The sequence below is a fragment of the Aythya fuligula genome, chromosome 2, assembly GCF_009819795.1.
Source record: "Aythya fuligula isolate bAytFul2 chromosome 2, bAytFul2.pri, whole genome shotgun sequence".
Classification (NCBI taxonomy): Eukaryota; Metazoa; Chordata; class Aves; order Anseriformes; family Anatidae; genus Aythya; species Aythya fuligula.
Genome location: NC_045560.1, coordinates 136,133,586 through 136,204,356, shown reverse-complemented (window position 1 = coordinate 136,204,356; position 70,771 = coordinate 136,133,586). Strand labels below are relative to the sequence as shown.

General features: G+C 42.8%; 3 protein-coding genes across 5 annotated transcripts; 2 read left to right on the top strand and 1 right to left on the bottom strand.

Annotated features, from left to right (window-relative positions):
- Positions 1-18,836: 18,836 nt before the first annotated feature.
- On the bottom strand, positions 18,837-46,854 carry PTDSS1 (phosphatidylserine synthase 1). 3 transcript variants are annotated; one of them, XM_032181373.1, is made up of 14 exons: positions 46,602-46,854; positions 41,383-41,474; positions 39,870-39,914; positions 37,597-37,721; positions 36,062-36,220; positions 32,545-32,696; positions 30,604-30,745; positions 29,624-29,736; positions 28,062-28,127; positions 25,027-25,126; positions 24,095-24,163; positions 23,513-23,582; positions 22,099-22,215; positions 18,837-21,981 (listed from the first exon to the last, which is right to left on the bottom strand). In XM_032181373.1, the coding sequence occupies exons 1-13, from the start codon at positions 46,778-46,780 to the stop codon at positions 22,103-22,105; spliced, it is 1,425 nt and encodes a 474-aa protein (XP_032037264.1). In that variant the 5' UTR covers positions 46,781-46,854; the 3' UTR covers positions 18,837-21,981; positions 22,099-22,102. The 3 variants fall into 3 exon arrangements, with proteins under 3 accessions (XP_032037264.1, XP_032037263.1, XP_032037265.1); XM_032181372.1 differs by lacking the exon at positions 18,837-21,981 and having other exon boundaries at positions 22,008-22,215; XM_032181374.1 differs by lacking the exon at positions 18,837-21,981 and having other exon boundaries at positions 22,008-22,212.
- Positions 46,855-47,059: 205 nt separating this feature from the next.
- MTERF3 (mitochondrial transcription termination factor 3) lies at positions 47,060-62,440 on the top strand. The gene is made up of 8 exons (XM_032183168.1): positions 47,060-47,112; positions 47,417-47,759; positions 49,903-50,055; positions 51,040-51,229; positions 56,635-56,782; positions 58,053-58,124; positions 60,746-60,907; positions 62,185-62,440. Exons 2-8 carry the CDS (start codon positions 47,438-47,440, stop codon positions 62,377-62,379), a joined length of 1,242 nt encoding a protein of 413 aa, XP_032039059.1. The 5' UTR covers positions 47,060-47,112; positions 47,417-47,437; the 3' UTR covers positions 62,380-62,440.
- Positions 62,441-64,612: 2,172 nt separating this feature from the next.
- Positions 64,613-69,534, top strand: LOC116485898 (cytochrome b-c1 complex subunit 7). The gene is made up of 4 exons (XM_032181676.1): positions 64,613-64,672; positions 65,782-65,853; positions 67,642-67,808; positions 68,898-69,534. Exons 1-4 carry the CDS (start codon positions 64,654-64,656, stop codon positions 68,973-68,975), a joined length of 336 nt encoding a protein of 111 aa, XP_032037567.1. The 5' UTR covers positions 64,613-64,653; the 3' UTR covers positions 68,976-69,534.
- The last annotated feature ends 1,237 nt before the right edge of the window (positions 69,535-70,771 follow it).

Sequence of the window (70,771 nt, the reverse complement as noted above, 5' to 3'; positions counted from 1 at the left end):
CTGCCAGAGCAAGGTCTGGGCAACCACCAGCAGCAAGTCCCTTCTCTCCTCTGGGGCAGCTGCCCCAGGACATTGGGTTCAAAAGGAGCTGAAGAGTCTTGAGCTGGAGCTTGGTCCATTTAGCAAAGACCTCAGTGAGTTGTTGGACTCCGTCTCAGCCACCCGCATGCCCCAGGATCCTCGGAATCTGTTGGCTCCGTGTTATCCCATCGGTACAGACCCAGCTGTGTTCTCAGAGGACCTCTGGCAGCGCTGAACAGCCAGTTCCTGGAGTGTTGTGTAGAGCTGCAGAAATGGTCTACGGTTCTCAGTTATTCACCTTCTGCAATGGCATTTAGTCAACCCTTGCTTGCACCACGGCAGCAAAAGATTTCTTCTTATTCCTGAGCTTGAGTACTGCCGCCTTCTGTTCTATTCCTAGTGTATTTTTCTCAACTTCTTTTACATTGCCGAGGAAGAAGCCAATGAATCAAACAGCTTTAAAACAACGTTTTTTCAGCATGAGATTTTTCTAATATGTCTTGTGGGCAGCAGTTGCTATTACCAGCCTCTTGTGCCTGTCTCTGTGGGATTCGTTTTCCCCTCGTGGCAGTATTAAGTGAATACAATCCTGCCACTACCTACGGTGTTTCCAAGGTGAGTCAAGCAATTTCAGTGGGTTCTCGGAAGCTGGCATGCTTGGCTGCAGCAATTTCTGTCACGTTGAAAGTGCCACATCCCAATGCATGGGGAGTAATTAGCCCCACTGTGTGGAGCCAACCCCGGTTACAAGGTAAAGGGATTGAGAAAATGTTGAGAAAGTGGGAGAGTTGCGATTCGAAACGTGGAGAACCACCTAAGATCCCATGCTGTGAAAGTTGTGGGAGATATCTGCTAGCGGTATGGCGTGAGTCAACGCTTCTGTCCCTCTGCAGCATCCTCCCCCATGTCCTTCCTCACGCAGTTGTGCTGGTCAGGGATGATCCATATGGTTCCAGCTACTTGGATTTTCAGGATTTCTGCACGAGTTTCAAAGAGCTACTAGAACGTAATGGGAAATGTGATCACAAGGAGGCTTGTCTTGGTAGATTTCCTATTTAGTTAATAGGTCTGTTTATTTAGACTTAGCGATTTCCTGTGGTCTACAGCGTGTTTCCAGAGAGGAAGCTCAAGTGCTGCTGTATAACTGCTGTCCATAAGCAACACTGGAGAAAGAAAATATACAAGCCACTTCCATTATTTCACGGTTCGGAAGTGGTCGTGCTTCTTGGTAGTCATGCGTCTCTTACTCAGAGCTCTCCATGTACTTGCCCTTTCACAAGGTCACTTTCTCTTGCTAAAATTAATGCTGCCTAGATACTGATCTCATGCCAGAAGAGCTGGTGGTGCCACAAACTCCACCACCCCACACACATTGCTCTCCCCAGAAAACACCTTACTGAAAGAGCCCAGCCTGGCCCAGCCCCAGCTACAAGCTGGCCCAAAACGGGGTCCATTCCCCAGCACCCTGCAGCTCCAGATGACCTGCCCTGGTAGCACTGTGCTCGCACTGCCTTATTCCACAGAGATACCCAAAAGGACTGGGTCACAGCCTGTTCAGCCGAAACGGGTTTAGGACTGATGGCTTCTTGCCTTCCAACCCCCCACACCACGAGTTAAATTCCCATCTAGTGCTGCAGTGACATTTATTAAAAGCAATAGCAAAACCACTCTCAGAACTGTGCAGCATCCTGTTTCTGTCCAAAAACAATCCACTTACAAGGAGGAGCATCATCACTCAACACTACAGGAATTAATAGAAAAGGAAAATGAAGTGGGGCATGTTATGACTGGTTGCCAACACCAGGCAGCTCACGTTGTTCCACGGGAGCCTCTCAGAGTTCATCCCCATAACACCGATTAAATCAGTTGTCAGTAATCTGGCTAAAGATGGCCTATGGGGCTGAGGTCAAACAGAGGAAGGAAAATCACAGCAATAAAGGAAAGTGAATCCAGGATAACATATACAAGAGCAAGAAATAAGAAACCCGTCTCTCCTCATCCAGCAACATGAATGGTTATTAAATTTCTATGAAATCACTACAGGTATGTATGCAGGATGTATCATGTAGATATAATCCACGTTATTGCAAGTTTCAGCTGTTAATGCAGGGACTAATGAGAGCAACCAAAATCTCCGTGCTGTCCTCCTGCCCGGCTGGCTCCGTGCGAGCCTATGCCCTCCAAAGTACCGGGTGGTTTGCAGTGGGTAAGCCTGGGAAGAGATCTGGGAAACTTGCTCACAGAGATGTTATATTTAAGGAACAGAAATTCTGACCAGCAAATTTGTGGTCAGGTTTTATCATAACATGTGTATTTATTGTTTACCCAGAAAATCGACAAATTAACAGTTCTTCTTATAGCCGCAGCAACTGAAGGGATTGGTGCTGCCCGGGGTGTATACCATGGCTCTGAAGCCAAGTTACAGCGTGCAGTTATAGCTGAGACTCTGCCAATGTAGATTTTGGAGTGAAACAATCTCTCCTCCTTCCTTTGGAAAGGCTGCCTCCTGGACCCTTGAAGTCCCATGCCCATTTTTGCTCCTGCTCATTCCCCATCTCCGTGCATGCCACCACCTGAACGGGCTGCCACCTTGCAGCAGAGCAAGCATCCTTCCTACAGCCAAGCTACAGCGATGGGCTGTACATGGAAGCCCACCTGTGTGTCAAAATTTTAACCCCACTGGGGTGAAAAAATGTTAGATGTGGGGAAAATGTTGGATGGGACAAGCCTGCCCAGGTCTGCTGGATGTGAGGTCTCCAGTTTAGGTCAAGTCCAAGTGCCTGAGGCCAGCTCCAGTCACGCACATGCTGTTATGAGCAAAGATGATGCCTCATTCAGGTACATTTTGAGTGGGAAAAGAGTGATTTAGCCATCTAGAAACTTCACCAGGCTGGTGGGGACAGCGGCCAGCCTGGTGAGTGTCACCCCCCTCCTATACCCGCAGCACCAGGCAGCGTGTGCTGATCCACAGCAGCTGGCGTGCCTCGGGGCTTGGGACAAACAAGCACACAGGTGCCCCAGAAATCCTGAGGGCACAACTGGAGAAATATTGACAAACAGATGGACTTTAATTCGTGCGGGCAAACTCTTATGCCATTGCATTGAGGGTGACTGTGTACTGTTCCTGCTTTTCCAGTTAGTCAGAGGTCATTTCACTGGAAAGGGTGTGTTTTCTCACGTGTTTTTTTTTACTTCTTCTTCTCTTTTTTTCTTTGAAGCATGAGTTTGGGGTGACTTTTAACCTACTTTCAGGATGGAAGTGTGTAGGGTATCCCAAAGTGAGCTTCATGGGCAGAGAGGCCAAAAGCCGCTGCGTGGCACTTTGTGGATGCGTGGCATTAGCAGCACTGTCTTGCGTCCCAAGGAAACTTGCCTTGTGCCATCTTTGACATTTCCTTCTCCTCCCAGGCTGAAGATTTGTCTTTAAGATAATTAACTATTTCTTTGATTTAATAGGATTGGCAGGGGAGGGAAAAATCTATTGAAAATTGTTTCCCCATCCCTTTTTAAAACAAACAAAAAAATCTCTACAGGAAATCGTTTTACCAACAAAAAATAATTTTCAATGAAACTTTGTCAGGAAGGGAACAACCCATCTAGTCCCAGTTTCAGACCGATTTCTGGAGCTGTCACTCTCACTTGTGAAAGGATGGGTCTAAAATGCTGCTGACAATTTGGTTTTGGGACACCTGATCCAATGTACGTCATGAAAGGTAACTTTATATTAGGTATGTTAAAAAAAAGACATATAGATATCAGGTTTTCAGGCCATTATTAATACCCCAAGCATTAAAAGGTAGTTCACGGTGCCTATTTTATACAGCACAAAAACTGGCTACTGATTGCTACCAGCTTCCTCACGCTTCGGTCTGAAATTATTTCTGCCCTGAAGATTTCTGTTTGCTAATGTCTTGGGAGCCATTACACGAGAAGAGAAGGCGTGAGACAAAACCCTGTTTGCAAGACATTAGCACGTATTGGCTGCAGAAGAGGAACTACAATGACAATTAGATTTTGCTGTTGACAACAGAGCGGCTAATCACTGAAGCTAAAATCAGATTACACGAAATGAAAGTCTGTTGCCTGGCTGCGGCCGAGTTTCAGATGTTCTTAGAATAAGTGTACCAAAAGGAATTGCAATCCCATTATCCAAACAAGAACCAAAAGCCCAAATCGAATGCCAGAAAGGTTAAACAGCTCCTTCTCAACTCCCTCCCTTGATTCGTCCTGCAGCTTGAGCCCCATCTCCAGCCACATCCCATGCTCTGTGTGCTCCTGCCACCTCCGTGCCGGGTGCTGCCTTCAGATCCCCACCAGCAGCACCAAAGCCAACCCACAGCACCCAACCATCAGCTTCAGCTTGAGAGACAACGTAGACATAAATTAAAAAGTCTCATTATTTTCTCTTGCTGGTCTCTCAAGCTTTCCCCCTCTTTTTGCTCACGCACTGGTCGCACATAAATTTGACAACAAATCTTATCACCTGCTGGACGCCCACGCCGTGGTCAGAGGCATTGCAATATAACGTTGGCAAATATTTTGGCTACTTGGTATTTTTGCAAGTTTGCTAGTCTTCAGCCAAAGTTTGCAGAAGGGTTTAACCGAAAGGTCAATGAAAGAATATCTGCATATTGTAAATCTAATGATCAGGATAGATATAATTTGTTTAAATTTAAGAAAAAGCCAAAGTAAACTCTTTAAAGAGATTGCTCATATGTTTGAGGCTTACAGTGGGGTAATAAAAATAGAAATTATGTACATAGGACACACTGTGGTATAGAAACTTAACCTCAACATATTGATCGAGGCAGTTCTTGTCCCTGAATTAATATACGCCTACGAGTGAGTATTTGTTTTAGGGAAGATAAATAGAAAGGCCATGAATAAATATAAAAGATGAGATGAAATAGCCATCTGGACCATGTTAAACCAAAATGTGTAATTGAAGCAGAGAGCGCGTGCATCCTTTGATCCAGTCACGCACAATTGAAATGAAAGTAAATGGGCAATTCCTGTTATCGGATCATCAGAGAAGGGTCTGCAGCATGTGCACGTGAGAAGGATTGATGGAGGACTGCAGCACGAGGACACCGAGCATCTCGGATGGCCTCACCCTGGGTGCAGTTTTGGGGCTAGGACCCAAGCTGGGCTTGTGCTGAACCTGCTGAAACCATGCAGGGCCCCGGCTCCTCGCCTGTTTCCACAGGATTAGCAGCTGAGCCAGATGGCAGAGCAAGCTTGAACTCAGTTCCACATGGCCACCTGCATCCCTTCCTGTGCCACAGCCCGTGGGCAGCCGAGCCAGGTAAAAGCAAGCCAGTAAAACATCGCTCCTTTTAAATCCAGAGCAGCTCTGCAAGCAACAGTACATTAGAGTGGGGACATGCTGTCTTGAAATGTCCTCCACCTGAGTAGAGGTGAAGACGTGGGGGTAGGACTGCCAGAAACTGCTAAAGGGAGGGAAGAGCATGAGTTCTGCCTCTGCCTTTGAAGCCAGGGCTGCCTTGCTGGTGCCAGTGCTCACTGGTGTGTAACCACACCATGGTACTGGGGTGGGTAGAACAGGGGGGTCTTCTGGAAAGCGATGGCTTTAAACTAAAAGAAGGGAGGTTTAGATTAGATATTAGGAAGAAAATCTTCACTCAGAGGGTAGCGAGGCCCTGGCACAGGCTGCCCAGAGAAGCTGTGGATGCCCCATCCCTGGAGGTGCTCAAGGCCAGGCTGGATGGGGCTTTGGGCAACCTGGGCTGGTGGGAGGTGTCCCTGCCCATGGCAGGGGGTGGGACTGGGTGGGCTTTAACCTTCCAACCCAAACCATTCTGTGATTCTATGAAGCTCTGTTTTCCTGAGCACTGCTGCCTCCTCTCCTAAGCAATTTGCTGCCCATCAGCAAATCCAAGCCTGGAGCAGTGCCTCTGTCTCCTGTCCCCTTGATCTCTTGGTCAAAGATGTCAGCCAGCCACAGATGTGGGTCAGGTCTGCAAACAGCCCCAGTCCTACATCCCAGTGCTGTACTGGCAGAAATCCAGTGGGCAAACTAAGAAACATCAGCAACTTTTCCCTGGTGTAGCTGATTTGGCTCACGTTCGCACTATGAGGCTGGTATACCAGCAAGGTTTTCCAATGGAGCCGTACCAATACCAGGAGAGATTCTCTGGCTCAATAAAGTTACCCCCAGAGAGACAGTCCCAGATTAGACTTCTCCTCTGGCTTTCCAGCTCAGCCCTTCACTTCTATTGTGCTTTTGAAAATAGCCGACCTGCTAAAGCCTTGAAGTGCTGATGCAGAACCCCCAAACACCCTCAACCCTCTTATCTCAGTAGGACTCATCCAACCACTAATGCAATTGTACCAGTGCCACTAGAAGACCCCCATGCTTAGGGACAATGACATTTGAAGGCATGGGCATGCTGCTACATGATCAGCCAGGGCCAGGAGACAGGGACACCTGCTCACAGCCCAAGCAGGAATGAGCTACTTGTTGGTTTGATGGCAGGCAGCAAATTGCCTAGGTGAGGAGGCAGCGATGCTTAGGAAAGCAGAGCTCGCTGAAGGCAGCTTTTAATGAATTTTTAGCTCATTCAGGAGCTGGCTGGGATTTCAACAGCTGTTTCAACCACAGCGGACCAAACTGTCTCCTAGCAGAGCCCTGTCTGGAGCAGAGGAAGAAGAAGTGCTGCTAAATCCAAGCAAATCATTTTTCAAGATCCTGTTGCTGACTGCCAGCTTCAGCAATAGCTTTTCCATTTCTCCCGTGCTCCTCAGTTCTGCGCCTGCGGTTTAGCCCTGTGTTTAGCAGGATGAGTTTTGGAACAGGCAGAGTGTGCAGTCAGCTTTTTTGTGCTGAGGGCAACAGGCTGGATAATAACCTTGAAACAGCTCTGTGGCCAACAGCATAATATTATCTAATAATTTTGCTTCATTATTTTCTCAGCTCACAGAGCGAGGGAAATGATTTGCAAATGCTCACTTATATATACACATATGTATGTATATATGCATATATGCATTTTCTGACATTGCAGCATAAAATATTCATGGGGAGAGTTTCTCCATTACATCCAAAGCTCAAGCAGAAATTTCTTATAAGAGTTTGTCTGGGTGAAATTATTCAGGTCATTTCATAATTGCCACAGAATAGAGATGGTAATTCCAGAAAAAGAGGGAATTCAGAAAAAATAAATATATATAAAATGGGGGGAGAGGGTAAAGAGCTCTTATAAATTAAAATTTTAAATCCTTGAAAAATTCTGCTCAGAGTGACTTTCAGAGCCAGGCAGAGCCATTTCAGCTAGCTCTGTTAGGCAGAGGCAAAGCTGGCTGAGTAACTGAGCAGAGATGTGTCTGATATATCCCCCTTACAGGCTACCCAAAATTGTAGGATTGGACCTGGGATGTGCTGGTCACGATGGCAACCATCAGCTGAGTGACTTTGTGTGCATCCCTTCAGGTAATTAGGGAAGGTGGCATGCCAGGCCCTCACATCCAGAGCAAAGATGAGGCAGCACAGAGAGGGCAGCTGAAAAAATATGCTACACCTTTGAAAAACAGCCCTGAGCCCTGACAGCTCCCTCGTTTGAATCCAGTCTCCAGGCTGAAAAAAGAGTTGAAACAAGTTTTCTGTCACTGGCTGTGTGCACCGCTGTCCTGCTCCTCCTCTCAGTGAAAGATGTCTTCCTTTTGCTCTCAGCAGCTTGGAAGACTTTTTCCATTTGCTTTTCATTCAGCTATTGGAAGTCGCACAAGGGTTCGGAGGAGAAGAGGAAACCCCACATGCTGGGCACCGACTCTTCCCACCCAGGCTGCCCACCCTCCTGCGCTGTCCCCCTGCCAAGCAAAACCCCACGGCTGCGTGATGAACGGCGAGGGGAAAGAGTTTGCATGAGAAACGGTGAATTTTCAGAGCAAACACACCATGCTCGCATCTGGCAGGAACAAAAGGTGTGATCTGTGGCCACGTGCAGCCGAATATAAATCAGTTTGCACAGCTGAGCTAAACTTTATCCCTGCCTGTGAGGAGGAGATTTAGCCTCTGGTTGGATTTCTCCAGCTGTAGCACCCGTGGACCCCCATAGTGGCTTGTGCTGGTAACGGGGGGGTTGTAAAGAAAAGATCCTACTCCAGGATTTGGGGAAAGGAATAGCTCAAGACCTTTTTCAGTACATTGCTCTTGAGACCTGGATGCGAGACCACCTGTACCTTGCAAATCTATCAGGAATGCCCTCAGTGCTCTTCCTTGTCTTCACTGTGGTTCTGTGAAATCCAAAACTGCAGTCTGAAATCTAGGTCAGGGTGACCCGACCGCTACAGGAAGGGTGAAGTCAGTGGGTGAGGCAGATCTCTGAAGTGATAAACACACACAATTGCTACCTTTTGTCCCATTTCCTAGCCCGTCTCCCAAGGCCTGGAGTTTCTCATCTGGAGATGTGGCTTCAAGTCCCCGTCGTGCACCAACTTTTCACGTAGGCATTTCTCCTGGAGCTGGTCTCATCTCTGGCTGCTCTGAGCTGTGCTCATCCTGCACCCAGCCTAACATGGCCCATCCCTGGAAGGAGCCAGCTCTCTGCTTGGCAGACACGAGATCCTGTTTCCTTCCTGCAGCCCCTAAGAGGATTGGGGTACAACTTGACCCTGTCCTGGGGGCTCCCAGGTCTAGGACAGTGCCCTGCAGGGGTGGGCACTGTCTGGTAAAGACCAAGCTCCTCAGCTCCCTTCAGCATCTGGTGAGGGCCAGCTGAAGGCTGGAGGTTCTCCAGACACCCTGTGAGAGCTGGTTAACTGACGTGGGCTCACCAGTGGTCCAGCAGAGGAATGGTTAGGGGATGGAGAAGCAGGGGAACACCACATGCCTGGGATTTGTCCTCTTTCCACCCAGAAAACATCGGCCAAGCCAAGTTTGAAGGCTCCTTGTGTTCGTCTGGCCTACAGCTGAGAGGGCAGCAGAGCAGGAGGAGCAGGCCCCATCCGTTGGGTGAATCCATCTCTGGTCAATGTCCACCAGCTTTGGTGGCCTTATCCTCAACCAGCAGCTATCCATGCTTGGTTCCAGCTCTGTGGCAGCTGGAAAGGCTGAAGTGGGCTGTGACAGGAGCTCCTCAGGACCTTCAGCCTGTCCATGGCTGCTGAAACATCGAGGATGCTGCTGCGGGTTTGGCAGAGGAGCTGCCGTGGTGGGTTTTGCTCCCGAAGCAAGACAGTAAAAACAGGAAACTACAGAGAAATTTTCAACAGGACAGAAAAAAAAAAAAGTCACCTTGCACACATGATTTTTCAATTGAGATGCACTTGTCAGGAGCCATGAAACCAACACTTCACTAAGAAAGCAAAAGCCATGAAGGGTTCATTTGCTGACAGGTTCAGTCTCCTGTGGCTGTTGAACTCGAGACCTACAGGGAAGTACAATCATTTATACTCTGTGAAAAATACTGGGTTTTATCCCTGCCTGCCACTGGAACACAGATGCCTACAGATGTGGGAGTGTAGCTCCCATCAGCAAGCGAGACCGGAGAGGTGGGAAAGCTTCCCAGGGGGAACCGACAGCAAAACAACCCCCAAACCTTCAAAGACAGCTTAGCAAGAGAGGCAGATCCCACAAGCTGATTTCTGTAGGCTCTGCTTATCATTTCAAGTGCTGGAGGTTTCGCACTTTGAAGGCTCACTTCCTCTGCAGTGCTCACAAAGCGTCAGCATAATAATACGGAATATTTTTCCCTCCTCCCCGGTGTCAGTCATTATCTTCCAGCCTCCCATGTGTCTTATCTGGATCATAAATGCTAACCGCCTGCGGGCTCTTCAGCAGAGTCCCGCACAGCACCAGGACAATAAATGCACACGAGTGATTCCTCAAGGCTTGCTTTTGCAGTGCTGTCCGATATTTTAAGATACCCGAAGAAAACCAAGCAAAGAGGAGGGGCCCTACCCACCCGCTGTGCTGCCTGCAGTGCTGCTGCCTCTCCCATCCACACAGGGCTCTGTCCGTCTGTCCTGACATCTTGCCAGCCCACATCCTCTGGCTTTCAGGTGGTCCGTAAACCGTCAGCAGGAGAAAATGTGCAAAAATCCTGCTCCTTATGTCTCCAGACAGCATGTGCACAAACAAAACAGGACCAATACAAGAGGACCCTCATCACTGAAGGCTGGCTTTTATCTGGTGTACATGGAGGTGCCCTGCCCCAAATGACACCTTCCTGCTTCTCAAAATACCCATGGGGTCTGGAAGCACCCGGTTCCACTTCTCTGCAAGCCAACCCCACTAAAGAAAGTTGAAAAAACTCTTCTTTGCAGGCAGAGCAGACCCCATGTTATAAAAACAAAACAAGAAAAATAGTAGCACCATTTGGGGTGATTTCACCCAGCCCATTAAGAACTGTAGTTCTGACAAGAGATAAATGCAGATGGCATAACAAGGAGGACCTGAATTGCCCTATATTAGCATGTATGTTGGCTCAGTAGATGACCATTTTTCTATTTTTTTTAACTGTGGTCCCCACCTATTCTGCTGCATCACCTTACACAGCCACAAACCATTTTCTAAATAAAGTTCCAAGCCCAAAGACCCCACATGAGATAAATTAACTGCAGTAAACAAGCAAGCAGCTAACCGGAGCTAATTATACATCTGCCAGCAGCCATGCTTTTAAGCACCTTAAAGGTGAACATTTTAATTACTTAATGTGCTCTATTGTTCTCAAATTAGATATGAGAAAAATAACATTGATCCAATCCCTTTTTTATTTTTATGCACCGGAGTTGGAAGGCAAGTAGCTTTGTAAGGGGATTACGTGTGTGTTAATCCTGCTTAGCTATGATAAAGTTCTCTGGTTCCTAGCGAGATGGTTTAACCCTCTTCTAACAGCCGTAGCCAGCTCCTAAGGGAGCAAGCTGGGGAATATGAATTACATCTTGGGATAGTTCAGAGAAAGAAAGGTTTGTCTCGTGTCTTTTCCTATGATGAATATTAAACCATCTGTTTAATCAACCTCTGGAGATGCAACCACCTTGGTCTTTGAAGGTGCCTGCTGAACGTTACCCATTACTGACTGCCAAGGAGGCCTGTGGTGACCCCATGCTTCTGTCACTTGTCTCAAAAGTGACAAGTTCCCCCCCAAATCCCCTTCAACAAGGGGGTGAATCTAGGCCTCCAGTTGCTGAGGAAGATGAGCAAAAAACAACTGTGGGTGGAGAAGGAGAACAGGGCCTGGACCAGACTCTCACGGGGCCACCGCTGTCCCCTGCCGCTCACCGAAAGGGGAAGCCTTGTGGGATCACGTGAGATGGAAGGACAGAGACGAGCCTGGAACGCTGCTCAGAAACAAAAGCAGCATTTTTGGTTCATATTTACTTTAAAATAGTTGGCATCCTGTCAAGTACAAAAAGTAATTAGTCTTTGATGAGAGATCTTTGACGTATCAAGGCGGAAGAGTGTGGCTGATGGAAGCAAACACCCAGGCCTGGAACATGTTTAAGAACAGCATTTAAAGGGCAGAAACCAAAACTTTCATAGAATCATAGAATCATAGAATATCCTGAGTTGGAAGGGACCCTTAAGGATCATCAAGTCCAACTCTTGACACCGCACAGGTCTACCCAAAAGTTCAGACCATGTGACTAAGTGCACAGTCCAATCTCTTCTTAAATTCAGACAGGCTCGGTGCAGTGACCACTTCCCTGGGGAGCCTGTTCCAGTGTGCAACCACCCTCTCTGTGAAGAACCCCCTCCTGACGTCCAGCCTAAATTTCCCCTGCCTCAGCTTAACCCCGTTCCCGCGGGTCCTGTCACTAGTGTTAATGGAGAAAAGGTCTCCTGCCTCTCGACACCCCCTTACGAGGAAGTTGTAGACTGTGATGAGGTCTCCCCTCAGCCTCCTCTTCTCCAGGCTGAACAGGCCCAGTGACCTCAGCCGTTCCTCGTACGTCTTCCCCTCAAGGCCTTTCACCATCTTCGTAGCCCTCCTCTGGACACTTTCCAACAGTTTCATGTCCTTTTTATACTGTGGTGCCCAGAACTGCACACAGTACTCGAGGTGAGGCCGCACCAGCGCAGAGTAGAGCGGGACAATCACCTCCCTTGACCTACTAGCGATGCCGTGCTTGATGCACCCCAGGACACGATTGGCCCTCCTGGCTGCCAGGGCACACTGCTGGCTCATATTCAATTTGCTGTCTACCACGACCCCCAGATCCCTCTCTTCTAGGCTGCTCTCCAGCGTCTCATCGCCCAGTCTGTACATGCAGCCAGGGTTTCCCCGTCCCAGGTGCAGGACCCGGCACTTGCTCTTATTGAACTTCATGCGGTTGGTGATCGCCCAGCTCTCCAACCTGTCCAGATCCCTCTGTAAGGCCTTTACGCCCTCATTTGAGTCCACAACTCCTCCAAGTTTGGTGTCATCAGCAAACTTGCTCAAAATACCCTCTATTCCTACATCCAGATCATTTATAAAAATATTGAAAAGTACCGGCCCTAAAATGGAGCCTTGAGGGACCCCACTGGTGACCGCCCGCCAGCCTGACACAGCCCCATTTACCATAACCCTTTGGGCCCTGCCCGTTAGCCAATTGCTCACCCATCGTATGATGTTTTTATTTAGCTGTATGGTGGACATTTTGTCCAGTAGGATCCTATGGGAAACCGTGTCAAAAGCCTTGCTGAAGTCCAAAAAAATCACATCAGCTGGTTTCCCTTGGTCCACCATACGGGTGATCTTATCATAAAAGGAAATCAGGTTAGTGATTTACTTTTTTTTTGGTTACTTTCACCTGGTACAAGCTCACTTTGGTCTTTATCTCATATATTCTTGCTTTAACCAAACAAGGAAAACAGCATGATGCAAAGGCGATCAGCCCACCCAGTAATTCTGATAAATGCAAACCCCCAAACTTGAGCACCTTAAAGTTCTAAAATTAGGGTCAGGATTGTGTTAAATCATCCACTTCTACAAACTACAAAGTTTCCTCATGTAGGTGCAAGAATATAATGCCTACCTGGGTGCTCCAAACCATGGAAAATAAGTTTCTCATTAAAAAATAGATGGAAAAGTTTAAGTTTATGCAGTGGCCAGACTCCTACCTTATCTTGGCTTTGGGTTTTGTAGGCATCGAGGTCTTCAGAGAAGCTTTTCCTCAGAAAAGCCCTCTGGAAACTTGCTAGAAGGCCGATGGTTGGATACGCAAGAAGCAAGCCATGATCATAACAGAGGCCCACAACGGGGACAGATTTGCAGTCAGTGAGCTGAGAGACAAAAGTGATCGTGATCTCGTGACAAATCACCACCTGAGAGAAGCAAAAGGCCTGAAATAATCTCACACCTCAGGGCAGATGGGGCAGGGGCTGGCTCTGCAGCCAGAGCAGGTCCAGCACCTGTGTGTGCCCCAACAAGCAGCAAGAAGCCATGAGACCAAACCCCTGTTTGCATGTTATTTATTTTGCAACAGCTCCAGCTGCATTTTTTTTTAATTTTATTTATTTATATTTTTATGTGTACGGGGGCTAACAATGGGCATTAGCCTTCCAAAGGGCTACAATTTCCCTTTGAAACTGGCTGCAATTCCAAACCAGCATGAGAAGCTCATTCCCAGCCCCTGGCTGATGTCCCTTCAGCAGCCCTGATTCACCCAACACCGCTTGGATGGGTGAGCTGTGAAGAACGCAAACTGCCCGCCTCTTTCATTGCTTGGAAGGCCAGATGTGTTAGGCATTTTCAAGGTAGGTGTTTTCAAGGAGAAAAACACGGAGCTGCTAGGTCTGGTAGGAACCACGGCGCTCCAACACGCCTTTGCACAGCAGAAGCACAAATCACAGAGCAGCAAGAAGGAGAAATGCGTGTGCTCCTTCTCAAATCTGCACTCAAATCTCTGGAGATCTACTTTGCCCTACGCGCTTACCCACCTTAGTAAACACAAGCTTTAAATCAACAGCTGAGGTATTGGTCGTGAAAGCTCATTGGAAAAGGTAGGTACATGGAAGTAACCCAGATAAATAAAAACAAAGACCAGAATAGAAATGGGGGTGGTGTCACCTCACTTCTGTTTCTTTTTTTTTTTTTTTTTTGTAGTACAGTGTGTTTTCATTTGTAGGGATTAAGAAATGTGGATAACATTTTTGGATTTACTACAGAAACACTTTTTTTTTTTTTTTTTTTTTTTTTAGCGAGTCCCATGATAATTTTGTGGTTACAGCCTGGGAACTGAAAATCTGGGATCTTACTTTAATCTATGTCTTCAGCTTCCTGAGGAAACATGGACAAGTCACTTACCCTTTGTCCCCATTTCTGATCTTCGACATGAACTTACTGCCCACCCCCGCCAGTGTTGCAATGTCCTATGCATTGTTTCAGAGAAATTCCTTTGACATTGGAATGGTGCAAGGGAAAAAAAAAAATAATAAAAAAAGATACAGCCTGAAAGGTCGTTAGTGGTAATGACGTTACTGCTGTGGAAAGCAATGGGCCCCAGTGAACGACACCAGCTCCTGGGCCTGGAGGCAACAAGGGGAACGCTTCAGCCTGAGATGTTTTGGGTTGTTTAGAGAACATCGCCAGGAAATTGCATTTCAGGTCTAATGCAGCTGGTTTCTCCGCCCCAATCCCTGTGCCACTCTTCCAAAGGCCCGTGAAACATGGGCAGATGGAACATGCAGACCGGGATTTGTGATCCAAATACAGGGAAGTCAGCTGATGGGCAGGGCCACGCATGTTCAATGAGCTCCAAGCACCATTTTGCAATACCTCCTGCTCATACAGCACAGAGTGGGGGGGAAAGAACAGCACCAACCCTAAATGTCTCTGCTAATTCCATAAAAGGTCCTAGTTTTCTTCCAGATCATTTATTTAATGAATGGAAATGTTCCCTTTAGTGGCATTTTTCTGTGTTCTTTTTCCTGTCCATTGAGAGCTTTGTGAAAGCAAGTACTGCAGTCAGGCTACAACAAATCCACCACAGGTTTCTACAGGTGGTGACCCTGTAGAGCAGAGACTCAGAAAAGCAAGGACATCGTGTGTCATCCCGCAAGGAACGAGGGCTGTAATTTCTTCCCCCAGCTCCCACGGGCAAGTTAAACGATCTAGACTTCTTTTTCCCTAGGGCAATAGGAACATCTCAAAGCTGACAGATGAAAGTCATGGTAAATGGTACAAGTCAGGTGCCCCATTGAGGTTTGGGACTGAAAGGATTTTCCAAACCTTTAAAATAAATGTTCGGTGACAGCTGGCTCCTATTGGAAAAATGGAAACTCTTTGGGGATGGCATGAAGTCCTGAACGCCCACTGAACTCTTCCAATTCTGAGCTGCATAAAGACACGAGGCAATATTGATCCGCACAGCACCTCCCCTTCCCCAAACCAGGCTGCAGGGAGGAGGGACGGGCTCACCCGAGCAAGCAGACAAGCTCAGAGCTTCACTGCGACGGGCTGAAACGGAGGCGAGCCCGGTGCAGAAACCAACCCACCCCTCCCAACAGCGGTCACCCTGTCCCACCCCGATGCCCTGCACAAAAGGCAGCGGTCAGAGGAGGAGAGCCACAAGAACCCTGCCCAGGGCTTCAGCCCAAAGATCTGCAGAGAGCAGAGCTCCCTGCAAGCAGGGAAGGTGCTTGGGCAACAAATTGGTAGGCTGTGCGCTTGGTAGCAACCAAAATAGAAGTCTTTCTCTCGCTTATTCTCCAAGGACCAGAGCTATCATTTCAGGTTTTAATTAAAAGCCTCCCCAAAGCTACTCATTTGATTTTATTTTGCTTTGGTTGTTCTGCAGCAAGTCTGACAACACGGGCACTTTGCAGGCCTGCTTGTATGGCACATGTAATTAAAGCCAACGGGGGTTACGAAGCCTTTAAAACTGAGCCAGGGTGGCTAAAGCTGGCAGCCCAAAATTAGAAGCGAGGTTTGAAAATCCAGGTCCCTGCGTTTGTGTTACAGCAACACCTAGAGGCTGCAGCTCGGATTCATGTCCACCCTCCTGGACACTGCATACAGGCAGGCTCGGATCCCTTTGAGCATCCCCACACACGGCAGTCACTGTCACAGAGGCTACACTCAGTCAGGCCCTGAGCATTTTGCTGAGATGGCTCACCTGGTAGATACATATACACACACACACACGAGCATTTTATGCATTTTTTTAAGCAAAACCCACTGAATTACTGAATTGGAGGGCACAACAATTGCAGAACATACTCTGGATGACGTCCATAGGAACGCTACTGCTGTAAATTCCCCTACTCCAAAACGCATTAAATGAGCTATCCAGTTATTTCGCGATCATCTGCAAGCCGAGATCCATGAAAAAATGAAAATTAAATCCATGTGTATGCTTAGTATAGTCTGGCACTTACGTTGTTGCTGATTATAGGAATTCAATGTTTACAATTTACATTCTTTCCCAGACTTTTTTTTTTTTTTTTCCCCCTCAAATTGAAGTAAAAACTCCCTTGGCCTTATCATAATACAATTTAGGCTGTTGAGGACGGCAGGAGTGCTCCTTTGCGAGAGAAGCAAAGTCCAAGCCTGAGACACCGATCCTGGGCTGAGAACTGAAGGAAACATAAGATAGGATCCAAAATAAAGACGTAGAAAGGAGATGAGAAAAAAATAATTGCTACCGAACATTTCCAAGGCCGGTTGAGATAACCAAGACTTGGACTCTTCTTTCAAGTATGAAGAAGGTTGATACATTTTTCTGCAGCTGTCTGGAGCAAGCAGCTGGGTGAATGACACGCTCCGGAAGAGTTGTAGAGCATCTTCTCAAGGTGTCCTGTCGAGAACAGCCAGCTGGACTTTGTCAAAGGCAAGAGATCTGAAATCCTTCAGAATAAGGGAAGCACTGGTGTTCCTTCCAGACCCAAACTGGGTCTCTAAGAGGCACACGGACTCTCACATCCAGGCAGGTTATTGGATTGGTACCATATAAAACACGAGGAGCTGCTTCAAGCCTGGCAGCTGCCTATCTTCACACCTTCACAGTAAGTCTTTCTGGACCCAGGTAGGTTGAGAAGTGTGAGGGCACAGCAGCAACTCCAAAAGGAGCTGGAAGCAGGCAGAGCTGGTGCAAAGTAACACCTGACCTCGTTAGTCCCAGCCTGACTCTACCTAGAGAGCACCTGGATGGGCTTACTGCCCCTACAAAAAGTGTACTCGACCTACTGCCACGGTGCCAGGGCACTTCTCCCTTGCTTACCTCTCAAACCTTGCTCTGTGCATCAGCTGGCTTCAGAGGGGGGCAGGTGCACGAATCTCCTCGGGCAAACACCAGCAGTCATGCTGTCCTTGGGCTTGGAGCCTACTGGATGAAGTCCTCTTGGATTTCTAGTCCTGTTTTCTTAAGAATGTGTGTCCTCAAATCCTGACCTGCCTCCCCACCCCCGACCACATTAAATTGAGTGACTTGGGGTGTGTTTGTGTCTGTCCAAAATTCATTTTATCCAGTTGTGAAACTGCACCTTAATTTGTTGAGACAGGACCAGGCTCTGCCTGGGCTCCAGAAAATAAAACCACAGGGTGACAACGGATAGATAAAACAAGGCAGAGCAAACCCAGAGGGGGAGGGAAGCAGAATATTTCAAGTTATTTTGAACATAAAAGGCCTAAAATCAGCTGAGAAACCTCTGGTTAAACCACACCCCATGACCATGTAGTCTTTACAGTCCCTCCAACAGTCAGAATGAGAAATACCAGTGGGAGAAGAGTGCCCTGGGAGGGCAGTGCCTGGGCCTATGGGCACATAACCAGGATGTAGCTGAATGTGAACACTAATACCTAAGAAAACCAGTTAAAAAAATAAAAATAAAGTTACTGTGCTCCTCTCTAGTTCTGAGAGAGCAATTCTGAGAAAGCAGAAGCAGCAACTCCTCTAACACATTATAACTGAGAGAACTGCAGCTACCAAAGCAGGCACGGGCACCAGTACCTTTACGAAGGTTTACGAAGGAACGCAGTTTTTGATGTGTTACTGTTAAAGGACACTTCATTTTTTAATGCCTCATTTTTTTTCCAGTCTTTTACAACACTAATTGATCAGAAACAGGCTATGAAAACATCTCCTCCAGTGCAGTAAGCTGTGTCTTGAGAGAGGTAGTTGTTATAATTTGTTTCATCAGGTCTTTTCCCCCTCTTCAGATCTACAAACTCAACAGTTGCCTCTTCGCTGTCCTCAGAGGTTGAAAAAACTTCCACCTTTCACTACAACCTCGGAATGTATTGGCTCTCTATATAAATTAGTATTCAAGAGGATAAGTTACGTTGAAGTCTTTCCCAAGAAGCATTCACTGCCTGTGGAGAGAAGGAACTGAGGAAAGAAGGGAAAGCCTGTGCACACCAGACATCAGGCTGATACTAACAGCAGAGGAGCAATCAGCAGCTCACAATCAAGTTGTTTTATATACAAAAACAACGAGAAACTGCTGTTATGGAAACTAGGGCAGCAGCGTAAGCCAAAGCAGAGTATTTCTGACACTCGCTGACACCACTGTGCTGGCAAAAGTTTACTTGCTAGCAGCCTGTCTCACTGCTCTTCCACAGGAAGTCTCGTTTCTCCTTTGAAGATCTGTTTTGAGGCCATCTCCCAACTCAGTTTTCTGGTCCTGTAGTAAAACAACTCCAAAAAGAATAAGGGGATTGTTTAAGACAAGGCTTAAGCTGTATACTGTAGGAGCTTCAGAAGGCATACAACTGTTTGTATTATCGGAGCTGTTGCGCTGAAATAATAAATTGCTGCTCAGGAACATTTGCTGCTGCAATTACAAACAACAAAATAACTTCTGAAGGTATGTAATGACTTCAAGGATGTAATCTTTTCCTACGCCTTGCAAGTACAGACAGACACACAGACACGGGTGACATGGGTTGATTTACTGAGTTATTGCAAAATACAAGACTTTGCAGTCGATACAGAGCAACTCTATTCAAAACTATTAAATACATGGTAACATCTGTGTCCTCTTGTGATAACATGGTAAAAAAACAGTACAAGTTTTAACAGATGGAACAATAAATGGTCATCTTCACAGAAGAGTAACAAAAGCACTGGTTGAAATTACACTCCCACTATTGAATTGGATGCTGTATATAACCCATACAGCAACTTCGGTACTGGAATCCAGTACTCCAGGCTAGCACTGGTTCACTCCATGCCTGCACCTTAAAACTCTTTGTTTTCATTTAGCCCACTACACAGAGTTCTGGCCACAACCCCCTGCTTATGCCCCGCTGCCCCAAATTAGCCTCCCTTCAATGACTGACAGCGCTGACGGCCAGCCTCTGGAGGGCCAACTCAGCTCCCTCACTGGCAGCAGGGGAGATCACCAGAGGACAGAGAAACAACATCAGAAGCAGGAGAGTACGGAGGAGATGTTGAGGCAGAATAAGTAGTTAAAAACAGGACAGTGCAGCTGTGACTATTACAAAATACTGTTCAAGCAGCAGAATTCATACATGGACACTTGTTGCTAAAGAGCTCGGTGATTTGTCATGGTAGGTGTCGCGCGCACACCAAATTCAGCAGTAGCGTAGTAAAATGGTAAAACTGGGATCACTTGAAGTTTACAGCAGTGATCAAAAGCACCTTTCCAATGCCTGCTAGTGCAAAGCTCACATCCAGAGACGATGGAGCTGAAAATACAGTTGTCAGTCAGCAGAGGACTTGTGAGAACACGTGTGAATTCCAGGCAGAACTGTTGACAGAGGACAGGAAATACCATTTTCCAAGCAGCACTTGAAAAGTTTACTTGTTTCCCCTCACCCCAGCCCTCCCTCTGAAAGAGTAGCAAAAAACAAACAAACAGACAAACAAAAAAATCACGGGAAATATTTAAAAAGATGTTGTCAAACAACATTTCTTCAAGGCCAGCGCTGTTGTAACAGCGTAGAGAAGTCAGCTTCCAACAAGACAACACTTTGCATTTGCCTTTTCAGTTTTTAGGGTGCAGTGCAGCAGCAGAAGCACCAGGTCTGCAGTTACAAGAGGTGTGCTTGTCCCCACAGGCAACCAGACGGTGTACTTCAGTGTCTGCTTGCACACGTAAGCGTTGTAGACACAGCTGGTGTGCATACACCGTGCAAGTAGGAAACGGGCTCTCGCCTTGCACAGCCACAGGACTTACTGGATCGAAACCACTCGGCTTCCAACCTCTCGCTTTGGTATTGGATCAACAGAAAATGTACAATGCCGTTCTTCAGCCTTACACAGGCTGACTTATTAACCAAGGAAATAAAGTAACGAGCTGAACATCCAAAGAAATCTACAAATACATTCATCAATATGCAGCACACCACAAAGAAAGAGACAATAATACATGGATCTGCTGATATGAATGAAAACCAAGTAGTTGCAGGAAAGCCTGAAAGTCTTCCTATCGTTTTTTCCCCCGTAATGTTTAATGTCACCGTAGCAATGCTGATCTAGCAGCTTCCACTGTGTGGCCTCTGAAGTTGGACACTTACTTGATTGAAAAGGGGGGTGGGGAGCAAAGGGCCTTTGAGGAGTTCAGCAGCAACAGTTAAGTGCATTGACAATGTCGATCATCTGTGGCACACAGGAATTCGTGGATTACACAGGATACTTGTTTTTTCCTCCTATTTACAGTATCATACACTTGTATAAAGTCTCTGCTGCATCTTCTTTTGTCGTTACTCTGTGGCAAATCAAAGTAACTTATTCACAGAAAAAGAAAATCCCAGGTTCTTCTGAAAACTAGTGGCTGAGGGTATTAATTACCCTTACGTAAGCTACCTACCTCTATCAACCCCCAAATTTAATTGGCACAAAAACATTTCGATAACTTAATACAGGAACAGATTGCTTTTGATTGTTTACCTCTTGATTTAATCATTACAGTCACACCTGGAGTATTACCCACGTTACTAGATGTTGGATTTAATATTTCAAACCCCTTGGCCTCCCCCCCGAGAAAAAGAAAATAAAAAACCTGCATGAAAGTCATTTTGCTGTTGGGTGTCCAGCTGCATGATAGGAAGTACAAACCAAGACGGTGTATCACAGAAATATCATGCTAGCTCTCAGACACCAAAGACCTCAGCAAGTCTTTACAAATAATTATGTTTACGGAAGCAGTAAGCAACTGGGCTCCAGCAAAAAAAACAAGCCTGCCTTATCATCAGGCTTGGTAGGGCACCAGAGCCTTCAAAGCAGTTTCTGCTTTCAGTCTGAAGAAGCTGGGATTTCTTGGTTCCAGCTGAGGCAGAGGCAAATCAAAGGGGAGAAGGAAGGAACACTGAACGCAACGTGACACGGCTGAGAGAATGGCAGACTTGCACTTGAAGATGCAAAATGCTGCAGTAAAGAAGAAAAACCAGCTAAATGAGATATCCGTCTCTGAGGGCAGGAGGCACGGCCCTCTCTGTTTTGCAACAGGTTTTTATACAAGGATTTTAAAACGTTCAAAGAAATAGAATCTGTAACAGTCAAGCAGAAGGACAATGCAGAACAAAAGGACCGTATTTGAAGGTCAATTTCACATCATTTACAAGAAACCTGGACCCATTTCTCAGCTGGTAGAACACTGTCACCAGGTCTGTAGAGCCTTTAAATAAAAGCAAGCAGCTGTCGACGTGTATGGACATTTTAAATATTTACCAACTGTCATATAGAAAAGTTTAGTGGTGAGAAAGACGGGCAGTGGCTTTTAGTCAAAGGATTGCATACTCTTCTAGAAAACAACAAGAACACAGTGAAACAGAACAATCCAATCAACCATGCAAACTGATTATCAGTTTACTAACCTTCATGTTTATGGCCTCAGCTACGATATTAAAATGCACTTGTAACACCTGAACACAAAACAGGGTGTACCTGCTATGATAAAATTACTTTTCTTTCCAGCATACTCTTCATTAGCTTTTGTTGCCACATGCTGAAGAAACTAGGTTTAAATCAGTGAATGGCAAGTATCAGCAGGCGATGAGTTGCACAACACCGGTGGCTCCCTCTTGACCATCCTTTTCTTCAACGCCTTTCGTTTTTTAAATTTAAAATTAAAAAAAAAAAAAAAATCAATCTTCCATTTGGAAGCTCAGAACCAGGTCTGATTTTCTTTGTCATCTCTAATCACATTATAGAGTATCTTCAGGCACCTTTCTTATTTCTTGCCAATTCCATTTGTTACTTTTGACTTGGAGTGCCGATTCCTCCTCCGAGATGAGTGGCTTTCACTATTGACCGTATGTTTTGGTGGGCTATTGTCAGCACCTGCTGAGAAATAAAACACTTTTTGACTATCTGACATTGACAAGTTCTTGTCTGAAAGACTGTGAAGGCTTTCTGGAGCTACAGCATTTACAGTATGGAGTAGTTCAAGCTAATACAAACTGGTACTCCTACTCCATCTAGTGGCCTAATTACAAAAAAGAATGAAAACAAATTTAAGAACTGTAAAATTCCTCCTCTTACAAGAGATTTCAGAAGTTTCTCGTAGCAGAATATAGTGGTGAAGCATCTTCTATTTTGAAATGACATCAATAATTCAGATCTCTACACTTTTATTACTGACAGAAGTTTTATTACTATCAGAATTTAAGAACTATGAGACTGAAGTCACAGATTCAGTCTTTCTTGACAGGCAGTGTTTGACTCCGAGAAAACAAAGGGAGGCAATGGGGACTGAAAGAAGGATCCAAGAGCAAAACACAAAGAGGTTAAGTTCACAATTAATGAAGAAACAGATAAAGTCAGAGAACAAATATTTGCTTGGCTAGATTTCTCCAGCATGTATAAAGAGAGACTTTTCAAGTGCAAGCAATTTTTCTTCAAATAAAAGTCCACAAATGCACTAAACTAAGAATAAGTTATTATCTGCATCTAGAGAAATCACATTTGGCATATAAAAACTCAATTGTAGACGTTTTTCAAGTATATGATAAATAAGAAATATTTTAACGATACTAACATCTGGAGCGTGAGCTCTGACAGGTCACATCCAGATGTGAAGCTTGATTTTTTTTCAGTAAGCCCACACTAAATAGTAAGAGGAAGAGTAAATTAACTGACCTCTAGTGTAGGGAAAAGAAGTTAAAGAGGTGGGCTGCCTGTAAGTACAGAAGAAGCTGTTTATGACTATCAGCGCTGCACTAACTAGGCAAGTGTCAGCAAGAACATAAGCTCCAGGGCACATACTTTACTTTCTTAAAAAGGAGGAATAAAAGTATAATTTGCACTCATATATTTAAAACCAAACATGCAATGTTTAGGTAGAAAACCCATTCAGAACACTTATGAAATATGTAACGTCTTAAACCTCCAAGAATGATCTGGAATAGCAGGAGAAAAGAGAAACTGCTCCATAAAAAAAATAATACATTTCTTAGAATTGGAAGAAAAAAAGAAAAAAAAGACAGTAAAACCAAATAGCTTTGTAGATGATTTATCTGTAGAGCTCCTGCAGGGATGCTTAAGGAAGTCCAGCTGTCTCCCAGGTAAGTTTCTCAAGCCTCATTTCCTAATGCTAAGCATTAAAGCATTAATAAGAACACACATGTAAAAGTGTCAATACCTCTGCTGAATTTAGAATGAAGCCAGGAAGCATCTGGACTGTACGGGCTGTCTTCGCTTTCTGATAAGGTCTGCAAAACACAAGAGGGACACACGTCATTGGGATGCTGATTCCTGAGACCAGCACAGACTTGTAGATTGAAACTGTGGCAGAAGTCCTGATAAAACACACAACTAGCACTTCGGATGTTTCCCTTCATAGTTAAGAGGTACACCATAGATGGTGCAGTAAGAATTCACCACTTGCCAGGTGATCTGTTGTGTAACCCAGTATTCTTAATATTCCCCTAGCATTCCACCTGTACAATGGAAACAGCAGCTGACCATTCGTCCCTGAATGCTTTGCCAAAATTACAGCCTCGTTTTGGGTATCCAAGAGGACAACATTCTTTAGAAACCACCGTGTAAGCTGGGATCTGTCCAAGGCTCACTGAATTCAGAGTTCTTTCTATTGACTTCAGTTAAGGCTCCAAACCATCCCCCTCTCCCCCACGTATGTTAGTTCTGGTAAAGGATCCTAACATCTAGTAGCTCTGTTGTTTCATTCTGGTATAAAACGAGACCAGGCATCCTAGTAAAGTACCTTTTCTCGGTGGCCGTAGTATTCTGCGTACCAAACCATTCCATATAAACACAGGAAAGTTGTAAAGGCCTAAACAAGGAAGGAGAGGAAAAAAAAAATGTAACTACTTATTTATTCATTTTTCCCAAATTCCTTGCTGGTTCAAAATCTTTGAATTCCTGGAGATTCCATGTTTGGAGACTTTCATGCTCTGTTTCTCTCTGCATCTTTTTTCACATCAATTAAAACTTGGGCTCCAACTTTAGGATACACTAAATAGCAGAATAATAAATACCGACTTCCTATCACCTGTTCGAACTGTGTTCCCAGTCAGAAGGGAGAAGCATTTAACTGTCACAGCCCAGAAGAAATGCCTTAGTTTTCATTAAAATGTGTTTGGCATCAGAATTACAAGTTGGGCAAGACTAACTAATGTGTTTGCTGTTGTAAAACGGGCATTTCATGCTGCATTTGCAGTAATTACACTGAAGTGCAGAAAGTTGCAGGCTGAGTGAAAACAATTTGCCTGATAAAGCAGGGTTTCTGCAGTTGTAAGACTTCAGTCTGAAGCAACATGCATTACTTATTAATGCTGTTCATTAATTCCTGTTCTCTTCCAGAGGGCACTGTCAGAAGCAGCTCCCAGATTATCCTCAACTGAACTGTCATTTTCTCTCATAAAGAGAAGATCTATAACCACAGTATGTTTCTTTGGTAAGTACTGGTTAAGTGACTACATTCTACTAGGTCAAGAACTAAGGAAAAAGTTATTCTTGTCTCTTCAGAGTAGTTCTAAACAATCTCATATTTGCTCTTCCTAGGACATGCACGACGTTCTTTACCAGCATTCCCTCACAATGATCCCCTGCTGCCAATGTTCCAGAGAGGAAGCTATTTAGATGTTTTCAATGCCTTTGCTGTGCCTTATGTTTCACATGAGAAATCTCACTTACCACACAGAGAAGCCAAAACACAACATACAGGATTTGTGTTTTGGAGAAAAGATCCTGTCCAAACTTTATGCACACAATAGCTTCAAGGAAAGCAATAACCCTGTGAGTGAATACAAGAAAAAGAGAAGAAAAAAAAAGTGGTTACAAACACAAAAGACTCAACTCTCATGTCCACAGCCCAGGCTCGGGATGGTCAGCTCTAAACAAGCACTACTCTCTAGCGAGCACACATCTCCCCAACAACAGCATTAACTCAAAGTCTTTGGAAAATTTATTGTTCATTCTTTATTTTTCTTCAGCATAAACAGCCCACAGAAAATGCTAAGCTAGTAGGCCACAATTCCACAAGCCTCTGCTTGTCCAAGGAACAGGCAGGAATGTGTGCCAATAGCTGAGAATTTCTGTTCATACCTACCACTGTGCTTCAGCCCTCACCAGGTAGAAATGTCTTTTGCATGCTGAACAACCAATAGACTCCCTGTTGGGTGAGCTAGAACTACGCTTTGGATATTTCTCTGCAGGAAACAAATTTACTACAATTCTAAATAGGTTACTTTGCTCACTTCAGAAGTATTTTAATGAGAAAAACAACATGAAACAGTATTCCAAATTCTCTGAGAGCCCACACGTTTGCTCTGGTTTACGTGTAAACCCAGGTCCACGCTGTAATACTAGAGGATTTGTGGAGAAATGTGAGAGGAAAAAATTGCTGCATTTACTTTCCTAGCCAACATTGTAAGAATAAAACCAAGCTCCATCTCTCCCTCATCACCAGGTATTTACATCTTGTCAGGCTCAAAGCTATGGAGTCCTCTCTGCCACTTGGGGTGGAACGAAGGGGCTATAAATCCAAAGCTTCCACCAACTCTTGGTGTTACTCTTTTTTCCAGCAGATTACAGCAACAAGCAGCATGAAGAATACTTGCACTGTGCACACTTTCCACAATTAGATCAGGCTGAAAATATGCAATCACAAAAAAACTTATTTGAATATCTATTTTCAGACTTATTAGACAAACGTGTTCAGTGAGAGCTTTGAACCAAGGATGATAGTTGCTGTAATCCATCCTCAACGATTTGAGTCAGAAAGCAAACATTCAGAACTATGTCTCCCTTCATCTTGTGAAAGAATATGTAGACATTATTTCTCTTGGATGAAATAGGGAACGCATCTTTCTTCCTTCATAGCACAGACTTTGAAAATTCCCCCCTCCAAATTATAAAACAGTTTAATATGCATCTTTTATATGACTCTGAGATTGCCATCTGTAGCTAAAAAGAATGTTTTTTCTTCCATACAAACATCTCAATTCCTAAAACATTTAAATACACATTTCAGTAAAATGTCTGTATTTAAATGTGAACCTCTGAAATGGTAATTCAGTTGCTCTGTCACTACTCAGATGTTTCTGCACAAACAGAGCAAGTTTATTTGATTCTAATTGTAAATTAAGCACTCATTAACTATTTGATTGATTAGTTATTTTGGTACTAAATTAACATCCAAATCCAAAAGACAGGTTACTCTGTAATGATCATTAAAAAAAAGCCAATGCCTTTTTAAGGACTATGTATGTCGCAGTCTCCCTTTAGTGATCATAATGCATGTTTTGAGGAGGGGGAATCGGGGAATCCTCCCCAGGTAAGGGGATTTAGGCTTACAGAATACATTACTTACTCCTACTCAGCTCTAATAAACCTAAACAAGAACAGAAAGTTACTACCTTTTGAATATCCATTGGATGTTATGACCATGAGTTGAAGACAGTAATAGATCCATCCAGGAAGGTGGAATCTCAGTGAAAGAGGTGAATATTTAAGTCCTTCCAAACCCAAGGAGACATGTGTCATGTTCTCCAGGGTACATTTAAAGCAAGACTAGAAGTCCCTTCAATTACATTGCAGCGTGTTCCACTCTCATCTCAACTAACTGCTGAAAAATGGGTATTGCTTATGGTGATACAGTGTCCCTGGACACAAGCCTGCCAGCTCAGCAATTCCTTAAATGCTGGGACATCCCCAAGACCAACAATAAAGGTGAGGGGCAGTTTGGCAGAGCACTGTAACTAAATTAAATTTGAGCATTTTATGGCTCATTGAAACGCTGCGCTAATTTAAGCAACAGCTGCTTCTATTAAGCACAAAAATGATTTAGACAACTGGAGATAAGACATACACTAATCCTGACAAGGAGAATGAAAAGCCTGTTTTCATTTAAAATCATTGCCATCAGAAATGAGCTTCTTTAATAGCTTCTTAAAATTGACGTGTATTTTTTCATAAGACTTGATTTAGGATCTTTTATGCTTGCCCGTTTGTAAGCTTCCAAGTCATAAACCAGGAGGGACATTACTGGGTTGTTTGTTTGCAAGCTTTTACAGTACCACAACAGCACACGCTTCTGGTTTCCAGAAGGCTGCATTTCAGTCAAACCACCTAAAGAAGGAAGTTCTCACCAGAAGCAATCCTGCGAACCCTTCATTTAAAGGTCTCTAAGAGATGTTGAAAGAGATCGTAGTCAAGGTAACCATTATTCGCAGCATTATTCTTTTCCCTCTTCGAGAACAGAATAGGAATTTTTGAGAACTGTGGTTTGTTTCACCGCCTTTTGTTGTGATTCCTCAAATAGCAGCAGTGCCCACCTCGACAGCCTGGTGAACGTTACTCTAATGACAGGAAAGCAGTAGGTGCAAAATCTTTATCCTTCTCACCTAACTGAGAATATGGGCAGAAAGGCCAGTGCTACTTTGAAGGAGGCTAGCTTTACCCAGCAGTTTCTAGATCTTCCTTTTATTCTTCTCCTTACTCATTCCATCAATTCTCATGTTCTACCTCTAAATCCAGAATTTTCCTTTCCTCTGAACTTGCAAAAAGAAAAAAATTCTCTCTTTACTGTTATTTATACTAAAACCACTACAAGACAGGAACTACAAGACAGGAACTGGCTTCATCCAGTTTCAAGCCTGTTTCTGTGCTGGATTCCTACTTAATACCTCTTCAAGTGCTTCAGGTTTGTACGCAGCAAGAACACTTACCCGAACACCCAGCACTGAGTTCCCACCCTCTTGCACTGCGTATCTGTGAGGTAGGCATAGTACTGCCTGCGAAGGAAAACACAAGAAAATTCTTCAGCGATGTTGAAAGTCCCCAGAACATTTACATTTAGAAACCTAGTTTATGTTACAACTGGATCTGCACTGAAAATGAAGTGCTGATGCTTGAATTCACATGCAATCATGCTGGATGTCTACCAGATGGCTCCAATTCTAGCAGGACAGATTATCACATAGATCAAATAGCTTGAAACAACACAGAAAACAATCCTGAGAGCAAGGACTGGGAAAGTACCCAAACTAGTAGGCTAGTAGAGCTACGTATTTGCCTCCTGTCTCTCCACTGAATCTCCAGTTCTTTTAGGCAACAAACAACAGCTTCAGAATTAGAAAATCCCCATTTTTTTCCACAGCTTCTCTTCAATTTGCTAACAATTGCACTTGAGAGATGTGGGTTTAAACCTTGGAAGTAACTGAATGTGGCTACCCCATATCCTGGGTGAACGCTCTAAACAGCATGTTTTTCTGGTCTCTAGACTAAGTAGTGAGAAAATTCTGCTGTGTTTTCTTTGAGCTCCTAAATTTTTGAGAGAATTTTAAAATCCTCTCTTTTAAAAGAGAGGAGAACCCTAAGTATATGAGAACAAAGTTCCTTTCCTCAGTGTCTGATTTCTGCTGACAAATGGGGACGGCAAGCGCTGTTAATCAAACAACATAAGGGTTGTTTAAGAATAAAGATCTCTACAGGCTGTGAAGTGCCATAAAACACCTGAAAACTCATTTAGGAGATTATAGGATGTTTAAGGTGATTTAATTAAGTGTGAAATCACCGCACATAACTTCAGTGACTACCAGCTTCAAGAAAACACTTTTAGGAATAAAGCAATGCATGGCTGCAATTTAACTGTCCAAGGTAACATTACATTAGTTGTGAATGGGAAATACCTTGTTTATTAACATCAAAACTGTGAATTCTGTCTACATTCAGCTACGTCACAGGGGGAAAAAAAAAAAAAAAAAAGAGGACTGTGAAATAGCATGTGTGACTAAAAGCAGGGTAGTTCCTACAAAAAAGTTAACAGAGCACAGATGACGTCCTATCATTCAGAATAAGGTAATGCTCTATCTTATAACATGTTTATCTTTTCTGTAGACAAGCAACATAAGGAACTCTGAAAAAAACAGAGAGGGAAAACTCTATTTTCCCTCATCTACAGTTTTGTGAGCATCTGACTCATCAATCCAAACTTCTGCATGCACCCAGTCCTCAAGGATAAAGCGTGCAGCTGCTATACAAACAGAAAATGGAACAGACAGGTTCTGCATCCCTATGGAAACACAGATGTTTACATACATTTTACCTTACTAGTTTACTGAGCAGAAAAGACACTTTATTGAAAATTGGTGATTGTTTTTGCTTTTCATGGTGGCTAAAGTGTAAATTCCTTGAAATGAACTGCAATCTTTCACAAATTACATGTTGTTTTTGGGTCCCTAGAAGTCAAGTTACTCTGAACGTTAAAACAAAACAAAACACAAATTACCTTACAGTGGGTGCTGTAATGATTCCTATGAAGAGAATTCTCCCCCAGCTTAAAGGGTGGCTTGCTTGGAACACAAAGATATGTTTCAAAAAGAATGTGTTCAACTCAGTCAGCTACATAAAAATAAAAAAAAATCAGTTAGTAGTGTTCAATTTGCATAACTCTTAATGAGTTACTACAGAAAAATTGTGGATTAATATGGTAACTTGAACAGAGAAGGGCTATTTAATGCTCCACTGTAGCCTTGCTTATTAGGCTGAGAATTTAAAGTGCCTATAAGCAAGGAATGAGCCATTAAAACAAGAAATTCTTCCCTAGACACCTCTGTGAAAGCATTTAGTGTCTCATGAAACCTGGACCAGATACTAACTTGCACTGCAGAAGGTTTCTGGAATCTTTCACGTATGAATAACTGAGGCAAGTTTTGTAGAGGGCTAGAAGAGAACTTATCTATTTAAAACAGAAACCAACCAACCCCCCAAAAAACGATTAAACACCTCTGGTTATCCTTTCAAAAACTAAATATGGCAAGTTAATAACAAGCTATTTTAGTGAATTCTGTCAGCATTTGCCTGACTATGTACCCAGGCAATTGGAACATATTACGGAGTCTTGCTGGATCCCAGCCAGAACTGTGAGGATCAGTGATCCATCCAAAAGTCAATGGGAAAGAAAAAAACAAAAAACAAACAAAACCCACCTGCCTGGCAGTTTTTAAAACTGTATCAATTGCAAAAAGTAAACTGATGGCCAGTGGCATTTGTGGTTTTTTCCCCCCTTTTCCACAGATTCTGTAATTACACTCCTGAACTATCATGTAACTCCTGTGAACAATGCCCTGACTAGCTTTGTACGATCAATTCATTTAATCGTGCATTTCAGTGACAGCCATACATTGCATTAGAATATCTTCTAGCCGAACACAGCCAATAAGTAACTGAGCTGATGGCAGCTTTGATTTCACAGAATTTGCTTCTTACCTGCCAAATGATCATGAAAAGGTAGATTCCAGCCACCCTTTGAAATGAAGACTTCGGGTCAAACCAGCGGACGTAGGTCCAGCTGGCTGGGGTGAACTGCAACACAGCTCTTTTGATTTTCCCTGTGGTCGTGTGAATATCCCTAGAAAAAGAGAATGGCTGGAGTGAAGACAAGGAAGAGGCAAGGGAAAAAAAAGAAACAATAGCCACGTTACGGATGTTTCAGAACCATCACACTTTTTTTTGCTGGATAGCAAAGATCTCTACAGAAATAACTGTGTACCGGGCAAGGGGGAATTGAGAAATGTGATCTGTTAAGCATTTCGGTCAGGACACACTATGAAAGCCCACCCACCTCTACCTTGAGTCAGTAACTACCTAAAAAACTTCTCTCTCATTCTCTCCGTGAAGGAAGAATAAAAGGAGGATTACAGTTCTCCAAATACCCTGAAGAATCTAGAGGATACTTCTCCTCAGTCTATGCTGCCACTGCTCTTATCCCAACGCCAAATATCTCTCTGATGTTCCAGAGCTCGTGGACATCAGTCCTTCAAGGATCTCTTAAATTTCTTATTCATCAAATGTTTAAGAGGCTGGCTCCACAGGGTGAAGCATACTGCACTAACAGCACACACAGCCCTTGCTGTTCTGGTATTTAGCTGCACTCTCTTCCAGAGAAATGCGGTAGCACTGTCATAAGCTAGCAGATTTTTAAATTCCCTTTTGAAAGGGAATGGAGGTTCATCTGACAGATGACTTATGGTTATTGCTTTTGGTAACAATTCAGATGAGCAACACCACCCAAAGGACAGGGAATTCTAAGAAAAAAAAAGAAAATCAAGAGATTTCTGGGTTAGAAGTCAGTTTTCAACCTATTTCCCTGGCCCTTCTGGACAAAAAAGAAAAAAATAAATCAGATTTCATTTTTGTAATATTTGTGTTCTCTTAGGCTAGTGGAATCTAAGGTTAAATAGGTTAAGGGGGGGCAGGGTGGGGGGAAATATTCTAATCTTTAAGATCCATGTTTATTCATCAAAAAAAGGGAAAAGAAAACAAAAGAGCATAAGCAAAAGCTTCTCATTCTCTGCAGTTCCTCCTCACATTAAAGGTCCAAAACGTCTACAAGAAAAATATCCCACAAGGATAATAAAAAATAGTTCTGCCAAAGATACTCTGCTATCTGCTTTAATTCTCAGTGAGCTCTCCAAAATCAGAGGGAACATCAGCTGTAATGCTCATTATTCTGTCTGAACTGAAATGTGGGAAAACTGAATTGAGGCTGAAGGCTGGATGGTTCTCAGAGCAACGAACAAAGGTAGGAGGTGGGAGAAGGTGGGCAAAAACAACAGAAAGAAACCACAGTGGGAGAGCTAAGAACAGGAACCTACTCAGCCACAAGCTGTTGCCCTTTTACACAGCAAATGCTACTTTATTTTGCAAATAAATCATTTATTTTGGAGGGTCAGCAGTGGGGTAAGGTAATTCACAACACAGGTACAACCAGCCTGATTCCTTTTTTATATCAACAGGCTGCCACGCTGCCTCATCAAGCCAAACCCAAATCTGGAGATTACAAATACTGTATAAAGAGAAAAGCAGTTACAATTAGCTTTGTTCGTTGCTTTCTTCGAAGTTTTATTTCTATAAAATAAGCTGAAAATGCAAATAGCTTTACTTCCTCCCCCCTCCTTCATTTGGCATCAATAATTGTAACTTGGATTGCAAAGAAAAATATATACATAACCGTATTTACAAAGATATGCTCTAAAGTAATATTAATATGAAAAGGATTTTTAAGACAAAATAAATTTACAGCACTGTTAGCACGTGCAGCTTGCATGTCATTTCCGTATTACATGCATTTTACATATGCAAAGAATGTCTATTTTCCAAACAATTTAATATTAAAGAATATTTAATTAAGCTTTAATTTAGACCTACTTGAAGCTTGCCCAGTGATAGGTCCTCATCTCCAAGAAACGACAAACTACCATGCCCAACCAGATGCCACCCCCGTTACAAAGCAGGATGTCCAAAATGACTTGATCCCACCAGCATTCAGCAAAGTTAGGCAGAAGGTGCATGAAGAAGAGCTACAGAATACAGCAAAAAGAAGATTCTGGGTGAGGAACAGCACAGAATTAATACAAATTCATTTTTAAGAACACATCCAAATACCAGCATTTCAGTACATGCCATACTTCAAGGACACGAGCCACAATCACTGAAATTTGATGGGAGTCCTCTCATTAACTTTGGAAGGCCTTGGGTAAGAGCGTGTAAGACCTCAGGGCTCCCTCTCACCATTCCCTGCTAGGGCAATGCTGTACATAAAAGATTTTTAAATAGCTGTCAGCACTAAAATGTGTTGAAATTCAGGACTTAAGACTGGCTCTGATTTAAAAAAAAAAATAATCTCAAAACTCCTTCATTTACTGTTTTTTGGGAAATTTAGTGACTGTAGGAAGATTTAGAGTTCACCAATAACTCAGACACTACAAGTTTTGCTGCCATACTTGATCCAGAATGGCTCCAGCAGTTAAGAGCATACTGGTAAGTACTAATTGTGAAGGTGATTTTAAGATGAAGATACTGGGAAATAGCCCAGGAACAACTCAGTGTTGGACTGAAAAGCTGCCACCACTGGGAAAGAGCAAAGCAAAATTCAGGCCCTTAAAAATTTCCCCTGGAAAATGATTTACTTCTTTAGCAATCAGTTCCTTTCTGAACTCAATCCTCAGCTTAACTGAAGACCGCCATGAGGCATCAGTAAGGCAGTTAAACATGTTTACAGACACATTTGATAGCTTTTGGTAGAGTGGAGGAGGACAGTTGGCCAGATGGCAACAGTTGAGGCAAGATACAAGCATAATTTACTGAGAGATGAATTCAGCTCTTCTCATCCTCCTCTAAAAGGAAAATAGTTGTATTATTTGTTCTACAAGGGGAAAAAAAATAAGAAAAAATCAGAGCAACCCAATAATTAAGAGACTGAAAAAAAATCTAGCTGTGGACTGGCACTCAAGAAAGCCACTTGTTAAGCTGTCCCCTTGAAATACTCATGCAGAAGCTTAACAGAACAAATAGCTAACTAAATAACCCTCTGATAAGCATGGCATAAAGTTTGTCAGTAAACGAATGTACATAATTTGATTCGTGTGTCTGTGGAAGATTATTGGTACAGTTTGGTGGCAGAGCATCTTTTGTTGACAAATGTATAAATAAAATACCCCAAAAAAATCAGATGTGTCAAAAGGAACAAGAAGAACGTTCTTGCTATACAGGATGAATGGCTAGTGGTCAAGTTATAATAAATCAGTGCCTGATGTTGACAAGTGACCCTTCCTTTGAAAACTCTTGCAAAATGTATCAAAGCAGCTTGGTTGCCTCTGCCAATGCTATATTGAATTTCAACCTGTAAAGAAGAAAATTGAGTTCTCTTCAGGCCTTAAGCTAGACAATGTTGCTTGTTATCTTGCTACAGACAGCTTCCCTTTCATGTTTCAAGTAAGTTTAACACCAAAAGGGACACTAGGCTATGAATCCCAACATGCAATAATCCAGACAAAGGCACCAGAAGTTACAGATAGGGAGGCAGCAAAGAGCAGACCACAGGTGTTAGGCAGTCCGTCTGAGCTGCTCGCTGCTTTCTCAGAACAAGAGACCAAGGCCCGCCTGCGTCCCAGCTTTAATCCGATAGTAAGCAGCGAGAGCCAAGTGTCCCATTTCAGAAGGGGGAGCCAGCTCAAAGCCATTAATGCTAACAGGAGATGCACAGCTAAATCCCTCCGTAACTGCCCCGATAACTTCTGCAGGTTTCTAATGACTCCCCTGAATTAACCAATTCATTAAAAATCCATTTGGGTGGTGATAACCTCTCCATATGTTGAACCTTACCCAACACATTGTCTGTCCCCACGATCTGCCTTTCAGCAAGTGGGAACACTAGACACCCCGTGTGGTGTCAAGTTGAAGATGATGGTTGTGTAAAGATCAGCTGAACGATAAGAGAGTGTGTGAAACAAATCCAAATTTAAAACTTCTTTTCCAAAGGGAAAAATGAGTACAATAACCACCAAAGCTCTTCTCTGTGAATGGGTACTTGTGAAATTCTGAGCTTAAAACGGTTTCAAAATGGCTTAAAAACCAGTGTAACCTTGAATGCCACAGAACAAAAATATTTTTTGAATATGAGTTCATGGCACCAGTATTTTCAAAACCAGAAATTTAGTTTGACAACTAGATCCTTATCTACATTTCTGAATTATAAACGCACTGTCAGATAAGCCAAGCATTCTCAAGAAGGTAAGCCCTATAGAAAACTAGTTTTAAAGATTAAATGAAATGTGTTTCTATCGACATTTGGTATCTTAAGTATGATAGGCTAAACTACACTGCTCCCAAAGCTGATAAAATGTCTAAACTACACTGCCCCCAAAGCTGATAAAATGTGGACTTTTTTTTTCTCTGAATTGTCCCATCAAAAAAATATCATGAAACTCATTTTTTTATAGAAACACATCCTTGCATTTTTGGTGATGCATATTCTAATTAATCAGCTTGAACTCTCAAAACAGATCTAACAATAAAGATCATCAGTCCAAGCAAGTCAACTGACTAAATCAAATTAGGATGTAAGGGTCAAAACTTATTTAAACTTATTTAAAATAAACCCTACTGAAACCTATTTTAACTGACTGAAACACATGCTTGGGAGAATTGTGGTAAAGCTGGATAACAAAAGTAAGTCAATCGTCCCCCAAACCATGGTACAGGGGACTACAATGGGTATGAAATAATTTAAATCCTGGTTCAATAAAAACCACATTTTTATGTCAGTCAACATGAATAAACGAGGCTTGTGGGGTACGATTTAACAAAACAAGTGGCTATGCCCTCTGGCCTCATGACAGGGAACAGCACACTGAATGATGTTCTGCTGCTCCATATGGACTTCTCCCCTGAGTCCTCTCACTTCCCTTGGGGATTCCAGAACTCCTTTTTACTGTGCAGTATTTAAAACACTTGTATGGTGTATAAACCATATAAAACGTTTAAATGCTATTTTATTTGGAGTAAGGGGATCATGACAGTTGATGACGGGTATCACAAGGTGAAAAAGGAGAATAGCTACTCAAAATCAGGGTATAAAAATCAGCACCTGAAATAATATGAGGTTTGGCTCCTATTACAGCAGAAATAGAAAGTATGGATGGAAACAATAAGCTGCCAAAACTTCCTTTCTATTTAAGTAAACCATCATCTGCCCAACTTACCTAAAGCCCAGCTTGTTGTTCTCCATTACTGCGACCAAACCAATTGCTCTGCACCTGGTTTATAAGGCTTAAAATATGAATCTGTACTGAGAACTAGCGAGTCATCCTTCTAGGAACATTCCCCTTCTGTCCCGGAACAATTAAAGAGTCACGTGTTTTCTTGAGATAAACGGGTGCCCTACCTCCGTGAGCTCCCAGGTGATGCTGATAGTCCAGCACAGCCCGTAGCTGCGGATCAGCAAAGCCTTCATAGCCCAGCCCCAGAAATGCCCAAAAGCAAATATATCGAAGTGGCTGAGGATTCTCTCCCAAGTGATAACGTGGCAGTTCACAGCATATTCCTGTTAAAGATAAAAGATACAAACAAAAATAACTTCGACGAACCCGAAACTGCAGAAACACTAGAATGAGGGAATTTCTTTCTACCCAGTGAAACCCAAATGAGCAGATGATTCCTTAAGAATATTAATTAATATTTCAGTCACCAATATCAAAAGAAATGTGTTCTCTCATTACATTCTAACAGCGAGAGCTAGAAATCACTGTCCACTTAAAATACGCAGGATATAAATCAGGATTCCACCAGAAGGCTGAATCTAGGGGGTTCTGTCTTGTCACTGGGCACAAACTGAACTATCTCCAACTGGAAATACACATGTAAAAAGCTCTCTGCTCTTCAACCCTCCTAAAACATACATTGCCATCTGCAGGTAACAACACAGCACTGCTCAGAGCTGCTGAAGAAAGGCTTCTCCCTCAGGCCTGAACCATTGCTACCCCTGCACAAACGAGCCATGAACAAGTTGAAAAAGGGATGGTAGAGAAATGGTTAAATCCTGGTCTCCATGAAGACAAGAATGCAGAATTTTACAGGACTCTTGCCCTGGTATACAGATGAAAAAATAAAAAAGTATTTTTGCTTTTATTTTTACTAGGACCTTTCCCCCCACCTGATGCATCACCTTTTCAACCACTGCTCTGCCAGTCATACAGTGAAATGTGTTTAACTTCCTTTTATACACAAGCAACTTGGCCAGAACAAGAAGAGACCAAGTTACAGCCTCCATTATCACTGCACTTGAAAACTTTACTCCAACTTTCTTTAAGTGACAGTTATCAGGATCAGTAGTTCAGAAGTCTCTGCTGCTGCTACAGGCAGGAAATCTGCTGTACTGCGGTTCTGTGCCAGCAGTAACACCAGTCCTCCCCTGACTTGAATTTATTTCTAGCTTAAATGACAGGAGAGCCAGGTGAGCCTGGCTTACCAGCAGACTTCGTCTCAGCTCCCTTTTGTTGCTCAGCAACATCACTAACGCCCATGCTCAGGCTCCATTTAGGAACGTGTCCTCCCAGCACCCTAACAGCAGGCTGCCCGTGCCTCAGCACCACCACACGTCCTGCAAAACGTCCCACCAGGGGCCTCTCCACAGGCTGCAGGGCTGCTTCTCACTCCTATCTCCCAGCTGCTGTTGCACAGCCTTTTTTTTCCTACCCCTTTCTTGAATCTGCTCTCCCAGAAGACTGTTTTTCACTCCAACTGATTTCAGTGTCACTAAATAGCAGAGTCAACGAGCAGAGTCAACCCTTTGTGTCAACTATCAAGTACAGGCAAAACCTTGCATTGCAAATGACAGTAAATTCAGATTTATCCCTTCCCAGCCATGCAAAACATATCTAAAAAAGCCAAAATGTCCAATAAGGTGCCGAGGATACATACCATAATATCTGCTTCCCTTGTGGCGTACCGAAGATTAGGATCCAGCCAGTACATCACTGCTTTTACCTGCTCAAAGTTAAGGAAGAGCACGAACACCAGGAACAGAAAATAGAGCACACTGAGACCTGCAAAAAGAGTCTGCTTTAGAATCATATTCACAAAAACATTTTTGGACACAGAAGGTTAAAAAGCTTTCAAACAGGAACTCAACACATGCCCACTTTGCACAGATTAAGTTTTCTACATACAGTGCCTACAAGCAAAGCAGCTTAAGAAACAAGGCAGGTGGTAATCTTTGAGCACTCGGTCTTTCATATTATCTCCTGCTTCATGTGATACGATGTATGCTCAACTCTATCAATCCAGTCAAAAAAGAATCAGTCTAGACAGTTTGGGCATGAGTAACACAAGTCCGTGATCAGGAAGCTCCGTAGTAGGAGACACATCAGGATCACAGGACTGGATTGGCTTTTTGCCTTTACTTTAAGTTTTGTTGGTCAAATCTCCAAGCCTAAATGCAGATTTCAGCACCAAGATCAGTTTACTAATCTGACAACAAAGAGTGGTTACAAATATAAACTGGAGGACTGGCAGGCTTCAGTTACTTTTGCGAGTTGGAAAATTGGCTGTTTGAAGCTTTTGAAGATAAAGATGATGATATGCTTACATACATTTATAAATTAAGAAACACCGATGCATTTGAGACTACCTCCTCTCTCCTCCCAGTGTCAGAGTATGGATTTTATATAAAAAAAAAAAAATAAATCAAAACTTGTATGAAGTTAAGAAGGGTCTTAGGTGTAGATCTGTAGGCAGATGAAGCTGCTTTTGGGAATGTATCTTTATATTACTCACAAGTCCAGATATCTATGACCACATTTGGAAGAGGCACATAAACACACCAATTCTACAGTCTAACACTCAAACTTACTTGCGTCCTGCAGTGATGTTGTGGAGGGTAGAAAAATTAACATGAATAAAAACTTAGCATCTGCCATCCAAAACAAACTATAGCAATTATGAAAAGAAGAACTGAAGTGTAATTAACCCCCAGGACGTGCTAGAAAAGTTCCATTCAAGTGCAAACGTGTACAGAGAGTCTATATTGTCTTCTGCAGTGTATCCCTAAAATGCATCAGGTAAACAGATGCCAAACTACTAAAATAAGTGCAGCTTGGGGGTAAGGGTGCATCCTGAAATGCTGAAGATGTGCCATTCCTGCCTTTCATCGACTGCACAGATCTGAGACCTCTAGCATGGCTAAGTAAGTCACACCAAAGGAAGCAGGATTAGAGAGGGGAAGATGTCACTCGTGATTTTCCTTGCAGTTTTTCCCCAGAAATACAGAGGGTCAAGCTCTGCCTGGGAAAGCTCTTTTAATTTACATTTGCTGTAATCAGAAGTGAGCAGTAGGGACTGCGTTTCCCCAGCTTCAAAAGGAGCAGGATTCTTTAACCAGTACTATCTAATCAGCAGTATCCTCCCAATGTCAACAGATGAGTAATCAGCTACTTTGGGAACCTACTTATTTTTAGCTCTGTGAAGTGGCAGGAGAGAGGGACATTCATAGTCCCGTTAAAAAGAAAGGGACCAGCTTTTAAACCAAATCCGCCTAATTCCCTGTAAATATGCTTAACATTTAGGCTGTGCTCTGTGAACTCTCGATTATTTTTAAAATGTTTATGTTCCTGCCATGTAATTCAGGTGTTTAAGGAGCAGGATTTCACTTGGTAGCTACTGCAGTTAATGCAATTATTTTCCCAACTATGAATGCAATTAGTATTTACAGTAATTTTGCTGAAATTAAAAAAAATGAAAAAATACACCTTAGGAATATTAATAAATGCATATTCAACTAACCGATTCTGCTATTTAAGAAAAAATAGCATGTTTTGCAGATAATGAAAAGAAACACTCTACTAAACCAGGTTTAGTTTGAAGTAAGCTAGTTCCTTTAGTTGAGTTGGGAAGAGATGGCAGTAAAGTGGGGAGGGAATTAGGAAGCATACAGACAAAATAGGATTAAAACAGAGAATCGGAGGGAATGCTCCTTTTCTGATGATTTAATTTACACGATCCCAACACAGAGAAACTCCAATGATGTTCCCAAACATAATTCAGAACAGATTATAAGCAACAGCTCAGAAGTGGGAGGGAAGAGTTATTCACTAAGTTTGACACACAAATTATGTTTCACGACAAATCCATTCATCGGAGAAGAAAAATGGTCGGTCCTGCCAAAGCACTGAGTCAGAAACACAACTTAAACTTACCAAAAACCATTCGCCATATTGCAGGGTGGGGGCGTGTAAAAGGTCCTGTGGAGGGTAAACAAAAAGCCTGTTAGAAAACAGTCAGTAAGAACAGCATTTCTCATCCGAATTTTGACATAAGCACAGATCAGTTCTATGTCAAGCTGTATAACATGCCCAAAACTTTGGGGCTCCTTCCTGTATATTTAAGAAAAAAAAAAAAAAAAATGTATCAGATTTGAGAGGGGAGAGAGACTGCCAATTAGCAGGACATAAATATAACGTTCAATTATTTTAATGGGAGCTGTTCCCAGAACAGTAGTATACCATTTACCATATCTCAGCTGAGAATCTCTTGCTCTGCTTGCTAGACCACAGCAACTCATGGCTTGCTCTCAGTGAAGTCAAATACACTCTTTTTGCATGCCAGCAAAGAAACACAGTGCTCAGCCTTCAGATGACCAAGAAATGTTAGCAAACAGGCCTCCTAAAACTTCCAAACTAAGTATCACGCATCTAATAGCTGTGCAGGATACCTGTGCACTTCACCAGTGTCGCTATTATTTACTTTAAAGCCAGTGATTAACCTGACTTTATTCGATTAAAATCACCTGAGTTAATGCAAAAAGCAGAAAAGCTGAGTCTGATCAAAGTGGGAAACATCTAAACGTGAAATGTACATTTAGGGAGCAAGATGTGGCCAACTAGTTTTTTCAGTGCACGCTGTGGATTGCTCTTTCACAGTTGTAAGCATGAAGTTCATTCTTCTCTGACGCTTGGTTTTTCAGGGAGCGCTTTGTGAAAGCCATCAATTAATAATGTTCAAACATCAGAAAAATACATCCCAGGAGCATGCCATGAGCACAATTACCGTTCATTTATTTCTGAACACTGCCGAACCTAAGACTGGTTGGAGTTGACCCAAGAATAAGGCTCTTGCTGACAGCAACGAGCAAAAATTTAAAAGAAATAAAAACAGGAAAGACAGCATTTCCTCTGCAGAGCTAAGTGTCACCCACAGATTTTACCCCCTTTGCACCTTCTGCTCCCCATACCATTACCAAAATCTTTGTCTGACTTAAATTTCTACTGAGCAACTGTGGTTTGACATTGTAATGTGATGTAGAGGGTTCGTACCCATCACCAGGTGATTTATGTGTTACATCTCAGAATTACTGCAGAATTACACTTCTGCTAAAACACACAGAGGCAGCGTGTTTTGAAACATTACTTAAGGATCTGGCAGCATCATTACTTCACAGTCTGAGCTGCAGCTGTGCACCTGCAAACACAGACGCTGATTTTGAAAACCCGACTTCCTTGTTAGGTACAGACAAGCTATAAATAACTGGCACTTCACTGTTATCTCCACTCAACGCGACTGCAACGCGTTTTTATACTGTCCCTTAACGTAAGGGGATTCAGAAGAGTAGAGAAAAATTACATTTAAAAGTGGCACTTTAATCAAAATAAACATAGTGGTGATAAAGGCAAATTCACATGCTGCAATAAATGATGTATGGACCTTACTCACCATTGGGAAAAGCTAGAACACTGATGATTAGAAAGAAGAAAATCACCGAGAGGATACCCCTCCAAATATTTTCCTCTGGGACAGAGTCATCTCTGAAGAGAGAGAGAGAAAGAGAACATCAAAGTGTTAAAGTGTTATTTTGAAGGTGAAGTTGAAAGGCTCTGAAGATGTAATTACTTCAATAAAAGATTACATGGAAATAAGTAGAAGAAATAAGCATGCTGGTTATGTACCCAGTCAAGACAGTAATTGCAGCAAATGGTTTTCACTCTGCACTTCTGGCTATCCTTTCTTACAAGGCATTTAAACATCATCAACACCTGCAAGCCACAAGCATTGCTTCTGCAGTGACTTCTAACAGTAACTAAATTTAAAGTAACGTGAAAAAATCCTGCTGTTTTAATTTTCACAGAAAAATCATCAAAAGCACTTTTACACTGCAAATGGTGACCAAGACTCTAGAAGCCTGGATGCAGTTCCCATCTTCCCTTCTGCTGTTTTGGTTGACGTTGCAATCCCCTTTACTTCCCTTGGCCTGTTCCCAATGCCAAATGCCTGAGGTGAGTACAGGGAGACACGGAAAAGTATTATTCCAATCAGCCTTTAATATTTTATTGTTCCCTAGCCACAGATCCCCTATGCCAGGGTTGTAGGTAACCCACAGAACAGCATCTTGCCTCACACAGCTTGGAAATTGTGTATAACACAGACACAGCCAATCCTAAAAGAAAATAGAAATAGAAAAATCACCTGCTTTGTGATCTACTAAGCCCAAGTTCTGAATAACATACGAGGTATTATTTGTGCTACTGTCACATTATGACCAGAAAAAAAAAGATCTAAGAATTCAAGGCACACCTGACCAAGTTCTTATTTCTCTTGCAGGTATATAAATATATATTATATTTATATAAATATACAATATATAAATATAAAGAGTACAGCAGCAACATTGACAAAGACAGCACCCAAGCCTTCTCACCAGCAGTCAGCTTCTAGGAGACTTCAGCGATAAAATTAGAAAAGCTTCAAACTATAGGAAAAAGCACAACTGATATTTCACAATGTATCAGCTACTACTGCTCAAAGTTTCTCTATCTGGGTAATTTCAATGTGCCTGTGATCAGTTTATCTATTTAAATAAATTCCTTTATTTATCCCCAACCCACGACACACAAGAAAGTCCCAGACAACTTTAGAGGGACTACAGCTCTTTCTGGCAGAGCATTTGTCACTTTTCTGGATGGCTCGGTAATAATCTGTGACAGCACAGATGTGCTCCACACTAGATGTATTTGCTGCAGCCATAAACTCTCTCTCTTTGCCAAATTATTTCCCTTGCCCTCAGAACAAAACCTTAATAGCTCCATGGCAGACTTTCATCACGAGGAGACATTCGAGCGCTGTGTCAGTTCATCCGTATGGCAGCAAAAAGTACATTAAACACAAATGGTTTCTCTGCAGGCCTTGGGGACCCCTTTCAGCATTTTCCCTAAAGCAGCTGACCCTGGACTTTGCAGTCATTTTCCAGCAGCCACGCTGCATGGGCTGACACTTCACGCCAGCCCCAAATTCCCAGCTCCAGGACTTCACTCTGGCTCCCTTGGCAACCCCCAGAGCTCGTCTCACCCAGAGCCCTTCCCAGACAGAGCTTCAGGCCCCGAGGGCTCAGCCAAAGCCATATTCCTGTTTTAATGCACGCAAATACCACAGGCTGTCACTGGTGCCACCAACTGGACGGGTTTCTTTATTTTGAAGAGATTACTGAAGTCACATCACCGCACAGCTCTTTCCAAGCGAGTGGTAGAAGCATTTTTGGCTGGTTTGCTCGGAGGTGCCTCTCAGAAGGGCTAGATAACCGATCTCTTTGCCAGAAGCAGGTAAAGACAGGTAGCAGCAAGAGACCTGCTGCAGCGTGCCAGTTAAGATAAGAATTACAACGCTTGCCCAGAAGAGTTGGTTTGAGGACACCGAAGGAAACAGGGAGGCAAAATAACCGGTGGAGGAAAGACGCGATCACAACAAGCTGCAATCAGGAAAATGTGCTAAATCATCTCCTCGCTTAGCCTCAGGAACTTTGATGCCGACTTTGAAATGTCGGCGTTCATGCAGCACAAATGAGGTTTCTAACGCTCGTGTGGGAGGACGGAAGAAAATTCTCTCGGTTTGAACCCACTTCATAAATGTGTTTTTCAAGTCTGGCGCTTTCTGAAGAAATAATAATAAAAAAAAAAAAACAAAGCACCTCATAACTTCATGATGTTTTTGTCTCTCCTGATCTTCTCCCTGTTCCAGAGCACTGCATTCCAAAAGCATCTTGCAAAAACACAAAGTAGGTATTAAATCACAACGAGAAGAATTGAGGACACTGAACTGGGGTAAAAATAGCAAGGACGCTAAATTTAGAGTGTAGGGGAAAAGAAGCCTTCCATAAACGCTGCCGTGATCCACCAACATCCCCTCCAGCAGCCAGCTGCCCTCCTGCAGGCTGCCTTGGGGCTGGGAGAGGGCCACATCCCTCTGCTCCAGGGAGGAAAAAGGCAGGGAAAGCGAGAACCACTCCGTGCCTCCACGCTGGGTGAGGCCTGGAAGCAGAGGAGCCTGCGTCTGGCTCGTTCAGCAGGAAACAAGCTCGGCAGCTGCAGCCATTGTCAGAGGCACCAGAAGGATGTGCTTTAAAAAGAGAATGCCCACTACCCCACGCTGTAAAATGGAGAAGCTAAAAACACTCACATTTCTTCCTCTGGACTCTGATTACTGCTCCTTGAGCACTACTGCTATCTGAAGTTCTGTCTCACCCTCATCTGCCTGCTCAAAGGCGGTGTCATCGGCTCCCGGTGATCCCATGGGAGGCTTGGTATATCCGAGGGAAAAGCATTTTGGAAGTTCTCGTGAACCCTCGGGTATTTCTGGCACTGAACAATTACAGAAGAGGCAAGAGAGACTTTAAGGGAAGCCAGATTTCCTCTGCCTATGCTGAAGTTCCTGAAAAAATGCATTTTGCTGAACGTTGGTATGAATGTATCGTGGAAAAAATCCCCTGCTTTATAAATCGATCGGGAGTGCTACGGAACATCTGACAGCACAGGGGAAGCAAGGAAGAGGAATCATTTGGCACACCTGACTGAGCACAGGAGGTGGAAATATGAACGCAGCCACTGGAGACTCGTGCAATAAGCTGATGGGAGCAGAAAGCCCAGAGCTGGGAGCACACACTGGAAGCACGTGGGGAGCTATTCCCACCTCCCTCAGCTTCTCAAGAACATATGGCTTGAGCAGTGTCCCAAATAAGGCAACGGAGGCAACGCTCTGGTATCACCCTGATTTAGGAAATTCCTGTGATGGCTGGAAATAGCAGAAAAGGGGAAGGAAAAAAACAAAACAAAAAAAAAACAAAACAAAACAAAAAACAAACAAACAAACAAAAAAAACATTAAAAAAAAACAGTAATTCCCACAACCTGACAAGAGGAGCAACAGGGAAGTGTTAAAGAGAAGTCAATAGGTACTTAAACACAGGAAGTGAGGCTGAGCAGAGAGAGAGAGAAAAGGGAAAGAATATGAAACCAAGGCGAGTTAGAAAGCTAGCAAGACAAAAAGAAAGAAAAGATGGCAATCCTCTTTAGAAAAAAACAAACAAACAAACAAACCACCTGAGAATTCAATAAATATTCTTTGGGCCGAGAAGAGTGCACAGTCCCAAAGCTGCTGCCTGACTCATCCTCTGCTTGGAAGAATTAAAGGCAGGAGCCTTTTCTTCTCCCAAAGGTGAGCAATCAATGCCATTAGCCCCTCAGAACAAGGTCTGGATGAGAATTCCCCAATACGTTGCCAATTTGACCTAAATTAGCCTGACAGCAGGACAAGTTATCAGACAGGGGAACATGAGGCAAGAGGAACACTCGCAGCAAGGCTTCCTGATTAAATATTGTACCAACACACAGAAACATCTCTGAGTTAACTATTAAAAACGGATCCCTCAGATATTGAAGATTACACACTGAGTTATATCTGAGGCCTAGGGATGAGTTAGGATGTTCTCCTGTCAAAAACAGAGTATAATGAATGAGGCCACTGTAATCACATACACACAACATCACTAAAGCATAAATGAGTCCAAACCCTGATGCACTAGCTCAGCCAGAACCTCTCCAGAATCCCTATTTGCCCAGAAACTGTGTGAGAAACTGAACCTAGAGGAGGATGCTAGTGTTGTCTTTGCAGTCCCATTCAGCAGGAGGCAATAAAAGACACGGACAACCTGAAACAACACCGTGAGGTGCCCCGCAGCCTGCCCTGCTATACCTTTTGCTTACAGATAAGGCTCCTGAAGATACCTGTGCCTGTCCTCGGCTTTATTTCCATGCACGACTGCGGTGGTGAAGGCTGTTCCTGTGGTGGGGCAAGAACGTGGCTACGCTTATCAGTACCGGGGCCCTATGCCAAGGGGCGATGTGCCCCAGATAAAGCACGCTGCGTGAAAACGATGACACAAAACAGTCCCTGCCCTCCGCGAACCCTTGGTAGGTTACCTGCCGGCGTGATGTCATCGCCGAGCTCCGTGATAACCTAGTAAAAAGCCGTTTTTGGGCACTGCTGGAGCCACAGGCTCGTTTTTAGCGAGAACACTGCCCAAGTCTGAGGAAACACCACAGAAGAGCGGCGCCCTTCTGAGGGGGGTCTCCCACTCTGCCAGAGCCTGACAGGGGCCATACAGCCCAGAACCTCTTAGGGACCCCATAGAGACCGCCCAGAACCATGTAAGGACCCTATAGGGATCCCCCAGAACCCCACGAGGGCCCCTAAAACCCAATAGGGACCTCATAGGCACCCTCCAGAACCCAATAGGGTCCCTATAGAGACCCCCCCGAACCCTATAAGGACCCCATAGGGATCCCCCAGAACCTCATAGGGACCTCATAGAGACCCCCCAGCACCCCATAGCAATGCTATAGAGGTTCTCCAGAACCGCATAGGGATCCCCCAGAACCCCATAGGGTTCCTATAGGGAACCCCCAGAACTTGACGATGACCCCATAGAGACGCCCCAGAACCCTATAGGAACGCTATAGGGGCCACCCAGAACCCCATAGGACCTCCCCAGAACCCCACAGGGACACCACAGAACCCTATAGGGACCCCATAGGGACCCCCCAGAACCCCATAGGAACCCTATGGGGACCCTCCCCGCCCCCCCGGCGCCCCCCAGGTGCCGCTCACCTGGTGAAGGCGAAGGCCATGAGGCTGAGGATGGTGAAGCTGAGCAGGGTGATGGTGTGCGGCCGGTAGAAGAACTCCAGCGTGATGTCCTCCACCTGCTGCTCGTTGATCATGCGGAAGTGCAGCCGGTAGTTCACGTCGTCCTTGCTCAGGGTCCGGCTGCCCACGCACGACGCCATTTCGGGACTTTTTTTTTTTATTATTATTTTTGTCCCCCCCTCAGCCCCAAAACCTTCGCCTCCGGCCGGCCCCGGCCGGGCCCCGCCGCCGCCGCCTCCCGCTGAGGCGCTGAGGGAGCCGCGCCGCGCCCGCCGCCCCCACGGGCGGGGCCACGGCGGCCGGGGGGAGGGCGAGACCAATCGGGAAAAACGGGGGGAAACGGAGCGATTCCCCCTATCTCTTACAGGCGATGGGATGTCCCCTCCGCGCCCGGACACCCCTCTGCTTGCCCCGGGATGGTTCCGCCGGCAGCACGCGGGCCGTGTGGGGAGGAGGGCGCTGAGAGGGGCAGGTGAGGCGGCGGCGCGGCCCCGGCGGCCGTTAACGGTCCCCAGCGGCCGTTAACGGCTCCCAACGGTCCCTGAGGGCCGTTAACGCCCCCCAACGGTTGCGCTCGCCCCCCTCCCATGCCGGGCTCGGTGGCTGTGGAGGCGGTCAGCCCTCCGCTGGGGGGGTTCGTGGGGTGTGCGGAGCTCTAAAATGGCTGCCCGGGGGGCGGCGGGCGCCGTGAGGGGGTAACCAGCGCTCCGCTGGCTGAGGCCTTCCTCCTCCTCCTCCTCTTCCTCCTCCTCCTTCTGCCCCTTCTCTTCCCGCAGGATGCCCGGCTGAGGTGGAGGATGGCGCTGTGGGCCCGGCCGGCCGCCCGCTGCTGCTGGCTGCAAAGAGCCCGCTTAACGGCCCCGCAGAGGCTGAGGAGCTCCAGCGAGGCGGTGCAGGCACGGCAAGGGGCTGCCCCGCTGGCTCTGCTGGCCTCTAGACGCGGCTTTCTTCCGTGGGGATGGCAGACGTACAGATATGTAGCCGTAGAGAACTGTTCGCAGGCTGCCAGTGCCCAGGGTGGATCCTCGTCTTCGCCGGAAAGTAATTTGTTACCAGTAAAACAGGAGCAAGTGAAACCAGAAACAATCCCTGACCTGAACACAGAAATACTGTGTGAAGGTAAGAGGCCTTGAGGATACCTTTTCTTATTAATCTTCAAGTCATGTTTCTTGTGTTGCCTTTGGCTCTCTTTTTTTGCCCAGTTTAATTAAAATATTTATCTGAATTTCATGACTTTCACTTAGCTTTTGCCCCATAGCTAACGTAGAATTCCTGTGATAGCGCTAGCCTATAAAGAGTACCTTTAAGCTAAAATAAAATACAGCATGCTGGGTAGAAACCTCAGTCTGGAGCAGCCATCTAAGGAACTTCTCATAACTACTTGTAGTAGCTGAGCAGGTGTCAGGGAGGCCACTCCCAAAGCAGCTCACACGTCCTGAGGGGTGTTCCAGGATGATTAGGAATGGGCAACAGGAGGCAGCAGAGGGTGAAGCCTCCTTAAGAACTGTCACGATGAGAAATGCTCCCTCAAACCCTCTGCTGAGGGAAGGCAGATAGATGCGAGGTCTCCTTGGTGTCGTTGCCCTGACAAAATAGCATCACTTTCTTCCAGTAAGCATTTTCAGAGTGGCATTCTTTTATCCTTACTCAGATACTTATATCGTATTATAACGTTTTCCACCCTCTGCAAAATGGTTTTAGGAACCGTATGCTGAGGAAACTTGATCTGGAGTTATTAGGCAGTCCTGTATATTCAGATTCGGCTTTGAGTCCAGCCAGCTTGGATTCTACAGAGCTTATTTTTGGGGTGGCTCAGAGCTGCAGCTGAGGTCTGTGTGTTTTTGCAGCTGGTTCTGGAAACAGTGCTGCACCTGAGCTGACAGGTCAGCCAGCTTGTATGTGTCCACACCTGCGACACAGTTGATCTACGTGCCAGATTTTTATTCTCAGGCAGACTTACTGGTGTGCGTGGAGCAATTTGCCTAGTTGGCAGTGCATAATGGGAGAGACATAGTTGGTTTGGTTTTATAATTTTTTTTAATCATTTGAGGCCTGTTTCCTGATAGGAAAATAGATTCAAAGAACTTGGAACAGCCAAAAAATGCATGTCTAACAAAAAAAAGGTAGCAAAAAAGTGCTACCAGAATGGACCTTGGTGTGTTTTGGTTTGGTTCTGAAGGGAAATGCTTCATATGCATACAAATTCATAGAGAGCTGTTATTACTGTTTAAGGTGTTAATGTTGCTAAAAGTGTTCCACTGTGCTTCTGTTGATGAGGCTTTGAGGAAAAAAAAGGTGGTGAGAGCTGCAATAATTGAGCTAGTCTATGCAACTTTTCCTAGAACATCAGAATCTTCCTGCTGGTTTTGGAACTTCTTGTTCAGGTGTAGCTTTGTGTTTTCAACACAGAAGAGCGTCACCTTAGTTTCTAGGAAGTCGTTGTGCTAAGGAACAGGACACAGAAAATTGCCATCCTGAGGAGTTTATAATTAGTACGGGTGATCAGCTTGACCATTGAGGTGAATGCTAGCGGTCAGCCTGCAAGACAGCAGTCTTGATCTGTGTGCTGTGAGCTTCTGTCAGTGGAAAAATAAATGAGTTTAGAGATTTTTTTTCAAAAAAAGACAGCGTTTCTGTGACTTTGAACACAGTTAAGTGGAAGCAAATATAATGATGCTTACTTGGAAACCTTAATGAGTAGGCAGAGCTCTGTTTCTTTGGTTGTCAGAGCTGGTGGCAGTCAGCAGCCATCCCGTAACGGGTAAGACATGATGGCTCAGTTGGAGTTGGCTGTGAAATGCCTTGAAGGTCAGAAACAACTGCAGCTCAAGCATTGAATTTGGAGAAGGAGCCGGGTGGTGCGGTTTTCGGGCTATGAAAAATCTTTGTGTTAGCTTTTGGTTTGGATGTAATCAGGCAAGATTAAATCTGTGGAGGCATGAAAGAAGACTTTTCAGGAAGGTGATGTGATCTGTTGTGTGCAGTGATCAAGCTGGGAGACCAAAGGCAGGCTACATAGGGGCTAAGCTTGGATTTGGCCATGTGAGCAAGACTTGATGGGCAGTGGCAGGGCAGTGTTCCAGAAGCAAAAACTGGGAGCAGAGCCTGTTTTCATATGCTTTCACACAGCAATAGTTTGGCTGTTCATCTCTTGCAGAGTGTCCTTGCATTTTGAAATGGATTCAAAGATCTGCGTAGGGTTTGAAGGGAACAGCTTTGTCATTCACAAAATGCACTTTGCTCTTCTGTGTTTATTTCCTAGACTGGGATGATGTTCCACCTTCATCTGCTTTGGAGGAGATTTCTGAGGAAGAAGCCGTGCAGATCCTTGCGGACCCACTTCTTCCCCTTCAGTCTTCCACGCTCCGAGATTATGTTGATCACTCAGAAACATTAACAAAGCTTGTCCAGCTAGGTATGTGTGATTTTGTTTGTGTGGTTTCTTTGTGCCTGGAGCTTTGGAGTTCCTGTAATTTGGGCTTTGATCTTAGTGGTGGCTTTGTAAATTTGAAAATTTCAAGTTATAGGAGCAGTGACTATTGCTACAGGCAGCAGAATGTTATGCAGGGTGAATGGAAAAAGAGAAAAGGTGGTATGGCTTACTGAATTCTGTGTTAGTTAGAGACAAGGCTGCCTAGCTCTAGTCCCTTAGCGTATCTCCCAGAGCTTCTGGAGGTAGGGAGCACTTTGTGCACGTTGGTTGGTCTTTTAATTCAGGCTGGATAACGATTTTTTAATTTGCTGCAAAAGACACTGCAGCTCTCCCTTCCAGGAAGGAAGGAGAGTGATTGCTATGCAGAACTGTAAAAGTGGGGCACAGTAGACTGAAGAGGAAAGAATGAGGGGGTGGGAGAGAACTTTAGTTTTCATCAAAAAACATTTGGACTGTGCAAGAAAGATAGTTGAGGCCGAGGCTGCTGGCTTCTTCCTCGCTTCCCAGAAGCACAAGGAATACCAGAAAGCTGGTGAAACAAATGTTTGCGATGGGGAGATCTGGCACTGTGCAGTAAGAAATTGGTGTGTGAATCACTCACTACAAAATTGTCCCAGGTATAGCGGAGTTAGGAATTCCTTGCACAGATGCTTCCGTGCGACAAGAGTAGGTCACTGCGTGTGGCATGTACTGGTGTGTTTGATTCCTCACGTGCAGGATTCCTTGGAGATGTCATCCTTCGTAAAATAATCTTAGCAAAAGTCTGAAACCAATCTGCTTGTTTTATCTGGAATACCTCCATCATATAGGAGGTGTCATGACCTTACTGTGTTAAGCAATCAAAGTATGCTAAATAAATGAAGAAAAAAAGAATAGTCCTAGAAACATCAGCATGCGTTTCTGAGACATTTATAGGGAATGAGGTCTGTGTTTAATTAAAACAGTATCTTGTTTTATTTGTTGTAGGAGTTGACTTATCCCAAGTGGAGAAATGTCAAAAGGCAGGTCAGCTCTTACTGACCTTGGACTTCGAGAAAGATATAAAAAAAATACTCCTGTTCCTTAAGGATGTGGGTGTAGAAGACAATCAGCTGGGACTGTTCCTGACCAAAAATCCATACATCCTTGGTGAAGATCTGGAAGCTCTCGAAACCAGGTATGCCTTTTACGTAGCAACAGGATGTTAAGCCCCAGGCCTTGAAGATGTAGTTTTGGAGTTGTCTTAAGCTTGTCTGAACGCCCGTTGTGGCTGCTTACTTCCTCAGTCAGTCCCTTGGCTCCGTGTTCCTTTATCATCAGTCAGCATTAACGTGGTGGTGGTGTTGTGAGTCAAGTCAACCCCCTGATCCATCTGAAAACTGACCATTACCAGAATTTATTAAGTTTTCAGTCAGATTTGTGAGGTGTGTGGCTGTGTGCTGTTAGTTTCCATACAAAGGATGAGGAGAAACATACCTTGGGAAGGAGGAGAAACAGAATAAGACCATGTCTTTTGGTAGCTGCTTGAAACTGACTCACCAAGGAGACTGCCCCTTGAATACATGTTAAGATTTTGTGCCTTGAGTTATCCCTCTGTAAGGATGTGCTTGGGACTGCATCAGGCCAAGTACTTGAATGGGCTTAACTCATGGGTGTGGGGCTGCTCAGCCACCTCTCTCCATGCAGTTGTTGCTTACGTGTTGCTTAGTTGTTGGTTAAGTGAATCATGTTGCGGACTGGCTTGCAATAGCAAGACAGGTATGAATTTGGAAGAGCAAGGATTGCTCTACTAGGCAAGAAGCTGTCAGGAGAGGTTGGATAGCATCAGCTGTGGGTAAGGGTATAGTGGGAATGCTCAGTAGTGCTGTGATCAGGGAGTAAGATACCTGAGTTGACCAAACCTTTGCTGGGTATCAAGGCATACACCTCTTTTAGTCCTTCCATGAGGAACCTTGATATTCGTGGGTTACGAGCAGGGAGGAGGGGGAGGCCAAGACATGGCTGGCAGCAACTTCTACTGGTGCGCAGAAAGAAAGGGTTTCTGCAGAGGTTCTTTGAGTCTGCTGTGTCTGGAGATGGAGGCAATCGCTGCTGCTCATCAGGTGCAATTCTTATGCTATCCGTGTGCATACGTGCCTGTGCTCACCCTGCAGCAGTTTCTGGTGTCCTACTTACCTGTCCAGCACTGGCTGTTCAGGCTAAAATGTCTGTTCCTGTCTCTGCCGCAGAAGAAGCAGCTTGCCATCCTAGGTTGCTCACTTTACCAATGTCAGATTAGATTCCAAAATTATGCTCCCTGAGGCTTCCATTAAGTTGGAGAACAATGTAAACCTCTTTTTCTGTATTGTTGTTGTCAGATGTTGATTGCGCATGTAGTGATCTGCAGATGGGGAGATACTGATGACTGGGCATGGATTTTGTCTTCTGTCAATCATACTTCAAAACCATATTCTATACGGTTTTACCTTGTAGATTCTGCAGTAAAAGAAGCAGAACAAATCTTTTCTGTGCTTAATTTTAGTAGCAGCACAGTGTTTTGGTGCCTTTTTTTTTCCTGTTGTCCAGCCCAAACTGAACACAAGACTACCAGGAACCAATTTTCATTGTTTGTGTGTTCCCACTTGTATTGCACTAGACTGTCCCTTGGTGTCATTCAAGCTTGTATGTGCATAAGGATAAATGCCAATCTCTTTAGATCTCATGTCTTAGACCAAGGCTTATGTAGTTAGCTGCTTTTTGGAGTTGGGGTGTTTTTTGTTGCTAATGTGTTGGGTTTTTTTTTGTTGTTTGTTTGTTTTTTTAAAGCTTCTTCATGTGTGTATGTGTTTACCAAAAACCCCAAAGGTAGAATGGTTTATTTTTTTAAGAAAAGTCATTGTGTTTGCGGGCCTTTATTCAGGAACTGTAAGAGAAACAAGCCGTTTTCTCCATTTACTGTCAAACTCTTGTTTTCTGCACCACTCTCTCCTAGTCCTCTCTAGTCTTTTTCAATGTCCTAGATTTAGAATCTGTGTACTGCAGACTGTGCTTGATGCAGTCTGACTTTCTAGAGAACACTTAGAACATGCTGCATTCTGAATATACTAGCTATTTGACTGAAAGTAAGCAGTGAGGAAATCAGATAGATGTGTGCACATACTCCTTTTTTTCCAGCAGCCTGGTCTAGAAAGTTGTGATTTGTGTCAGTCATAAACCGAAGTCTCACTGTTAATTTCACTGGTTTTAGTGTTGTCTGAATCAAGCTGCTTAGTAGTATTGTTTGTTCTCTGCCAACAGTGGAACATCGTCTTCAGTGGCCATTATTTCAATACCAATTCTTTGTCTGAGCATGTATCTAAAGATATAATGGGATAATACTGTTTTGTTTGTTTGTTTGTTTTAAGTAGCTTTATAAATCTGTAGCTGAGTTGAAGGGATAATGGTGGGTAAAACAAGAATATTGAGGAGCTGTGTGCCTGGCAGGGTCCAAAATGTTACTGATGGCAGCAGTTCGTTCTTCTTATGTCTAAAATCAACCATTGTGTTTTGCCACATGCGTGTGCACCTTGGCTGCTTTTACAAAGATTTCAAATGTTTGTGCACCGGGTTTAAATTAGGGTGCTGGGCTTCATACTGCAGTGGCTGAGATACCTGTGCTGATGCTTGGTCTTACAGTTGTAACTGAAGCCTGTTCTCAGTATTTTGGGGCTGTTAACTTTGGAGGATTATTTGCAGAACTTCAAAGATAAAGTTTGTATCTGTGGCAGAAAATCACGTTAAGATAGGAGATACTCAAGGTACCAGCTCTAGACTATAGGAGTGTACTCTACTGGTTTCTCTTGTAGTTACAGATATCCTACCTTTCTTTACTCAGCTGTGTTTGTTTGTTGTGTACCTTTTAAATAACAGATTGTGAAATGGAATTAATTCATTCTTCTGATACATACTTTCATTAGGTGTGTTGACTATAGAAAAAATGCAGGAGAATGGACACATTCTCAAAATTACATTAGGCATTGCATTAATTCAGTTCTTCTTTTGCAGAACAACTCTTTTGTGTGCTTACATGCTTTGTAATGAACTCAAGATATCTTGGTATTTAGAAAATCTAGAAAAGAAAGGCTGCCTGCTTAGATTTTGCACGTAGTAGCTGTCCAAGACAGAAATCTGAAAATACAGCTTTTTGGAAACAGGTATACCAGCAGATTCAGGTCTAACGCAGACCTGGCTTTTCCTTTTCTCCTCCATTCCATCCTTTTGTTCAGTAAGTGGCCTTTCAGAAACAGCATCCAGAAAGAAAGTAGCTGATTTTTCAGCAGTAGTCCTGAGCTGAGATCATCTGAGTTGCCTGTACTCTCCTGAAGAGTGTAGTTTTTGTTCTGATAAGCATTGTAACTCACCTGTGAAGTCAGATTTGTTTTTCAGTGACTGTCCTGTGTCACTATTTAGTTAGCAAAATGAGGGCTGAACAGTACAATCCAATTTCTTCTTATTCAACAGCTTGATTTTTCAGTAAGTTTATCTCGCTTTGACATTGATGAATGGTTTAGTGTAATCTCTAAGGTAAGCGTGCTGCAGAGGGTGAATGTGGCTCAGATAGCTGTCTTTGAAAGCTGAGTATCACCTTCGCATAAACGCTTTGCTGCAGATGGACACGGTATTGGTTACATCACTCTGGAATGTTTTATTGCTGTGGATTCCATGTTGCCAGGAAACAAAACACAAATTTCAATAGATTTGGCATTTGACTTCAGATAAACACTGCAAAAGTCAAAACATTCCATAACTCATAACAATTCTGACAGTTGCAAATCAGTGTCTGCACTGCAGCTGCACCAGATGCTTTGTTTTTACGGTGTTGTTAATGATGACTTAGAACTGCTAACATGCTACACACAACTGCTGACTGCTGTAGGAGAACGAGGGCTGATCTTGGTGCCGATGCTCACAGAGCGATCTCAAGCCATGGTCAGACTGAATGACTGTTCTTCTCTGATATACCATTGCCTAGAGTCAGCTGATTATGATCTCGGTGTCCCTCTTTGAGACTTCTTGCCTTTCCAGGTTGTAGAGAAGTGCTTCAAGTATGAATCTTAATGACTGGTTCCAGAGATAAAAGTAGGGGAGTCAGGACAACCAAAAGATTTTATTATTTATCTGCTCATTTAGCTCTGTTTCTAGAATGCTTGGCAGTTGTGTCCTTGAAAAATTGAATGGAAGAAGAACAGCATAGCCAAACAGCTTCATTCAGAATATAACGGGATAAATTTTGAAGGGACAATTGTTTATTTTTGCATCCTGTATTTCTTCCCCCTCCTAATGTCTGTGTCTGTCAGGTTTCTGTGGCCAGTTCCATCAGCATTGTCTGGAGACTAGGCTACTACCTTCTGTGTTGGGATACCTGCTCAGTTAGGAATTGGTTCTCTAGATGTTGTTCTTTTATCTTCTCTGAAGAGATTTTTTCACTTATGGTTATTTCATTTTTCAGGGTTTGTGGAAAGAAAGGGAGGCTGTAGTGGCTAGAAGGTACTAGAAGGTATTTTACTTCTTTCTCTCAACAAGACATAATTTAACACGCAGCCTTTTTCCCCCACTATAAGACCAGGCATCTTTTGCTGAGTATCTACTTCTGCAGAATGTTCTGCAGTCCATGCAGTATCTTAATTAGTCAGATGAAATCAGTTCTTGTATGCCCAAAGTTCATCTGATAACAAGTACTTCTTTTTCTGATCATCTGTAACCAAAGGGAACCACTTCACATAACAGTGTGTTTTTTGTAAATGGTGGCAAATGGGTTAATCATGTCTCTTTTGTATGCTGTATTTTTCCTCTTTTTTTTTTTTTTTTCCTGGGGGCTATGGTAATAATCTGTTGTAAGTAGTACTTGAAGTAGGATTTCACTTTCACTGAATTCAATAGAAACTGGAAAAAGTTTTGAGTTGGAAAGAAAGAAAGATCTGTTAAACATAAAAACTGTAGTCAGCCCCTTCACCTTTCTGACAACCAGATGTTTTGTGACTAAATCCTTGGAGCAGCGACTGAAAAGTAGGGACCTATGGTAACCAAAGTAACTTCAGCTGATTTAGAAATGTCTCTTTGGACAATGTCTCTACAGATGGCATTGTTGTACGATATTTCTCCTCCAGTGCTATTGGCAAAACAGGGATGTATGAGGTATAGTACTCTGTTCTTTCAGCAGTAGAAATGGAATTGATTAAAATAGCAAGAGGCTGTGTATATCTTCTTGTCCATACCCTATGATGATCTATTAATGTGTTTGCAATCTAGGAGACAGGCTGGTAGTTAAATATAGGTTAACATAGTTATCTGCTTAAGTACAGCTGGAAGGAATTAAAATCTGTCTTCGGTATTGACAATCTGCTCTGAGGTTTATTTTACTTCTAATTAATTGGAAGGGATAGTATTTTGCTTTTATGATAACTGCAGATTTCCCCCTAATTATTTTTGGCAGAGTTGCATGTTAATGCTAGAACATCTGTCCGTTTATAAGATACCACTGAGGAATTTAAGCGAGTACTGAATAAATGGAGGCAATAACATTTTCATCACTAGACTTTTATTTTGTTTTTGTTCTCTTTCTAGAGTGGCTTACCTAAAATCAAAAAAATTTGGTAACGCAGAAATTGCTCAGATGGTCTCAAGAGCTCCATATTTGCTGTTGTTTTCAGTCGAAAGATTGGATAACAGACTGGGTTTCTTCAAAACTGAACTTGGCCTCAGTGTAAAAAAGGTAAAAACTATACTCTGAAGTCTTTAGGTACCTTATCAGTGACATCTGTAAAGTCTCAGAACATGAATGCTTACATGGCAGTGCTGGCAGGTTATCCATGAGCCCTGCTGATGTTACCAGCATAACACAGGATTGCAGGAAGGTATAACATGATTTTAACCTTCCGTAGATGTAATAGGACATCTGACATTCAAAATATGCTTAAGTACAGTTCTTGAAGATGATCAGCTGCAGGATGTTGACAAAGAAGCATGCCTGTACCCAGTTTTATTATTTGCAGTAGTTCACAGGACTGAATCTGTCGGTGCAAGCAACTTTTTAACTTGAAGCAGATTAACTGGCTCTCTTCATTGCTTTGAGATACTGTAACATTTCACTCATCAGTGTTAAATAGTCAAATCTGCAAATATAATATCAAACTGAATGCCAAGTCATGTGCTAGTTCACCAAGAGTAATCTTCGTTTCTCAGAGTGCTACCACACTGTGACATGCTTAGCAGGTATTTAGCACCACGCTTTGGGATAGTCAGGGGAGCTAGCAGCTGAAGCATCTTAGAATGAGTGGACAATATGAGTTGTTTCCTGCAGTAGCTGGTGATTGCAATAAATGTCAATTTTCAAGGGGGATCGTTTGTTCTTCTGTTGGCTTCTATTAGTTGAAGAGTCATAGCTGTCACAGTGCCTGTTCTTGGCCTTTCCAGGCTTGAGGTAAGAGATGTCTCTCGAAAAGGGTTTAGTCACTGCCTTGTACTCAGGGTGGATTACAAGTAGTCCCATGGCTCAGGGGATGTGGAGTAATTTCTTGTGTTGCCATAATGTTATGGTGTTACTAGATCCCAAAGTAGACAAATAAAGCACTGCAGTTGAAAAATCCTTTTATAGCCTTTAGCAGGTAGTGTTTTGTTTACTTCTCTTTAAAGAGATGGGGAGAAACAACTCAAGCACCAAGAGAGGGCTTTTCAGCATGATATCTACTTCTGGGGAGTGGTTTTACTCCTTCTCCCCATCTGTTTTATAGAGGCTATGGTATTTTTTTGTTCTCCAAATTAACGTGACATTTGGGTAACATTTGCATTTTAATACATAACTGTTTCCTGCAAACTCAGCTTTGGGCTAGAGAGAAAATGAAATGCAAGTGAAAATGCATCTCTCTTCCAATTGGAAAAAAAATATCCTTTTTTTTTTTTTTTTTTTTTTTTTTTTTACAGATATATTTGCAACTGTGCTTTCATGGTAATCTTTCCTTTGTGTGTGTTTTCCCTAATTGCAGACAAAGGATCTGGTAATTCGTCTGCCAAGACTACTGACTGGCAAATTAGAGCCTGTAAAGGAGAATCTTCAGGTAAGTTTATTAGTAGAAGTTAAAAATATACTGAGTACCTGCATAGTTTGAGTTGACAGAAGATAAAATTCCCTGGAAAAGAATCCTGTACAGAAAGAATTTAATGAAATAATTTTAGTGAAGATGGAAAACAACTGAGGATTTTGTCAGACCACTTCTTTTCCTCTGCGGTTTGCCAGTCAGTGTACAGCATACGTGAAACAATGTCTTGTTCTGTTTTCTATTCTGATGTAGGTTACAAACTTCATCTGGGTCCCTTCCTGCCAGATTTTGGTATCTGATGACACAAATTGTTACCCGTTTTTTTTTACAATGAGTGAAAAATAGGGCTTGCTCTCTCCTTTTTTTTTTTTTTTCTTAATTACTATGTTTTTTTGCTAACTCGAATTGTTCATGAGGATTTAGGAGCAAGAAATGTGCGTTTGATTATTTTCCTCTTGGCAGGTAGCTAGTCTGCCAAAATGTGCATTTGACACCTATTGTCTGATAGCAGATGGTCGTTATTAACAACTGTTGGGTAAATAACTTCAAACCCACAGGGACTCCTTTCCCCTTTGAAAATGTAACTGTGTATTGGTTTAATTATTGTGCTGTAAAGCCAGCTAGGCCAAACAGCATGATGTAGTCTAACAATTTGAGAAGTCCCATTATCCTATAATGCATAACTATGAATTAAAATATATAATTTTCACACAGACTCACTGCTCTGAAACCATTAAGCACTGGGAATCTTGCAATCTGAAATGTGTGTGTGTGGTAAGGGAGGAGACTGGAAAGTAACAGCCTGTTCCAATTAATACTGCTTTCTTTTTAATGAACATTGTTTCCACAGGCTGGGGATTCAGTATATTATGATGAATGTGTTTTTTGAGACTCGCAGTTCTATCTGACTATCTTGCCTATCTGCAAGGAAATACAAAGTGTAGCATCCTTATTTTTAACGTATGTTATGAAGAGAGGAGAAAGAATTTCAAGTCCTTGATATCTGAATCTACTGATAATTAGAAGCTCTGTTTTTTCAGGAAGCTGGATGTTTCTGACTCAGAATCTGAAGTCAGACCTGTGTGATTTAAGCTGGTCGTGAGCAAGCAGCATTCTCAAAGCATAACCCTGTAACACCGCTTCAGGAATGATTTGGTGCTACCCCTCAATGAGCGGGCTGCTAATTGGAAATAAAGGCTGCAGCTCATGTTGGCTGTCAAAAGATACCAATCACGGACTAAGCAAGCTCAAGGATAGAATATTCCATCCTCCAAAGGTCTCTTCAAGCACAATTAGAGATTCACTGAGAGGGTAAAGCTGGAAAGTTTGCATTATCACCATCTGTTGTGGGAATCATGTAGGGTGTGTTGATCATTGCTAGGACTTGCACAGTAAGGATATTAGCATACATGGTATAGCTACTGAGTGTTAAATATATTATCTGAGTGCAATCAAAGCAAATTACACTTGAGCTCACTATTTATGTCGAGGAAAATGTTTCACATAGTAGAACAGAAAAGGCAAAGGGACTTGCCACAGTTAACTGCAGTGGGGTCGGCTGTATGGCTCCAGTGAGCTAACAAGAAGTCTTACTTGCAGTCATATTTCTTACTGCAGTAAGCTGCCCCCTGCTAACTCAGATCTGTGGAAGGCATCACAACAGTGCAAATACATCTCTACATATTTGAATGCCATCGTAGTCGGTTAGTGTTCCTTGTGGTACACAAATATTATAAAGCAGTTAAGGAAGAATCAGGAGTCGAAAGACCTGATTAAAGTCATCTCTAGAAACAATTGCCTGTAAAGGCCTGGAAATCCTACAGTATCTTCAAAACCCAGTTCCGTGCCCTTCCCTCTGCTTTTGCCAGGCAGTCCTGGAAGAGAGCGGGCTTGGCACATCAAACTGGACACAAAAAAGCACCATCTTTGTGCCAGCTGTGAAGAAGTACCTGAGCTGGATTTGAAAGTCTGGCTGTGTTGCCTGGCAAGCCCACCCAATTCATGACGGAAAACAAGCTCCTTGTAAATGTCACTGGAGGATAGAAGAAATGGTTGAATTACCAGACACTCTTCTATGCTGAATTCCTTTCTCAACAACTCAGTGAACTGCTTGCCATCCTGCGTGTCGGGAGGAGTTCTCATGATTTTATTGAAAAAATCTGTTTTGTTTTTCCTTTTGGGAAACCATAATTGCAGTCAAGGCAGTCTTTGAAAAAGACATCTTACTTTAGACATGAACCAACTGTAAAATAAACTGAATACACTGCATATTCTACGCAACTCTTTCAGGTTCAACTTAGGAAGGATTCTCAGGGGAGAGTTTTTGTGCTCGCAACTGCCATGTGTACTGAGACACAAGCGTTTTTGTTCATATCTTGGACAAACTGAAAAATAGATAGCACTCACAGAAGCTGTCTTAACTTTAGGAATACTTCATAAGCAAATTACACTTTAATGCAGGACGATAAACGGTTTAAACTCTCTGACTTCAGAGAACTGGAAGATGATGATATGGCTTGCGTTCATATTGCCATGTGACAAAGGGTAGAAGAATTTTGCATGAGTTTATTTCAGTGGCATGTTAAAATAAGCTGTTTGCTGTAGCTGACTTTGGAAAATCAAATTCTACTCTCTTTCAGGTTTGTCAGATTGAGTTTGGTTTTCAACGTAACGAAATTCAACAGATAGCGTATAAAACCCCCAAGATTTTAACTGCAAGTAGAAAGAGACTCCGACAGACGTTTGACTACCTGCACAACATCATGGGCATTCCCCACCACATGCTTACTCGCTTTCCTCAGGTGAGCTGTTAATCCGGGGATATGTTGTAGGTGTTGTGTGCATCACTGTTTCACTAGGTTGGTGAAAGTGGAGGCCTGCTGTATGCAGGACACACAATTCTTCAACTTACGTGTGGCTTTTACTTTAATTGGGAAGACTTTTATTAACAAGTCAGCAACCATTGAGTATTCAAGTGTAAAAGTGCCTTTCTTCTCTCCCTTGTGTATGTGCCCTCCCAGCCCCGCGTCTGGTCAATTTTAAGTTTTTGACAGAAATAATCATGCCTGTCTCTTTTGGATTCATAAAAGAGAATTAATAGCAGCTTAGGGATTCCTTGTCCTGAAATCTTCTGTGTAGAGACATGAAAAGAAGACAGATTGTGCAGAGGATCTGCTCAGTAAACAGGATAAACATATAACCATTTATTTCATGTTTGCCGAATTAAAAATTAAATTTTGTACATCCCAAGATCTGAAAATATAGTTTAAAGGCAAAGAAGTTTTTATCCTTTATGTGGTCGGATTGACCTTTCTTCTGCTGCAGCAATAAACAGTGAAAATAAATGAATTTTTTGATGATTTTTGTTCCATCTTCTCATTAAAGTTATTTCCTCACAAACTGAAAGTTCAAAGTATTTCTCACTTCATCAAGCGCTGACAGGCAGTCACTCTAACTTCTTACAAGGAAAAAAAAGTATAAATTGCTACTTCCAAACTGCAACAACACTCTTCCTAAAGCTAATGCTAACAGATTCTAATTAAACTGGCTAAAAAGCCAAACTTGTATGGGGAACTATGACTCCTCATTTTGGCTGCTTATCTTGGTATCTGACGTATCTTAGCACCAGTGCTTTCTGTAACTCCAGTCTGTGTCTCACGTTTGTCCTCCTTTACCTGTAAATGATCACAAGTCCTGTTCACTTCCTTCTCAGTTGTCTTATCATGGCTTTGTGGTGCTTCACCTCATTATTTATGGTCTCTCTTCGGAAGAGTAAGTGGTTAGTTTTTTCCACTCTATGTTGTTGGTGTGGTCAGTCTTTCCTTTCTCTGTTCTTCCTTGTCATCTTCAAAACTGGTGAGTTTCATGACATGACTAGGGCAGCTGAGCCTGTCATTTTTGTATTTAAATACAACCTACCTGATGGTTGACATAAATGAGGGGAAAAAAGATGTAAAGTATTTTCTTGCTAGATCCCCAGTTTGTCTAAAAAATGCTTTTTGTTTTTTATATTGATCAAAATCTGAAATTTAGACTACCTAAAGCATTCTCCTTTTTTTTTTTTTTTTTTTCTTTTTAGGTTTTCAACGCAAAGCTATTACGAATCAAAGAGAGACACAAGTTTCTTACATTTTTGGGAAGAGCCCAGTATGACCCAGCAAAACCCAGCTACATCTCTCTGGACCAGCTAGTATCCTTGCCGGACGAGGTGTTTTGTACAGAGATTGCCAAAGCGTCTATACAGGACTTTGAAAAATTCTTAAAAACAATTTAATTATTAACACATGTAGAAAGGAATAGAATAAAGTTGTAAAATAAACATTTTTTAAAAATGCTCCCTTTTATGGTCTCAAACTTTTTTAATTATTTGTTTAAGTCATCATTATTTATGAAACACTTGTAGGATGTAAAAGCATATGGTAACTTTGTGGTGAATTAAAAGGATTAGGTAAGTATATGTTCATTTTTCTTGATGTGATCCTTGTAATTAATTGCTAACTTTTAATTCAGTATGAATTAAAATTCATACTGAGCATGCTAACAAAAGTAAATCAAGGTGATTTTTCTTTTCTTTCAATAATTTCAGAAGCTTGGGAGATGGAAAAAATGGTTAATCACTTTATTTTTTCCCCAGTCATCTTAAGAGCTAGTAATGTTATTTGTTCTTTTAAACAGTAAAGAGAAGTACAGTATGACATGTGAAGCCCATATAAAAGAAGGCGCTTTTCAACAGGTTACCCAGGTGTTTCCTTGTAAAGCTGGCTGCTGAAGTTAGTATCCTAAAAGCTGTACAGTGAAATTAGGCTTGAAACGTAAGAGAAAATCAGCAAATTGAATCTAGGCAAATTATAAGAAGAAAAACTCCTAGCCTTCTAGATTTCAGGGACACGTCTAGTTTTAAGTCACTTTTGCTTAAGCACTGTTGAGAGCCAGAAGCAGTTTTACTCCACCCTGATGTGATTTGTATGGCTTTAGTATAGAAGTAACCAACTGTGCAAAAAAAAAAAAAAAAAGCTATAATGTGTACCTAATTGATAGTTATCTTGCTCAGTTATAACTGAAGTAAAATAGAAATTGTGGGAGTATTAAAAGTAGTTAATATTATCAGTGAATAAACCACGTTAATACAGAGTTACGAAATGTTTCACAGTGTATTTGAGCAAAGTGAAGAAACTAACTTTGCACAAATGCAAACTAATAGAAACTTGTAAACAAACTATTCTTTCAGTTAAAATAGGTCAAGAAATTGAAATCCAGATGTTGTCTTTTGTATTTAAGCTTTTTATTTCATTAAACTGTCGTCGTTTTTTTAAGGTTAGTGTTGGAACTTAAAATACCCATTTGGGCCACCGGAGTAAAAGCCTGAAGATTCTGACTGCAGATAGCAGAATAAAATGCAAAAGGTTAAATTCCCCTAATCAGGGGGGAATACAGTAACGTTAAAGGGCAGTTTAAAGAACGAGAAGAACAGTGAGTTCTCGGCATCACAATCTGGGACTTTTACCCAGAATAAAAATTAAAATTTGAATTGCAACACCACCCAAGGTAAGGAATAGCATCAGGATAAGCAGTATATGGGTTGATTTACTAGAGTATCTTCATTTCAACTGCAGGAAAAAGCTGTGTTGAGTGTCTGTCACGATGCTCTCCTGTTCCTGTTCTGATCACCACAGCGATCACTGAGTCCTCTGTCGCGTTGCCTGCTCCTGCTGGAGGTGCACAAATACCAGCTGAAGTGGTGGCTGAAAATGGGCTGGCTGAACCCTTCCTCACTCCTTCCTTTCAAACCCAAGGATCTAAATCTAACTTAAGATCAGATTTTAAATATTAAATGCTAATAAAATATAGTCTTCAAACAATCTAGTAAGAGTAATGATTACAGGAAATGTGTGTGTTCATAACACTAAATTAGCTTGGTTTTGCATTTACTTGGCTGCCCTTAGCACTATTAGTGTGTGATAAACCATTACTCATTACAGAATACATATGAAACTTGGGATATCTTAAACTTTGAGCTTTTAATTTAGATGTAAAAAAGAACACCGCTGCCACAGCTAAAGGGGTTCCTTGAAATGTTAACTGTGTGAGCTTATGCCAAAATAGCTTCCCAGAAACACCGTGAAGAAAGACAACCGAGGGAAGTGCTAAAAGAGAAGAGAAGAGGGGGGAGAAAAGGCTTTTCGGAGTTATATCAAATACTTTTTGGCTGCACGCTGACAGAAATTTCCGACAGCGCTGCTCCTGCTGCGGGCAGCGGCTGCCTGAAGGGCGCCCTCAGTGCTGCTGCGAGCCTGCGCGTCGCGCTCAGCCACCTCAAATTGTCTAGCGTGACAAGATTTCTGTTATAAAACAACTTTATTTTCTTTATTTTATTTTTATTTTTGTCTTTAGGAGCGCAGCGGGACCTTTCTTCAGGAACAACCGGCGAGACGCTGCCCCCGGCCCCCGCCCCGCTCCTCCCCTCACGGCCGTGCCCGGATCGAGCCCGCCCCGCCGCGCATGCGCCCTTTGCGCCCCCCAGCAGGCAGCGCGCCGCGCCGAGGTCAACATGGCGGCCAGGGCGACCGGTGAGCGGGGGGGGCGGCTGGGCAGGGGCTGCGCTGAGGCGCTCCCAGGGGCTGCCCGGGGAGGGTGCGGGTGTCCCGTCACGGGAGAGGCTCATGGCCAGGCTGGACGGGGTTTGGGGCAGCCTGGGCTGGGGGGAGGTGTCCCTGCCCATGGCAGGGGGCTGGGACTGGGTGGGCTTTAAGCTTTAAGGTTCATTTCAACCCAAACTGTTCTGTGATAAGTAGCGGCTTCGGGCTCGGTTCGTTTGGTGTGGTTGCTTCTCAGCTAAAATGTGAAGGTCGAAGTCTGACCAGGCGACATGCTGATAGTGTGCTGCTATTACACATAACACTGTCTTTCTGTATTAGCTGCATAAGGCAGCCCACTTAAAGCCATGAAATACATCCTTGTGTTCACCACGTTGCCTGAACTGTGCTGTTTTCACCTTTCCAGACCCTTGCCGAGTTATATTAATTTGGTACCAAACAGCATTTAACCACGCTTAAAACACAACCAACCAACCCACCTTTGATATCCAAAATCACAGCTAGGAAAAGATCGGTATCCTGCTAGATCAGTATCCTGCACATTGCATCCTTTAGTTCTTAAAGCCAACGATTCTTCTGAGGTTTCGGTGTTGACCTTCCCGCTGACTTTGGCAGCTGTTTGGAAAAGCAGGTCTGGAATAGTATTTAAGTAATGGGCGAGGGGAGCAGAAGGTTAACAACATAATATGCTGGTCTTGAAATCGCATTAACCCGTAATGAGAGCTGTGAAACTTAGGTACAGGCTTTGAGAAACAGGGCGGTAAACACTACGGTGTTAGCTCAAGAAAGTTATGGAGCTTAAAGCTGTTGCTGATGTGTTTGGGGATGAATTGTTAGCAGTGTTCCAAGTCTTAAAGCACTCTAAATAGAGTGAAAAAAAGGTGAGAATATCATATGGAACAAGCACTTGTTCTGTATGCTCAGGATCCATGTAAAAGTACTGGAAAACATGCTCAAGTCCAAACCTGATGTGGTGTTGCATTACGGTATGTGAACGAGGTCAACAAATACTTGCATAGTGTCATAGCAGTGTGTAAGGTTGCATTTTATCGTGTTCCCCGACTGATGGCAGTCGCTTTCAGTTTCAGGAGGTGGCCGTCTGATCGACAGAATCCGCAAGTGGTACTACAACGCGGCTGGATTCAACAAGCTCGGTGAGTGTTTCATTAAGCCTTAGAAACTTTGCAAGGTTAACAGTTCTCCATCTAGTTATAATTCACAACTGGTGTATGGACATGCAATTTGTTGCATGTCTTTTTATCAATGTTAGCTACTACTTTTCTTTCAAGAAGAAAGTTATCAACAACTTCAGTCACCGTGACTGCTACCTAGTAATGAGGCAGTGACTTCTTTTCTGTTGTTTCTGTGTTTGCTCCCCTTTTCAGTGAAATAACTCGTAACAACCAAGCTTAAGTTGGAGCCGTTGAAAAAAACTTTCAGAAAGCAGTCCTGAAAGCTTGATTCTTTATTTTTTTTCCCCACGAAGTTAATTGCATGGGTTAGTACCTGCTAATCTTGTTACCTTCCCAAGGGCTGCATTCCAACTGGAGAGATTGCTGCTAATAGCAGTTGGTCTGTCTGGGTTACTTGTGCAAAGTATCCAACCTGTATAAAAGGATTTAGCTATTTTTGCACTTTGTATCACTGTAACTTGAGCTGCTGTGTCTCTGGCCTGTATAATGGGAAAGTGGCTGTAAAAATAGTGTTTCCTTAAGTAAAGGGCTTTGCCTTGATGGTATTGTTATTAATTCATCCCTTGTTATTACCAAGTTTGTTTCAACAATATAGATTGCAGAACTGTTGTTGAATGACAAGATAATTTGAATATTCAGAGACTGTTACTAGTACTGGCTGCAGCTTCAGGGCATGATTTAAAGAAGCTTACTTGCCTGCCCCAGGAAAGCTAGAAAGAAAAAAGAAAAATGAAGGACTAAAGTTTATTCTTTGGTCACTCACTTCTAGAGGTGAAGTGCTATCCACTGAAATTCTTGATGGCATTTATACATTTGTTCTATTTTCTATGAATGTGACTGAAATCTAGTGGCTAAATTAGCAGCTGTGCTTCTTGTGCCTTTAAACAGAAACTGTAAAACCACACCTTATATTTTCAAGAATATATGGCTCAAAGGAAATTTGTTTTTTACTGGGAGACTTCTGCCAACTTGGTCACGTGAGAGCAAAACCTTTAACCTCAAGGCAGTAGGTCTGCACTTGTAATCTATACTAATTTTAAAATGTTACAGAAGTAACATTTTGTGCTTTGTTACTAATACTGAAATTTCAAGCAGGATTGGTTAAATTTCAGAAATTCTTCACTCCAAAAACAGTGTGGGGATCTCCTTATGCTGTCAGAAGGCTAGTTACACCTCCCTGAACTACGTTCTGATGGAGGGAAGAAGTGGAAACTCAGGCACAAAAAAAAATCAGTAGGTTCATGTTCCCTTTGCTTGTTGTAGCTGATGGAGATCAAGGCATTATCCTCACTGGAGCTTAGACAATAATTCTTAGGTACTGAAATAGTCACATCTGCAGATGACTGGCCACAACAGAATCAGCTGTTAAACTCTTTGCCTAGACAGTCATCTGAAATCAAGGATATGAAATAAAGTGAACAAAAGTCCACCCATCAGATCCTGAATAGTTACTGTTCTGCATAGATTATGCAAAACATTATGAAATACATTAAATCAAATATCGATTTTCCATATTCCTTCTTAAGAAAAGGAGCAAGAGCAATTAAATAGAGTACGTGAATGTCAGCATTCACAATTTGTTCTCTGTGAGCAGTTAGTGGTTCTCTTTGCCTGGATTGTTTTGGTTTTTTTTCCTCAAAATTTTGCGTTTTAAGTGTTATGTCCAAGTTATGCCAAAACACCTGTGTTGGTCCTAAATCTTACTTAGGAACATCAACTCAGTGATAATGTAAAATATCGTTGGTGCAGGATTAATGCGAGATGATACGTTTTATGAAGATGATGATGTAAAGGAAGCACTGAAGAGACTTCCAGAGGATCTTTACAACGAAAGAATGTTTCGCATAAAGCGAGCACTCGACTTAAGCCTGAAACATCAGATCCTTCCGAAAGACCAGTGGGTGAAATATGAAGAGGTATGTGTATGGAGTAGCCTCAAGGTGGAGGTCTTTAAGACTGATCATTGTAGTGTCATTGGGATGTTCAGTCTCTTGAAGAGATGCATGTTTACATGTTATTTATAATGAGTGTGCATCTCATGCTATACCTCTGAAAAACACAGCTTTGAAATGCTGTTTAAAAATCTGTATTTTAACATTGGAAATTAAATCTTTTTGCTCAAGATGACAAAGGCTTCAACTACATCTCAAAACTATAGCACTTCTATATTCAGATGAAATATTCTAAGCTGTCAGGTAAGGAAGTATGCTCTAACTGGCTTGGAAATTCTTTTGAATGAGTTTTGTACAAAATCTTGAGCCAAAGTTTTTATTTATGAAAATGTCAATAATTTAAAGGAAAGCCTTGTATTAAAATAAATGTCTTACTGTAATTTGAAAACCAAATCAAGCTGCACCTTCCTTTTTATTTTTAATTAACATGTTTCTTTGTAGTGGAATAATTCAGACTTTGCATTACTGCTTGTTTCAACTTTCTCCAAATCCCCTGGCAGGAATTTTTCACTAAACTTTGGACTGGAAAATAATATAAGAGCATTAATTTCTCGATAGAAGCGGAGGTTGTTTCTTGAGGTGTTCTTGGTCATATTTTGGTATCGACTGCATAAGTTGCTTGAGCAGCAATTGATTGGCAGTTATACACAGACAAGGGGTTATGTTTGAATTTGCAGTGCTGTTTAGAAGCTAAGTTCAAAATAAGCTTCTGCAGTGCGAGGAAAATTTAAAGTGGATTATGCACGCTTGGATATTTGTCAAAAAATAGGAAGTTATAGCTGAAGGCATCGTTTGACTTGTTAATGTTGGGGAAGCATTAAGAATTAGCAGTGGTTGCATTAGAGTTTGTCATTGCAGACTTGGTAGATGCCAATCTTACCCTTTCAGAGTGAGTAGTGTAGTTCTTTTTTTCTTTTCCCCCTCTGTAGATTAGTTTGTAGCCAAATCTGAGGAAGAAAGAGAGAGAAGTAATCCGTAGGATGGTTTGAGTTGTTTCTGGACCTCCCTTTTGAGGTGAAGTTAATTAATCTTAAATACTCTCTTCTTTTTCAGGATAAGCATTATCTTGAACCATACCTTAAAGAAGTAATCCGTGAACGGCTTGAAAGGGAAGCATGGAACAAAAAATAACTATTGAACTACTGCTTCATGCGAATGTCCACATACTTCTGATATCTCTAAACATTTGGTTATTGAAGTCTTCAGGGAGGCAAATGTGAAGCTGAAGGAATACTTGTTTCAGCTTGTTCATGGGTTCTGTTCATCCAACTAAAATAAACGTGTCAAAGTATAAAATCTCCTTGGAAGACTTCTTTGTAAATGCTAACAGGCTAATGTTCAAATCTTTCCTATGAGCATATACATTACATATTAGTTTAATGGTATGCAGTCTTCATTCCAGCTTCTTACTCTTTTCATAGTGCAGCTGTTTCCTGCAGTTAGAGGGTAAGGTAAGAAATGCCCAGGGCTGTTGCTGCTAGTTGCTCTGTTAACTTAAAATGGGTGTGCTGTTTCCTTTGTCACCAGTTCTCCCTGGAGATGAGAATACTGGACCAGTGTTTGATGTGACAGTGGTGTCGTGAGACAGCAGCATGTGATATTCTGTGTATCTAGGCACGTACTTATTTCATTAATGACAAATGTAAATGGTTCCTTAATCATAAAATCAAGAAATATTTTACTAGCTCTTTACACCAGGTGTGTTGTCAATGCTTATAAGATTATTTTCATATAAACCTTGATGACTGTCTCATTTCATCTTGATTTTATCCTTATAAAAAGCTGATGTGCTTTCTACAGTATAATTAACATCCCATGTATTTTTTTTCTTGGCCTAGAGCATGTTGTTATTTACAGTGAGTTGCACCAATTACTTTAAACCATGATGCTAACAGACTTAATAACAATAAAGATCCACAGAGCTTGGGCCCTATTTCAACACAGAAACAATTCAGCTGTATGCGGAAAGTACCAGCCCTTGCTGTCTGAAGACCTTGAGTTTGGTCATCCATAGTATAACAGTAGTGTTATTTCTGAGACAGTCTTTGGTGTTGCACACAAATTGCAAAATTTAAGGCTTTTTATATCCCTCAATATGGAGTGCACAATCTTGTGCAGTAGTAAAACAATATCTCTTTTATTATGCATGCTTGTAAACCAAATGCAGTAATCTGAGGACCAAAAGCTAGGGAACAGTTAAAAAAAAAAATACATAAATATGGAGCAAACCATGCCTGTACCTTTGGATTAATATATAACCAATTAGCTTCCATTCATTCTAATCCATATCTTAGCTTTGGTCATGACTCAGACTCGTCTTATCTGCCTGGTTCAGTTGCTTACATCTGTAAAATGGGTAGAGTGATTACTAGGTGAAATATTTATTTCAACACGTCACAGCCTGGTATGGTGAAGCAAAATGCTGCAGAAATATCTGCATCAACAATATTCCTTGAAAAAATTGTGTGGAAGTTACATCAAGAAGGTGGTGTTTCCTTCACCTCTCATAGCAAAATCTTATCATTGAAGCATATACATCGTTTGCTGATGGGTTTTTGAGAACTTCCTAATTTTCTTCAAGGGACAGACAGGACCTGAAAGTTCCACACTTCTGTTGTATGGAATTATTAGAATACTTTTTTTTTTTTTTTTCTAGTGGAATTAGAACCACTTCATTAGCTATTATATAATATTAAAGAACTTAATTATCTAATGGAAGGAGCATTTGAAGGGCTTCACTGATCAAAATTCTATGAAAGCTACAATTTTGTAGAAAGACTATATCTGTTTATTTGACCATAGGTTTGGATTAAGCTTAATTTGGTTCAAAAATTTTCAAAAGTAAGTTGGGGTAGACAAAGGGTTTGCTGGCCACCAGCACTTGAAAATAGTCTGACCTTTGAGGAGGGTACCAACCATCCATATGC

Excerpts from the sequence above, each read along its gene's own strand:
- PTDSS1 (XM_032181373.1), bottom strand. The coding sequence starts at position 46,780 with ATGGCGTCGTGCGTGGGCAGCCGGACCCTGAGCAAGGACGACGTGAAC. Across the intron at positions 39,915-41,382 it reads TGTTCTAGCTTTTCCCAATG|GACCTTTTACACGCCCCCAC; the intron begins GTGAGTAAGGTC and ends TACCCTCCACAG. Across the intron at positions 37,722-39,869 it reads AATATGGCGAATGGTTTTTG|GTCTCAGTGTGCTCTATTTT; the intron begins GTAAGTTTAAGT and ends CTCTTTTTGCAG.
- MTERF3 (XM_032183168.1), top strand. The coding sequence starts at position 47,438 with ATGGCGCTGTGGGCCCGGCCGGCCGCCCGCTGCTGCTGGCTGCAAAGA. Across the intron at positions 50,056-51,039 it reads AACAAAGCTTGTCCAGCTAG|GAGTTGACTTATCCCAAGTG; the intron begins GTATGTGTGATT and ends TATTTGTTGTAG. Across the intron at positions 51,230-56,634 it reads CTGGAAGCTCTCGAAACCAG|AGTGGCTTACCTAAAATCAA; the intron begins GTATGCCTTTTA and ends TTCTCTTTCTAG.
- LOC116485898 (XM_032181676.1), top strand. Across the intron at positions 65,854-67,641 it reads GGCTGGATTCAACAAGCTCG|GATTAATGCGAGATGATACG; the intron begins GTGAGTGTTTCA and ends TCGTTGGTGCAG. Across the intron at positions 67,809-68,897 it reads AGTGGGTGAAATATGAAGAG|GATAAGCATTATCTTGAACC; the intron begins GTATGTGTATGG and ends CTTCTTTTTCAG.